This window comes from Cupressus sempervirens, chromosome 9, assembly GCF_028749045.1.
Source record: "Cupressus sempervirens isolate cs-2001-9-10 chromosome 9, ASM2874904v1, whole genome shotgun sequence".
NCBI lineage: Eukaryota > Viridiplantae > Streptophyta > Pinopsida > Cupressales > Cupressaceae > Cupressus > Cupressus sempervirens.
In genome coordinates, this window is record NC_143126.1 from 519707659 (window position 1) to 519779747 (window position 72089).

General features: G+C 34.4%; 1 protein-coding gene and 1 pseudogene across 1 annotated transcript; one reads left to right on the top strand and one right to left on the bottom strand.

The window, feature by feature from the left end:
* Positions 1-2481: 2481 nt before the first annotated feature.
* On the bottom strand, positions 2482-24140 carry LOC149539635 (uncharacterized). Its single transcript, XM_089800874.1, has 4 exons — positions 20979-24140; positions 20638-20827; positions 20269-20346; positions 2482-3377 (listed from the first exon to the last, which is right to left on the bottom strand). Exons 1-3 carry the CDS (start codon positions 23261-23263, stop codon positions 20275-20277), a joined length of 2547 nt encoding a protein of 848 aa, XP_089657000.1. The 5' UTR covers positions 23264-24140; the 3' UTR covers positions 2482-3377; positions 20269-20274.
* A 3967-nt stretch (positions 24141-28107) lies between these two features.
* LOC149539636 (26S proteasome non-ATPase regulatory subunit 1 homolog A-like) lies at positions 28108-47768 on the top strand (annotated as a pseudogene).
* Positions 47769-72089: the final 24321 nt, after the last annotated feature.

A 72089-nucleotide genomic window follows, 5' to 3' on the forward strand; every position in this document is an offset into this window, starting at 1 on the left:
ATCTGTGTACTTAGATTTTTGCATCGGATAAACTGTTTCAAGTGGTTTGTATTCTGTTTTTCATTCCTGTAGGAATTAGATTACAGTGCAGTATCTGTTTAGCATGATTTAGAAAATTGAACAATTAGATATTGGAATGTTCGAAATTTTGTTCCTCGAGCTCCTTAAGCTACAAACAATGCAGCTGAAACAAAAATGATTGTCAAGGAACTCATTTTGAAGATAATTTTGGCATGCCAAAACTCAAGGGTGAAGACTATATAGAGATTCTCATATTCACTATGAAAGACAATTCAGTGGCTGTCAGCTAAGGTTTGCAATTTTGAGGCAAAACTATTGTTAGGAAGCATGAAGGTGTCTCCTTTTCGTGCCGATCATGTATGGCTAATGGCTAATGGTGAATTTGACTTCCTGATTCTCGGTTTATTTTTCTACACCCTTGTACAATCTTTGAGATCGACTGACCTCACACCACTTCTATGCTGGTTCAGATACTGTTATTGGTAGAATGAATTATCATTAAGAGATCTGGCAGAGATCTGTTGTCACAGGCTCTTCACTCTCCATCTCCGGAAGCAGCCATGCCAACATCAATGGGTTAAAAATACTGGTTTACTCCCATGCTTCTCTGTGGCTAATGTAATGATAGGAAATAATGGACTCCGAGTTTCATAATGGCCTAAAAAAAAATTGAGTGCATTCATAAAATTGCTGCTGGAGATAATTGTGTTACTAGTTTCAATTGGCAGAGGAGATCAGAGAACTAGATAGAGTTATTTTGCAATTGGCATGTGCTGCCAAACTCCAGGTCAATAAAACATAAGGATACTACCCAGGCAGTAGAGGTTTCAACTGACTGATTAGATTTAGCTTCTAGCAGTAAGTGTTTTGCCCTGAATGACAGTATTGCAAAATCTAATTAGGATGTTCACCATCAAATGAATAAGCAGCGTGTTTTAGACATGTCTTAATGGAAAACAAGAAGCAAATGGCCATACACAAGGTTGATGACGAGGAATTAAGGTGAACTACTCTCCCCACATTCCAACCCTGGTGTTACCCTGTGAATCCAAAGATTACTAGAAAAAGACAACTGTTCCCTATCTGCTTACACTCTTGTTTTGCATCTTCTGGCATGTCATGTTTCTTTGGTTGGGCTTTATACTCTTGTGTCTATTTTATTTTAGCCACTGGTAAATAGAGACTGCTTCTCTTCTATAATCAAGATGCTCGTTTCTTGGTTCATAAAAGGGGTAATGGTTCCTTTCTACAATCTAGATGCTGGTTTCTGGGTTCATATTGGGGAGGCCATTGAGAAATATATTTTCCTTAAACAAAACCTGTTATTTGCAGTTGAATGTGGATGTATGGTATCCATTCAGTTAATTATATATATATATATAATTTTATTTTATTTTTTCTTACAGGCATGCTTATGTCGTTTCCCATTTGCTTATGCTGTTCTTGATATAATGGGGTTTATCTCCTGTCCAAATACATATGTGAGGTTTACTTCATCTTGCTGGATATGGGTCCTAATGAGACTGCTTCTGAAATAGTATCTCTGTATACACCCTTTATTAGATATTGCTTTAGTCAAAGCTTAATTAGTTTCCATCCTGTACCATACAGTTCTGGCTGGACCACTCATTAAAGACCACTCGTTAAACAAAACCCTTTGATAACAACAAATACTGAAAGTCCAGAAAAATCATTTTTAACCTTAACACTAGAAAGTCTGATCTAGTCTGTAAGTTATGCCTTTATTTGTATGTGCGGCCTTCCTGCATATATTCCTTTGTAGCAGATCTGAATTCTATCATATTTGATAATTTTCTTGTTTTACTGTTTACACAAACATGGGGTAGCTCTATTGCCACACCAACATTGGGTAGCTCTATTGCCACACCAACATTGGGTGCTGCACGCTCCAATCTAGTACATTTTGTCCTTTACCTGGAAAAATATTTTGGGTGAGTGAAATTTATGCAGTCTTTAAAAGGAGTTTGAGGCAGTTGATTTTTTGAAAATATGTCAGGACACTGGGATGATTTCAGCAGTTTGTTTAAATCAATATTGTATGTATTGATATTTCTAGGTTACCGTACACCAGCGGATCTGTGTGCTTGGAAATTGTGGAGAGTTCAGCAACTTGTTTTAATCAAATATTGTATGTCTTGAGATTTCCAAGTTACCTTACCACAGTGGATCTGTGTGCTTGGAAACCGTGGAGAGTTACCTTTTCTATTCATTCTACGGATACCGTAACAGCCAAAACTTGGTAGAAAACAATGTGCACACTTATAGCTGTCACAAACTTTTTTATGTCAGACATTTTCACTTCAAGCTGATTGCTGGTTAAATGTCAGTTTAGGTCTATAAATCCATTTCATAGATGACTTTAAGCAGAAGCAACTCCTGAAAAAATCCATTTAAAGAATGATTTTAGTAGTGGAAGCAGCTTCTCCAAAAAACAAGCTGTTGCAAGTTAAAAAAGGGTAATATTAAATATGCAGCTTCATTACAATGAGTACTAGCACTACTGCTGAATCATTTTATCTTATAGATTTATTTGCCCAATTTGGGAGGAAAGGAGAGGCTAGAAATATTGAGCTCCCCTATCTCCTTAATTATTTATTATAGTAACAAAGGGATTGGTTGGATATCTTGTGGCTTGGCTAGAGCGAGTTTGGGTTTTCAGTTTATTAACTAAATGTCAAGCTCTATTGCTTTTATATTGTAGCTCAATTTTTTTAATTGATCTGCAATTGGAATATTTCTAGATAATAATGTCTACATTTAGATGCATAATAACAGATCTTGAAAACATATAATCCGTGTATTCATTTGTAAGATAATCATCATCGAGATTGGATATTTGATATTCCTTAAATCATCCAACTGTCTTCCAAATCATGTGTAGACAGATGATTTACTCAATCTTGCAGCTCCTCAAGACACCATCATCGATATTATTCTGCTCCCACTGCATCGTATTTGAAAGGTAAGGGTTTATGATTATAATCAGACTGGATTGACCATGCATTTGAAAGGTGATCAGTCTGGAGCCCATCAATCTACTATGTATCATGGGTCCCTTTCTTCAGAAACTGAGTATTTCCTTCTCCGCCATGAGTTTCTAGATAAACCCATCTGGGTTTCTGTATTCTTGTGTTTTAATGATTATTGGAGGCTACTGATATAGCTGCAATATTTACAGTCCAGAGCCGTGTTCTGCAGACTGAGGATAAACTAAGGAGCGACAAAATAAGGCTTCACTTGAGAAAAGTAAGATTACTGCCAAGGTTATCTGTTCTCATCATGTAATAGGCAAATCAGATGCCACATTCAGCATGGAGTTGCATTTGAGATTGAATCTGCAGAGACACAAACATATGCAACATTCAACATGGGAATCCAAATGAGATACAATATCTGCTAGTACTGAGGCAAAAAAACAACAATCTTAAATTTTCTCTGTGAATCTAAAAGATAACTAGTTCCACAGATGGGTTTCCATGGTTGCACTTGTAAAAAATGTTAGTAATTCCAGAACGGTAATGCAAACAGGAATTCAAGTTGAGCGTTTCAGCTCCTGCTGCATTCAAAAAATGGACATATATTAAACTAAATTAAAAAGCTGTTTCAATCAAAACATGCAAAACATTTGTAAATAATATTTAATGAGGTGTCCATCCTATTTGCACTTATAATTTTGTTGCATATCACCCATTCAGCTACATAGGTATTTTGTCAAACAGTTGTTGTGAATTTGCTGGTGAGTAAATGTTTGTTTTCAAACTTGCAATTGTGTTCTAGGGTATAATTTAGTGGCTAATATTTGTAAATGGGCTAATTTTAGAATTTTTTGGCTAGAAATTTGGCTAATAATTTAAGATTTGATACAACCTAAATCGTCATAGTTTTATAAAATTCAGTTATCGAATATTTAAAATCACTCCATAATTTATTTTATTAAAAAATTTAAACGCAAATATTCGCCACAATATTCATTACATGAATAGATTTGAGTTACCTAAATATAATATGTTATTGGAGAAATTAAATTGAACTAACCAATAATTATCATAATTATTAGTTACTTTAGGGAAATATCACCAATATTTATTTTTCACTATTGATTTAAAGCATACGTAACGATTCTCATAATATTCCACGAGGTAAAAAGATGTTCAATTTTGATTTGTAATACTCCATGGTGATTAATGAACTTCCTATTATTATTGAGATTCATCAATATTTTATACAAAAAAATTTATGATTCAAAAATAATCGCCAATATTAATCATATTTAGAATAAAAAATTGAGAGATTCGCCAATAGAAATAATTTTGTTTTTACAAAATAATGAAAGATTCGCCAATATTTTATTTCTTTATTTGGAGGCAGCTTTCTTAAAGCTTACCCTGTTGTGTTCAGATGTGCAATATATTTTGGAATTCTGATTGTGCTTAATACATTTAAAGATTCAACAATATTTTAATCACAAATTTAAACATAATGCAGATTCAGAAAAGGACTTAAACAAATCATCTCTGACATTGTATTTCTCAATTACAGTCAATAAGATACAAGAACATCTGATCATGATTTGCAACAACACCAATCTTCTATTATTTCCAATAAGCTTCAAACAGGTTATGCAGGATGATCCACAGGGAATCCAGCCTGCAGTGAGGGACCTGAGTGAAATCCAAGCATAATCCAATGGAATCCACAGCCACCCAAGGCTGTAGGCACCCAAAAAGGGACTCCATATACCGTTCTAAATTATTTTAAAAATCTAAGAGCCTTCTAAAACACTAACTTTGACCACAAAAACCTTGTAATTTTATTTTTTGTGTAATGAGATTTTGAGACTTTTGCGAAGTATGAATATGATATATGAGGTTTTGTATTAATAATTTTATTGGCAATTATGGATTTATGAGTATCAAACTTCTTACTTATTATTATTATATGTTTGAAATTTTGAACCAATGATGAATGAACACTGAACATGTTATGTGTATGAATCAATAATATAGATATAAATTTTTAAATTTTTATATATCAGATATGTATATATACATACATACATATATTTGAAAATATCAATATATACCTGCAGTACTGGAACCCACCCAAAACAGTTTCGCTGAATCCACAAACCCAATCCCGAACCTGAATCTGTATCAAAACGAGGATCATACAACTTAGGAAGTCCTGGTGCTTCACCTCTGTGAGCATCACCTAGATGCAATGGGTGCTAAGTGTTCCAATCATTCTCATGGGAGACGGGTTCATGTGAACCACTACTCATGAAACACGGGCCAACGATTTGGACTCAAAAAAATGCACAATTGAATACTGCGAACAATATCACAATTCAACTTGCTGTGGGCAGTATCTACTACTTAACAGCAGTACCATTTGCAATCAGTCATCAGCCACAAGAGATATTTTAATATCCAAAAGGTCTTGCAAGCATCCTAGGGCAGTAGTAGGATCTAAAGCATGGTTACCAAGAGACCCGTCTCCTATTCCCTAAGAAGCTGACTGAGATGTGGATGCGCTTCTGGTACCTGAGATGTCCCCATAAATGTCCTGACACGCAGGATTCCTCTAGCCACCATCCCCCATCATCTCCAAAGTCTCCCAACCACAAATTGACTTCTCCCGTCAAAAAACATTAGGCATAAGGTGTTCTAAAAAACTTTTATTCTTATCCTTTATCATCACCCTTTCCTTATCATTATTACTTATTTGTTAATAATTATAGTGGTGTCCACTATACTCTTCTAATAAATAAGCCCGATGTTATAAAAATCATTGATTCTTATCCTCTATCATCATCCTTGCAAAATCATTATTACTTATTTAGTAATAATTATAATGATATCCACTATAGTCTTCTAATAAATGTGCTCAATTGCCTCTCTACAAAGACTTGTCAATGATGTACAATTATTCACCTTTCTTGTACTGTCACGATTTGCTAACTACAGTCACTTTAAAGAGGTCACCAGAATGGTAATAAGAGATCTTTGTGTAATGTCAATTCAAATACTGAAATAATAGACCACTGAGTATCTCCATCCTTCTCAAATAACTTATATATCCATGCAAATCTTCACCACTCTCAAAAGAAATGTACAGAATTAATCACAACCATGCTTTGCATATCCTTTGGCGTGTGTATTAGCATCAAACTATCAATATTATTGAATTTTATTATGTAATTACTAATGATGATCTATATGAAATATGCAGCATGAGTTTTGAACTCTTTGACGCTTCAACACAATGACATTTTACATTTGTGTATTTAAACTTTTGTTAAAATACACCATTGTTCTTGTTTTCAAAGATCTATGTCATGATATTTTCTGAAAATTACTATATCATATTTTATTATTTTATATAAAATGGGGTCTTAAAGTACCCCTCCTATTTAAAAAAATTAGTTGTACTGGTACTGGTACCAGTCTCTGGAGTCTCCAAGTACCTCCATCTCCTGGTAACCTTGATCTTAAGGCTTTCCCAAACTCACTAAGCTCTTTAAATATGTATAGAAATCCCACTTCAATAAATCTATTCCATTATCTGAGAACCTTACTCAGAAAAATCTGCCCCAATTAAAGAGGATATTAGAATGTAAATCACAATAATTAACCCTTAAAGAAACCACACCGAGGGTTTAGAAACCCACATTAAGGAAGTGGTTATTACCTCACGCCAAACAATAAAGTAGAACCCACCCCAAGAATTAAACCAATGAGCCTCTAAAACCTCCATAACTCACAGAAAAATCTCCCGTACAATCCTGATACTGAAAGAAACCACACAAGAATTCTCCCCTCTGAAATGTGGTGTGAAGTACCTGTAAGGTTTCTCCAACAAATATCAACTGGGGTTGATCTTTCACAACCACAGCCAATCTTCCCCCAATAGAATTTTGTCCTCAGGAAGGCTTGAAATGAACCACATTCAATCTCTTAAGCACAATGGGTGGTTTCTTCTTCTCAACCACAGATAAAATATCAGAAAATAATAACTTTAGCATAGGGAAATGCAAGTCAAATGAGAATATATAGGGTGAGAGAAATTAGGGCAAGCAAATTTCAAATTGCACTCATTTCCCTCCAAAACTGCCAACAAAAGCTCTCAAAAAATTAACATTTCACTTCACTTTATTATCCCCTCAAACTTTGTGCTCGTGCATAAATTTCATGGTTCAGGGTTTACTTCTTTATACTCATCCCTGCTGTTTACTTAATCTAGCTCTGTGTTTCCTTTCTTTTCACACCATATAATCCATAAAATAAAGTATATGTAATGAACTTTCACTCAGGAAAAAGTTTCAAAGTGAAACTTTTATATGTGATGAAAGTTTTCTTGGATACTCTCTCCACTCACAGGCTTTGTGCTAATACATAAATTTCATGGTTCAGATAGTTTATTTCTTTATATAAACCAATTTTGATTACTTTTTGAACCTAAGGTACCCGTTTGAAACTGGTTGTGGGTGTCCAGCAACTGGTATGTGGATACTTGAATTTTTTATTTTTTATTTTGTTTTTTGTGGGGGCAGTTGGATGCATTTGGGTACATACGTGTATGTACTATATATGTATGTGTGAGTGTATATAGAAACAAAAAAATGCAAAAGCTATACAGAATTAAAAGCATTTCATAGTGTGATACTTCATCACTGATCAATGCCAAATGCCAATTGGTAGCCTCATCTCGAGTTTTGTGGGAAAATAATAATAATAAAATCACATCACTTTTAAAGCACGTGTTAAGTGAAAAGTCATGTTTTAAAAGTTTTTATTGAAAATTATAAGCGTCGAGCATTCGGGTGCATCCAAATGTGCCTAGGTGCACTTGTATGCTCACATGGAGCGTTTTTTCTCAGAGTAACGTGAATCACCGCGATTCAGTCAATTTCGCGATCTAACTCAAGACATGCAATTCATGGTGAGTTGGTGAATCAGCTCACCGATTTTTGTGCCAAAAATCGCATGAATCAGCAAAATCGCAATTCATCCAGAAATTGCCATGAATCGATGCGTGGAAATTAGTCGCGGCTACCATAGAGGGAAACCTCAAAAACATTTTTAAAAAAACACTTTTTTAATCTTTTCTTTTGTCTTTTCTCTTTCTTATAACCCTAAAGGGCCTTCTAATTGTTTAGTACAAGAAGAGAGGAAAAGTGAGAGAGAAGAAGAGAAAAGAGAAACCATAAGGTTGCAAACAGCAAAAAAGAAGAGCATCAAGGAGATCAAAAATCAGTTTGGGGAGGCCAGAAGATTGCATTGGGAGCTTTAAGGAGCCAATAGCAACAGTCCTCAACTCATTCACAAGAGGTAAGTGTTGATTTTTTTGGTGTGTTAGTGTATTTTTCATTCTTTTGTCAATTTTTCTTAGTTTTCATTTATAAATCTTGAATGTGTTTTAGTTTCTACATGATTTTTGACTAAATTGCAAGATGCAATCTTGCAAACCTTTTTATAACAAATTGCAAACATCTACTTAATTTTACATTGTACAATTTGCACAAAAATAATGTAGGGTTTGCTGTTTTTTTAAAGTTTAAGTTCGTAATGGATTTTTCTTATTGTAGCAGCCTTAGCTTTCATTTTCCATAATGCCTAAAAAGAATGAGGCTTGGATCTATACTGAAGAATTTCCTGGAAGAATAAAATATCAAACAAAATGTTTCTTTTGTAAAGAAATAAATTCGGGTGGCATCTATAGATTCAAATATTATAAAGGCGTACCTGGACATGATATTACCTCGTGCACTAAACAAACCGTTGAGGCAAAAAGAAAACGTTATATGGCATAAGAGGCGACAGAACAAGAAAAGTTAAATAAGAAAAGACAACTTGAACAGTTAGTTGCTATTGGCTCCCATGCTCCCTCATCCGCATTCGCATCCGCATCCGTAGGTTGTGTTGGAGAGGGTTCTTCTTCTAGGCCTCCCTTTCGTCCTAGTGCTAGTGCTTGTCCTAGTGCTAGTCATTCTTATACTGAGCCTGGGCCTATTATTTTCAGCCTAGAGTGCAGAAGTCTAGATTGGATAGTTGCTTTGTGTCATACACTACTTCTGGCTCACAACCCTCACTTGAGAGCATGGGTAGTCTGAACAATGACATTCATGATGCTGCTAGAAAACAAATTTGCAAGTTTTGGTACTTTTGCAACATTCCATTTATTGCAGCGAGGTAATTAACTCTTTTTGTAGTGCATGCCCCTAATTTACATTCAGTTATTATTGTCTAACTTTTTTAGGCCAGTTTGTGTTTATGCTTGATGATTAGTAGCATTATTTTTCAAATTATTGGATATTGTTTTCATACTCAATTGATTATATGATGAGACTAATTTGGTACTGGATACTTCATGTATGCATGATTATACCTTGATGATGATTATTTACAGTGATTTCAGTTATTTAATGATGTTAGCTAGATGGATTGTTTATACATGTTTTCTTATAGATACTTACCCCATACTGCATGTGTATGGTGTGCGTGTATTTTTTTTTATGTATGACATTTTTGACGTGGTTAAGGGAGTCGTAGTCATCTGCTAGTCAAGATCTACACGATGTACCACTTCCTGCCATTGCCTGTTTAGTTTAGAATATGTGTTTGTACATGCGTGGATTTTATGCAGATTGTAGATACCGGGTATCGACTTCCTTGAATTGCCAGGATGAGCGTACCCTATCGCAATATCTCAATGGTAAGAGAGGGGAGATAAATTCTTGAGTCCAAATCCTAACCTTTAAACCAATTGTCCTAGAAAATTATGACAAGTATCTGAAATGATTACCCTTTCAAATTTGTTATATGACGTAAATTCATGATTATAACCATTGAGTTTGATCTTGTATGTAGTATTTTATGATGGGTTTTCATATTTCGTCTTGCAAGTCTTTTGTGATTTTTCTGTTAATGAAGTCAAATTAAAAGATTGATTGATGATTTAATTTAATGAGAAATTATTATGATATTTTCAACATTTAATTAATTAAATTTAAAGAGAAAATTATAGTCTAGTTTGAGAGCATAATAATATTTATGTAATTTAATAATAATATATTTAGGAGACCATTTTTAAATAAATACTAAATATTATTACTTAATAAATATTTCATCAAAAACACTTCGAAGATTAAATAGAGTGAATGAGAAATTAATTTATTAAAGATATTTTAAATTGCATAAAGTGTGCATGATTATCCAGAAAAGTTAATAAAGAGTTAAAAGATTGTGATCACTGAGTTCCCTCGAGTGATCGCACAATCAGTGCTCCAATTTTAGGGAAGAACTCCATATCAGTGATTGAGAGTTCTTTTCACAAGGATCGAGAATTTTGGAGAAGGGAATTTTCAGAGAGAAGGTTTTGAGAGAAAATTTCTCTCACGATCTTGGGGTGATTGCGAATTAGCATCAAAACCAAATAGAGCCTCGTGTTTTATTCACCCAATGATTTATGTTCTTTAAATTTCCTTTCTTCATTATGCTTGTTCAATCATTTGTTTCAAATTTCATCTATGATAAATCTTTCAATCTCTCATTGTGAATTACTATTACTCATGTGAATTCTTTTGTATATGAGGATTGAAAACTAGAAAACCCTCGTTCCATGAATTGAATAATTGTTAATAGATTAGAGTTAGTTTTGATGAGAAATCAATTTTAAATTGAAAATTTGACCGATTGATCTGGGTTTTTCTATCAGACAGAATTTGCTATGTTTATAAAATATATATATTAAAAATTATATTTTGGGGGGGGGGGGGGGGGTTGCGCGTTGTTTTTTAAAACAATTTTATATCAAAATGTATATAGAACAAATTTATTAAAAAAAAAAAAATTTAAAATTTAAAAAATGATTTTGGAGGAGGCGGGGCCACCAATCCCCCACCTCCCCGTTTTACCTTCTCTGCAACCTTGGCACTGCCTACGTATGCAAGCTGTGCTGCTGGCTGCAGCAGCAGTATTTAATACTATTGCGTGCGGCAACAGGCAGCCGCCTATAAAGGCTGGCCGATGGGCCTAAGCCGCACTTTGGCATACGCAATTTTTTTTAAGTTATTTTAAATGTTATTAAATTTAATTTTAATTAAATTTTTAATTATTATTTATTAATAAATTTTATTAATAGTTTTTATTAATAATTATTAAATTAATTAATGATTAATAAATATTAATTATTAAAGAATTTTAATTGATAATTATTAATTTAGTATTTCGGATTATTACTGATGAGTATCAATCAATAATGTTTAAATATATTTAATTTATTATTATTTTATAAATTGATTATTAATCATGAGTATTTTATTTAATGATCAATATTTATTATTTTAATAATTTAATAGATAATCATTTTTAATTCATCTTGTCATGTTTAATGGCGATATTGTAACTTCATAAATTAAAGATAAATTGTGCAAATTGTTCAAAAACAAGAATGGATTAAGTTGTAAGGATCATAGTTAGAAAACTCGCCAAGCCCCCCAAAAGTTTAATCGGGAAAAACTCGATCATTTAAAAAAAAACTCGGAAAAACTCAGGGACCTAAAAAAACTGCTAAAATTTAATTCAAAATACATTTTTTTGCAAATTTCAATGAGAAGATGCATCTAATGAGTTCATTATAGAGAACACAAAAGAAACAAGTAGGAGTTTAGATATATATAAATGCATAGTTGGATACAAAATCACATTCTCATGCGGAATATTGATGGTAGGAAGCATAATAGTAAATAGTTTGTGTCAAACTAGAAGTAAAAATATCATTAACTCTCTATTTTACATTATATATATAGGCTTTTTGCCTTTTGTTTTTAACAAAAAATTAAAATTTAAAATTTAAAAAAAAATTAAAAATTAAAGAGAGTTTTTTTGAAAACTCACCAATTTTTTGCAAAAACTCTACAGTTAATTGGCGATATTTCCACAAAAACTCGGCAATTTTTTTTTTTTTTGTAGCCGAGTCATGATCAAATCTACGAAAAACTCGCCAGTCCCAAAAACTTGGCGATTAGTAGAAAATCGCCGATTATTTAGCAATTATGCCAACTATGGTAAGGATACACTGTAAAATTCATATATTTGAAAACTTACTTTGAACCAAAACTTGACCTTACTGTTAAACTCAACTATGTGTTGTATATATGCTTCTGGATTTGATTGTGTTAAGATTTTTACCATCAACGTTTAAAATCACACTACGTGATCCATCATCGGGATGAAGAGCAAGAGAAGCAAAACAAAGTCAAACCATCATCAACTATGTGTTTTCAAAATCAAACCAAACTATGAAACTACATTGTTAATTGTATGTTGTCTTATGTTTTGGGTTTGGGTTGACTAGAGTGTTGACCAGTCTTAGGACGTTTACCAGAGGCTTAGGAGTTCTGTGTTTGTGATATTATGATGATTTGATCTTGATCTTTTAAACTCAACCATGGTAATGTGTTTGGTGTGCTCTATGATGAGTTTGGATCTATTGTTTGTATTTACTTTTTAGTGTTCCTGTGAGAAACTGAGATGAATGGTATGACATATTTGACTTGACCTTTGAGTTTTCGATCAGTTATTTTTGAGATGCTTTCCAGTTGTTTGTAAAAGATTGAGGAGTTATGGTGAATTATCTTTTGATGCTTTCCACTCATTTGTATAAGACCGAGGTGAAAATTGTGATTCTTTGATTTGTACTTTTATGAGCCTTGGGTAGGTAATCTGTATGTTAAGTTGAGAAGTGGCTTGCAATGGAGGTCGAGGCCCAAAGTGGCTACCAGGGTAATCCATTGTAAGTAGTTAATAAGTGAAAACACTACACTAAATGAGTGTAAAATGAACTTAATAAGAGTCTTGTCTTTCCTCGCCCATGCCTCGAGTGCTAGTACAGAATAAGATGGGAGTAGAGAGGACGCTTGGTTGCGACCATGCATCAATAGTATGCCTTGTTAGTACGAAAGGATATGAGTGCCGCATAGAGTCACTAGGGGGCCGAAGGATTAAAAGACTAGCCAGGTAACCCTAGAGTTGGTTCGTGCAATGACACTTGCCCACTAGCAGTATAGATTTTCTATGTATATGTGTTTGCCTCTGGGTCTAGATGTTGATTTATCTTGGAACCTTTGAGTTAGATTACTTTTAGGGATTTCCTTGACATAGATATTACTTTTGATTTTTGGGATTGATATCCTATTTGGGACTTGAGACTATCTCCTCAGCACGATGGGAGTGGACCTTTTTGGGTTACCATGAGGTCAGGTGGTAGTGTGTTAATGTTTTGTAGCTTCGTTCTGATAAACTCTAGTGAAGATATATATATATATATATATATATATATATATATATATATATATATATTTTATAACTATTTATATATTAGAGAAAGAGACAATGCATAGTTTGTATATAATCATAATAGTTAATATTATGAATAGACATATTCCTAAAGAGACATGTCTATTTATAACACTTTCTTCATATAAATATATTGATAGCTGCATTTGGAAAACACATACCGAATATCATGGCAATGCTTAATACATTTGCAGCAAATCAACTTGAAAAAACTAACATGGTATTAGAGCAGGACAAATCTTTTCGTAATCAAGAAAACTGAATAACGTTGATCTCTATGAAGTATTCAATAGCAATGGTTTGATAGAGGAGAAAACAATCATTTTCTTGAATCACCATATAAATGATTTCTCAACTCCACAAAATTAAAGAGATTATAACGTGCAAGGTGGAAGAGCATTTGAGCATGATGTCATCTAGTTGATTTTTTCATGAAGTTGCAAACAAGTCCACAGCACCTAATAAGACAGATAATATCAGGGACGCAACAACAAATATGTCAGAGAAAGACACAAATTGATTTCACCTAAACCATAAATAACATTGGCAGAAAACAAATTTGCGTGGAGTTCATAGATATTCCAACATGAAGGATATCAACTGTCTTGGGTACTAGCATGGAGTCGACTGGAAAACAAGAGATATAAGGGAAAATAGGTATGTCATAATCACTTTGGTCAAACCAGCCAATACATTTCCTTCGAGTATTAAGCATTGCCATTGAATAAAAAATGAATGGGGTGAACACCTCATTCAACATACTTGACATTTTCTATTTCTGCCACAGTGGAAAGACAGGAGTAAATCAAGAAGGAGCACGTGAAGCACAACCCTAAAAATTAATGCACAACCACCATTATACACGGGTCCCTTCTATAGTAAACGGAAATTAAGATCATTATGTGGATGCCATCAAAGGTAGACAATCAAAGTTTTGAACAATGGAACACATCGATTTGACTTGGCATATCACATCCGTAAGTATAGTTATTATTAGTTATGTGTTACATATCTTAATTTATAGATGAGAACTTAGTTATATCTAGTTTATAAATGAGACCTTATAAGGAGAATATCTTAATTTAAGAATGATATTTAATAACTTAATATTATGTTTTGTTACATATAAATATGTTAATCAATATAAGTTATTAGTATTATTGTGAGTTTTTAATATTGTTATTGAAACATAAATGAAATGAAATGAAATTTAACTATATTTATAAATATTGAACTTCTAGGAGAATATGTCACCTTAAGGGAAGTCATATATAGAAATTAAGTATTGTGTTATCTTAATTCTATTATTGAAAATAAGGAGAGATGTAATAATGTTATTGTTAGTAAGAGACATGAGTTAAATTACTAACATTCTTATTTATATTTCTATACGCACTATAAGAGCTATGTACCTTGATCTTTCCCTCTGAGAATGTTCTTATAGGAAAAAGAGGGAGATTGATTCAGTGGGAGACTGACATTTCAAGAAACCTTGGAAGAGAGGGAGAAGATAGGTGATAGAATTTAGTCAACCTTTGGTGATCTCAATCATATTGATTTAGAAGGAGTAACCATGTTGTGATGGATTCTCTTATGATCAATAAATTGCAGTAGTCAAGAGGACTGTGATTTATGAATATACCTCATGACTATGTGATTTTAATGGGCCTACCCCTATGTACATCATGAAGAAGTGATGACTTCCAAATGATGTCACTTGTATTTGCAGAAGATATTGTAAGGTGACGATCTTACAATAACTTGTATTATGAGATCAAACAAATTAAGTATATGGTGAATGTCTTGCATCTCAACATTCTAGGAGGCCATTACTCAAAGAGTAATTGGTGAATATCACTGATATTCTGGGAGGCCAATACTCTTGATATCAAACCTTATTTGAGTACTTGGTGAATATCTTTATATTCTGGGAGGCTAATACTTGTGATATCAAATGTGATATCACACCTTATTTGAGTACTTGGTGAATATCAGATGTCGATATTCTAGGAGGCCAATACTCTTGATATCAAATGTGATATCAAAACCTTTTGAGTAATTGGTGAATATCTTTGTTATTCTCGGAGGCTAATACTCGTAATATCGTCTGTGATATCAAATGATAGATATCATCTGATCAAAGATATATTTTTTGTCATATTTAAAATTACCAATGGTGTAATACATGTCTTGTGTTTATCTTCCCTAGCTAAGAGGGAGTGTTAATGTTTTGTAGCTTCGTTCTGATAAACTCTAGTGAATATATATATATATATATATATATTTGAGAAAGAGACAATATATAAGTTGTATATAGAATTATAATGGTTAATATTATGAATAGACATATTCCTAAAGAGACATGTCTATTCATAACTCTTTCTTCATATAAATATATTGATAGCTGCATTTGGAAAACACATACCGAATTAGTGCTTAATACATTTGCAACAAATCATCTTGAAAAAACTAACATAGTGCTTCTACTTTTACCATTGAGATCTGTCCATTGATGTCGTGGCTAGAGTTCCTTGTTCTGCATTTTATTTCATTCTATCTTGTGTGTTATGATGGATGGTTGTATCTATATGATGGATGATTTTACTTATTGTATTGCACTTTGTTTCATGGATCCGAAAGGGATGATGTAATCTATTTTTTTAAATGTATATTCTTTTAGTCTTTCATACCCTATGACATGTATAGTGGATGATTGGAAATTCCGAATTTTATTGCCAAGTGGCATTCAGAACAAATGTATATTGTTTAAATGGACTTGATCTTGTAATTATTCTTTCATGTGGATGTGTTATTTATTGGACTTAGTATTATTTAAATTTAAATGTGATTCAACGTCTTGAGATCCTTAAGGAATGTAATTTGTTATATTTGCTTTTGTATGATTGTATGTTATTGCTTCCGCTACTTTATGATTGTTGTACGTGTTATTCTTTTTTTTATAAAGTTTGGCAAACTTAGTAAAACTTTAGATTAGTTCTTTTGGATCCCAAGCGGGGCATTACACTTTTTTATTTGTTTTCTTTTTTAATTATTTAATATTTCCACTTGTGTAATCATAGATTCATATTTGATATTACATAATGATTTGTTATCTAAATTTCTAATCATAATCTATTTGCAATAGGACTCCTTACTAGCAAAGCATGATAGATGTTGTAACTATTTGTGCTCCGAGCTTTAAAGCCCCTACCTCTTAGGTAAAATGGCAGAGGACATGAAGTTTGAGCTAGCTAACCATCGAACGGAATGGACCATAAAGGATTGCACCGTCATGACTAATGGTTGGACAGATAAGAGGGGAAGAACACTCCTCAATTTTCTTATTTCCTATGGAGGTGATTGATCATTCTACTTTCCTACATGCTAATTTAAATATTGATTTGTTGATTGTTAATTTGTTAATGGTCCATGAATCACAATTATGATGATTAAATATTTTGCTCTATTTCAATGTTGTAGGATCCACCATGTTCATCAAATCTATTGATGCTCTTCTCAAGTAAAAAACGTCACATACTTGTGTGAGGTTATTGAGGAAGTCATAGCAAAGGTGGGGGAAGAATATGTGATGCAGGTGGTGATGGATAATGCAGCAAGTTATGTTGTTGTAGGTAAACTTTTGAGTTTTAAGTTTAACTTATCAAATTTTGAACTTTTCTAATTCTAAGTTTCTTAACATGTGTAAAATTCTAATTAATTTTAAAATTGCTACAAGCACACTATTTATGGAGAGGCACCTCACAATATTTTGGACTCCTTGTGTCACACATTGCCTTGACGTCATGTTGGAGGACATTGATAAGATTGACTGGATCAAATCATGTATAGAGAAAACCAAAAATATATGCAAGTTTATATTCAATCATACATTTGTCCTCGCCATAATGAGGAAATACACGGGAAATAAGGAATTAGCTCGTCTGGGCATTGCGAGGCTTGCCTCGAATTTCATCACACTAAAGTCCTTGATGACATCAAAGGAAGAATTGAGACGCATGATTGTTGGGGAGGAGTTTGTTTCTTCTTCCTATGCTATGACCACCACAGGGATAGATGTGGGGAATATCCTCTTTGATGAGATGGTTTTTGGGCACCTACTCAAGAAATAATAAAAATAATTTTTTTACAATTTATTTATTATTTAATGATTTAATGATTTAGCTTTATAATATAGTTTTGACTAACTTTTTTTTACATTATATGCATATCAATGAGCCCTTTGTATCTCTCATACAAATTGTTGGTGGGGCGAAGCCCTCTATAGGCTACATATATGAGGGCATGGATAGGGCCAAGGAGGCCATTAGAGCCCAGTATGGAGGAGTGTCGGAGAAGTATGGCCCCATTTGAGACATTATTGATAGGAGATGGCAGAATCAGCTCCATAGGCCCATCTATGCAACTGCCTATTACCTTAATCCAGCATAACATTTCCTTCCTAACTTTAGCACGGATGAGGAGGTTCTTATAGGCCTATACACAATCATGCAGAGGTTGAGTCCTGATGGTAGTGCCACAACTGCAACCATTGAGCTAGACAATTTCAATAATGAGGGTTCACTTTTCTCTAGCAAGATGGCCATAGAGGTTCACACATCATTACAGTCAGGTAAAAACAATATATTCTTAAAGTTAATTCATAATTGTTACAACTCATGCATTTTTATTTTTTATTTTGTAATTCAGCCTTACAGTTGTTCTTGTAAATGAGACTAATTGTTTTTCTTTTCCCTCATTTCAGATAAATGGTGGGAAATGTTTGGGCAATCAACCCCAAATCTTCAAAAGATTGTCATTCATATTTTGAGTTAGCCTAGCAACACTTCTGGATGTGAGCGTAGTTGGTCCATGTTCGAGCATATCCACTCAAAGAGGTGAAATAGGTTGTTTGTACAGAGGTTGAATTTGTTCATTACAACCTTTGCCTTAGGACCAGACAGATTTTGACTACTAACTCCTCTCTGATCATTCTAGAGGAGATTGATCCAAAGTCAGAGTGGCTCACTAAGGCTACAGATGCAGCAATATTCATTGAGGAAGACAATGAGTGGGTTGACCAGGTAAATAGAGAGGTTGGGGCTGTGGCCATGGCAGAGGAGGCTTGAGCACGTTTAGGCATTGGCAGACACACATGTGCACGCACAGAGCACGCCACAAACACATGCTCTAGTGATGTTCATGCACCCATCTCACATGCGGGGGCTATGGCTCATCAATCCTCTAGGACCTACCTTAGACGCCTTTGCAGAAGGCATTCAGAGGCTAAGTCTAAGGCTGCAGCTGAGCTTGAGGATGATGATGAAACTTGAGCTAGAGCCTTGTTTTTTCATTTTATTTACACTTTGACTTTACAAGTAGACATGTGTTTCCTTATCATGGATCTACATCTTACATACATTATGACTTATGTCACTTTGATTTGGTTTTATCATTATGAATCTTCGTCTTACACACATTTATGATTTGACAATTTTTATAATTCTATAATCTATATATCTGTGTCATGACTCATTATGATCCTATGATTTCTATGTACTTAAGCTACAATTTACATTTTACGTATGTGATGGATTTACCAATTAGGTTTCTTGTTTATGTATGTTAACTTCTATTTGATAATGTTATAGTGTTTTTTAGTAATATTGAGTAAAGGGTGCATGAAACAAGTTTTAAATCATTAAAAAATTTAAATTTCAAGGGTTTTTTCACTTTGCCAATTCATAGTCGACTTATAGGCGATTCACAATTCAAGTAAGCCTTGCCCATTACGATCTGATTTCGAATTTTGGTTCTTTGCTGAAGTTTTCCTCCCTGTGGAAGCATCCGGAAGGGTATCCAGGGAGAAAAAGCACTCCCTGTGAGCATCCAAACATATCAGCATCCACATCCCACACCAGCTTCCAGATATGTGAACAGGGTGCACACACGCAGTAACTAAGACTTTTTCCAATCCTCTGTTTGGTTACTTTTCTCACGGTATAGTGTTTCTATGGTAGAACTTCTCTCACATAACTGGTGTAGTTCTTAAGTTCGTGAAGCTAAATTTAGTAATCCGTGGGCATCTGCAAGAGTTCCTTTCTTTCCATGTCCTATATAAATCTTCATGGCTGATTAATTTTACTGAGAGCAAAACATATTGCACTGGCAAAAATAAATAAAGCCCAACAAAGAAATTTACTTCATCACAAATATAAGTTACAAAAGCTAGCTGTGAGTTTCAGATTTGATGAGCAACCACAGAATAATAATATATGTAGCCATCAGGAGTCAGAACCTTTAAAAAATTGGGAATTAACTGTTTTTCTTTAAACCGAAATAATCTGCAGAAAAGATGTAGCAAGTATATGAGTTAAAAAACAGAAACAATACATAGAAATAACAATAATGCTGCTTCTGAAAATGCAGGTAACTTCAAATTTGCAACTTGAGATTTCCAGTGACAGCATGGTCAGTACATTTGGCATATATCTTCTAATTTTCCACATGTTATTGTAATGATTTTGTTCTTAAGTGCTGTGTTTCATATGTATGTTAGGTCCTTCTATATCCATCTAGAGAGTTAGGATTTATGATGCAAGATCTATATGCACTGAAATTTAATAGAACTTAACTAAAATGTACATTCAAGGAATCAAGGAAAAGAATAATTCAATAAAATAAACTGAGCTTATTTGAGATACCTTCAAAAGGTGAGAAAAACAACAACACATTTATATGCAGACTAGATTATAAAAGCCCTTTTAACTGAACAGTCATCAAATTCACTTAATCTGCATCATAGGATCTTGAACAGAAGTCTGACAATCCTAAAATAAAAGGAAAAAGTATATTTGGAAAGCTATGATACCCTTTGCTAATCCTCTGCAACAGTGTTTTCCGAGCCTTCCAAAGATAGTGTTCTTGGTTCAGCAGTATCAACAATTCCCTGAGAACAAAAAATTGTAAGATTATGATGCATACTGAAAGGAGCCATATTATATAAGGCAAAAGGGGGATAAAAAAAACTTTAACTAAATGAAATGGTTGTTTCTCCAGTTGTTCAACTCTGTACCTAAATAAAGAGACCAGCAAGTAAAATTGGCTGGAGTGTCACAATATAGCCTCTAAAATTGATGTTGCTATGTAACTAAATGCTCATATCTAGATATTTTGAAGTAAGTTATCAAGAGAATAATCTAAACAGCTTGCTACAAGCAGATAGTTTATATAATCCTACCTCCTCGCTTTGAAGAGATTGTTTTGAACATTGTTCGGCATTTTCATCATCTTTTGAGGGGTCATTCGAATTATTTAAATCCAACAATTCACAAATTGCATGACCATAACCTGTGTGCATCAAAGGCATTTCGTTGTCATCCTTTGCGTGCCTTAAAAGGCCAGCCAAGTTTGGAAACTTTCTTTCACTTCTGCCAGAACTCAAGCAATGTCAGCTAAAAAGAATTAGTAAAATCCCAGTCGAGATTTATCCAAATCATGTAATATTTCTAATACCATGATTATACTTGATACCAAGAAAAAATAATGCACAGAAACCCATAGTCAGACAGGGAGACTTACACAGATGACGAGCTAAGGCATACAAGGCAGTCAAATTCCCTGGACCCATCACGAGATTGATAAAGATGCCTCAAGAGAGGGCAATCTTTAAGAAGGTCCCGGAAAATGGTGATTGCTTTTCTTTCTTCTTTATCCATTCCATTTGGCTGAGACTCTGCAGCTGGCACATTTCCTTCATCCTTTTGAGTGCACTCTGTTGTGTGTCCCTCTTCAACAACTGGCGATGCAGACTCATTTGAACTAGCTTTATGGATCTTGGCTAATAGACTGGAAATTTGAGCTGATGCTCTCTGCTTCTCAATCATAAAGGAATCAGGTTCCTCAATCTCCTCAGCTGAAGCATTATTTAGATCAAGCTTTTCATCAACAGTTTTGCTCCCAGTAGACAAAGACTCTTGTTCATCATTAGAACCAGAACCAGAACCAGAACCAGAAATGACGACTTTTATTGTTGCGTTAGCACTTGAACCCTTTTTCTTTGGCATCTTCCCATCCAACAAATCTTCTTGCTGAGCAGGTACTAAAACGGCTTCCCCACCTGCCGTGAATGCCTTCGTCTGGGCACTTCTCTGTTTTGCTTTGAGATTGTGCAATCTAAAGTATTCATCTGCCTGGGAAACCCGACCATTAGGCCAATCTCTCTTTCTTTTAGCTTCCCATCTGTTACTGCGGCACATACGATTTTCCATGTCTCTTTGTGAAAACATTGACCTCGATCGTCCATATGCAAAAATTCTTCCATCCAGAGACACCGAATTGTCACCATGCGGACCACCAAACTCTGAAGGCCATCTACTAGATTCTTGATGATGCAAGAAAGAAGACCTATCCGAAAAAGAAAAAGATTTAGGAAACTTATCCTTCTCGGAGGCTATAGAATGATCTAGCTCCCCACCCTCTTCTGCGGGCTTGTTTGCCCGAATCCTAGTAGACTCGGAACTAGAACCCCTCAGATTCCAACAGGACTTGCCAGATTCCTCGATAAGATCATCATCCCTACAATCATCTGAACCTCTACCTAATAAGAACTCCCCACCATTCCTCGCCCAGTGAATTGGAAACAAGGACCTATCCAAAGAGTGCTCAGCATTCATCACTTTATGTCTTGTGATAGAGCGTGCCTTGGTTGGAACTTGCCCTTGACCGCATAGCTGGACAAGATCAACTCTGTTAGGAGACACCCCACTAATGCTGCGATCACTCACTTTGCTTCTTAATTCTTGTTCATTTGATAAATGACCTCGACTCGTATCTGCAGGTGATGAACCTCGTGAATCTTTACAAATAACATCCGTCTTTGCAAAGTGTTGGTGCAACGGATTCTGTATTTCCCTCTCATTACAAGAATCCCTTAACTCTCCAGACTCTGTAGGTTTATCCTCCTTGTCAATATTTGCACAATTTTGCTGCTCAGACTTCTCTAATTTCCTTCCAAAAGGATCCTCTGTACCAAAAGACTCCTTAGCCTTGCTGACAGATGAACAAAGAAACTTTGAATCTGTTGTATCCGGAAACTCAAAATTTTCCAGGTCAGAGTCTGAATCACCTTCAACCCCCCTTTTACAAGATATAGAATTCATAGTTCTTGGCACTCCCCCAAAGTCTATAGCCATTTTCTCTCCATGATTATGAGTTAAATCGTCAACAGCAGTCTTACTAGCACCAAATTCAGTACTTTTTTCAAAAGACGGACCATACCTACTGTCTCCTAGATTCCAGTCGTGCATAAAGGCCTTGAGATTTCCTAATTTTCTCTCCTTCAACTGTTTCCTACCATCCATGGAATCGTCTAGAATTTTTCTTTCACCATCCGCTAACATTTCAGAGGTTCCAAAGTCAAGCTTAGCTTTTTCATCTCTTACAGTCAATGACGATGAGTAGGACATTGTCTCCATTGCCATTCCAACATACTGAGCAGAACGAGGGCTACCATTCTCATTTGCCAATAATTCTTTTTCACGATCCCTAATCTCAGAACATTCCTTGGGCAATCTTGCGATGTTGCCATTCTGCCCCCTGTGAATCAAGCTACTGGGTGGCAGAATACCCTGAGAAATCAAATATTCTGCCGCAAGCCGCCCAGCTTCCATCATTATTTCAGATTTCCGTGCCATTGAAGGTGGTTTGAACAAACCTCTCCCAACCCCACGCTCTGGGCCCTTGAAATCAGTTGAGAGTGACATTTGCCGCCAACCCGAGTCCGGGTCACTGCGGACAGAAGGCTGCCCAACTCCAAAGGAGTTAGCCCGCAACCCCTCGCCAGAGATTCGGTGTCTGGCGTGCATTATCAACACCAAATTCTTTCTTCTCCTGCTCTTCTATAATTCCTCCTCCGACCAAACCCTAGAAAACACTCTTTCTCTTCTCAGCTCATACTTGGCAATTTTGATCTGTAATGACTCGAGAATTTATCTCTTTCATGTTTACGTCTCCGATAAAACTGTTGACATAAACTATTAAAAAAAAAAACAATATCCCTCGACTCAGCTCCCAGTAATCAAATTCTACCAGTGAGATCCCAAAAGCTTACCCTCTGCCTTCTGAGCTTCAAAAATTTCAATTACTACACAGCATACCACTCAAGCATCCGTTTCATCCAACTAAAGGCCGTGCGAATTCCAATCAAAGCCCGTCCCAAACCGTTCACTTAGCAGTAAGAGAGTCTCACGGATATGAAAACTTTGCTATACGTCCAGCAAAATCCCCACACTAGCTCAAGTTTCTTTTTGCAGAGATCACGATCTTGCCGCAAAACCCTCTGACCAGGCATTCAGATTTCAAACACCATTTTGCTGAATCGTCGTTTAACTATATTTTCAACGATGACCACAAGCTCCCTCCTTTCCTCTAACTACATCTTGTCACGACAATTACCCTCGCAACGGAAGAATTTTACTACTACAAAATCATCTTCTCCATGCATCCTTGCTCAATGCAGAAATGTTTTTTCCCACCGTTTTGAGAAGCTAAACCCTAGATTTATGTAGTCAATCACAGCTCTAAATCAAATTTTATTGCAATTCTACAAATCCGATGCCTCTAGCACAAACAGTATACTTCCCTTTTGGATGTCCTTGAGTGTTTCTCTGATGTTTCCATCTCGCACCCCTCGGGAATAGTTTTCGACTCAAAAAAGGAATAATGCAGGAAAAAAACAAGAGCTCTTTGAGAGCTTGAGTCCCCTGTCTTTTGGGGTTATAGGAAAATATCTTCGAATATATATGTGAAAGCCTAGTAGTGGAAAATGTAATGGTTGAAATTATTTTTTACAAATATTATGTAATTGTTTGAATTATAGGTATAGTTGCATTCAATGTTTTACATGCAAATTCACATCAAAAGTTAAAATCACATTGTAATTATTATTTTTCCAAACTACTTCTTAACCACATTAGAAAATCACAAAATCATTTATAATGGACATGTAAGTCAATTAAATTATTGAAAAATTAAGTTAATATATTACAATATTCTGTACATTGTGCAAGTTGGATATTTTCATGTTTACTTCAGATTGTCTCATTTAGATACTTGAGGTCAGGGTGCACTTTTGACCATTCACATTTCTCTTTTAAATTTGGAATAAAAATTATAAATCACGGTTGACTGATATCAAATTATTTGCTAATAAAGTTTCATATATGATCTAAAGATATCAAATCTGTTAAGTTCTTACAATTTAAAGACAAAAATTTACTATAATGCCCTGCATTAGTTATTCCTACACATAGAAATTAAACAGATTGATCTAAACACACCAAGTTTGAAAGTTCTTGCTATTTAGATTATAACACACCAAATCTATAAACTCTTGTAATTTAAACAATTATGACTCTGAAATTGCATTAGCTATTCTCACAAGAAATTAGACAAATTGTTGATCCAAATACACCAAATCTAGAAGCTCTTACAATTTAAACAATTATAATATAGAAATTTACTATATTGTCCTAAATTAGCTACTCCCACTAATGGATATTAAATAGATCGCTGATCTAACCATACCAAATGTGTACGATCTTATAATTTAAACAATTATCATATAAAAATTTTGACAAACAAGAATTAAACAGATATTTGCTCTTAACACAACAAATATATAAGTGTCATGACTCATTATTTCGACATGCTTTTTATTCGAACTTATTATGCTGATTAACTTTTTGAGTAAGACTATGTATGACTCGACTTGAGTCGAATACCTTTATATTTATATTTATATTTATATTTTTGTTTAGACTTTACTACTTGATCATTTTAGATTAATAAAATTTTACTTGTTGTCTATATGTGATGTTGTATTATGTTGGACCTTATGAGATTTCGACATGATGGTTAAATTATGATTTCATTTACATATTTATATTTGATGATGTATTTTGAATGTTTAAAAATACATATGTACTTAGACGTTATTTGTTTATCATGATGATGACATTACTGACTCAATGGATGATGACGAGTTTGTGAGTGTGAAGGTATTGAAGGCAGAAGAGTGGTTGAGGTAGAGGAGTTTAGCTCCTCAGTAGGGTTGGTCTGGAAATTGTATGGTGTAGTTGCAACACACACATAATTGTTTATATTTGATCTTTTGCTTTGAATTTTAATTTATCTAGATGGATTAAACGTTTATAGAAGGAAGAAAGCCGCAGACGACTGTTTTAGAAGTGAGGGGGCACATTTTTTTGCTGGAAGAAAGCCACAGCCTGCTGTTTTAGAAGTGAGGGGGCAGGTTTTGTTAAGAGAAGAAACCATAGAGAAGGGAGTTCCTTATAATAACCACAAAAAAGAGAAATTCATAAGGGAAGGAGATTGGTGCTTATTGGAGTTGGAGACAAAGCTGCTTGGTGGAGGGAGTTATTCTACATTTATTTTGCTAGCTGGATTGAAGCGATCAAAAAGAAAAGAGAACCAGGTTCCTCTTATTGTTGTTTTCACTATATTTTATATGACTCTTCCATGCTCTGCTTCTTAATATTATGAGAAGTTTTTCTTTTTCTTTTTGATGTATGTATTGATATGTTATTAAGAGCGTGATAATATTATTTGTTTTGAAATATGTTGTGGGCTGAACAAACCGTTATAATAACAACATAAGTCAAATTAATTAAAAATGTAAATCTATTTCTTCCACTATTATTTGATGTTTCTCAATAGAGATGATTAGTTATTATTATTGTTTAAAGTGATATAATAAAGAGTCAAGACTGCTATACTAAAATTCAGGTTATACAAAATGAGATTAAAGCAATGGTTAAGGACTTATCTTACCTGTTGATCATCCCTATTAACCCTTGTGATAGCCATGTGGGTATCTTCTATTGTTTCTTCCTTTCCTTTCTTAGAGTAAAAAGCCACAATGATCCCCTTCAAGGCTGCTGTTTTTTTTTTTGTTTTTTTAATAAATTTATTGTCCTTCTTCGTTGCTGATAACAAATCATTGCATATGTTGAAAGGATGACAAATGAGTTTGAAGTGTCTAGTGTGATCGCTATTTATTTAAGATGTTTCTTAAATTTATCATTTTCAGTGTGATTATGAGACTCCATTATATTCTGATACATTTCTTATCCTCCACATCCCAATTTTCTTGGTCGATGTTGCTCCCAGGATGAAATATTATTTTTAAGTAACTGGAGTATTTTATTATTTTTATTATTTAGTTTTGCAAAAGATGTTTGATGACTAATATGGTTGGACTTCAAATTAAGAGTAAGGGTGTATCTTATATTATTACGAGTTACATAAAAGGTTTGATAAAGATTATAATTTTGTTGATAATGAATTGTTAATGATTGATAGTGTGCTTAGTTTACAAATCCGTTTCATGCATTTGAAACCTATTTGAAACAACACCATGTAGTCCTTGTGTTATGTTTCAGTGCCATGAGATCTTCTAATTTGATATACAATTTACACAATAGAAAAGTTTGTGAAACACTGAAATTTATATGGATTATACAAAATCTCCAAAACTTGAACCATTGATTGTAAAATTTCATTGATTAGTGAAAGTACAAAATTGTAGTTTATAACAGAGATTGCCAGATTTATGTACTTGCAGTAGATTTACAATTTTGTCCAGTTTGAGATAGATGTTAATTGGGTTACTTGAAGTTGCAAATGGGAATAAAATTTGACTTTAGGGAGGGGTGTTGAATGTGGGACCAAAGAGGAGGGTAATTATTTGAAACTTGTTTTAATGTTTCTTATATATTGCCTGCCAGTCTTTTACATTTTATTGGTTCATGATGCTATTGAGATGCATTGGTTATTTTATATCTTTCCCTCTCCCACATCCTTGTGTATGTTCTACTAGACATGTGTAAGTAGATTAGGCACATAGGCTGCACCAAATCTTTCCAATCCAATTGTGCCAAGTTGCTAGCCTTCTCGTGTGAGGGTCGGGTAGTTTTCCTTAACCAGAAAACCTCGGGGAGCTAACCACTCCATGGTTGGGTGGTAAAAGCGCCTGGACCACTCTTCCATCTCATGATAGCTGATGGACATTGTTCTGATGGCTCGGAGATGAGATTACATGCAGATGGACAGTAAGGTTCGATGACATGTTATTTTATATGTTTTATGTTATATATGCTTTATATCATATGATGTACTGATGATACATTCATGTTCAATGTGTAGGTCAACATAGTTTTGACCAAAGATGTCATGCTCATATGATTCATTTCTAGCATTTTTACTTTGCTTTCTATATGATATCGATATGTGGTTGGCTTTTTGTATTATTAAGTGTTTTTAGAAAGAATGATGATATGTAATAATGAATGTGATTCCAGTTATTCTTGACTATTTGTTGATATGCATAGATTTTTCCATCTGGAAATGGACATTGAATTATATAGTTATGTGAATAAAATTGACTTTTGACTCTTCAAATTTTAAATATTTCTGCATATTGTTCTGCATCTTGAGGCTATTTGCTTAGGTGGCAATTGTTGTAGATTTCAGTCTTTACAGTAAGCTCTTAGCAATTTAAACAATTATAACATAGAAATTTTTTGTAGTTAGCTATTATCAAAAACAAAAATTAGATAAATTATAGATCTTAACATTTCAAACCTGTAAGCTCTTGCAATGCAAACAAACCCTACCAAAGAAATCCACCATGATGCCCTGGATTAATGCCCTGATTGTTTTCGTCCCCTGCAGTGTTCAAGTACACGAGCCTTCATACCCTAGACGAGGTGAACAAAGCAGGGTACGATTTGTGCTCCACTGCCAACTCCATTTCGTCAACAATAGATGGAAACACCATGGTAAACTTGATGACACCAGGAAAGTGTACCCGATTGGACTGGTGGTGGTGGCTGTGTGCCACGTGTTCGCTTTGTTTATGGCGATTTCCATAGTGGCTAATATTTTTGATGGCCACGTCAACCCTAGGTAACTTTTGGCCTGGCCAAATTCCTCACAGGCATGGTAGTGATGGTCCACAAAAATCAAAACTTTAATGGCATGCTACTGACAAACATTAAATGCAATTTTATACATTTTTTTTTTAAAGTTTTTTTCTATTCAGAAAAAGAGATATATACCCAGGAAATTGGTTCTTGACCAATCAAAAATTAGGAATTTGATTGTGATAATTGAATTAAAAAATATGTCTCAAAACTTTTGGTTTTAACATTTTGTTTTTAGAATTAAATTAATCTAGGAGGTCTAATGAAAACATTAGTACCCTGCCTTATGTATAAGGCAGGGACTAATAATAAAAGATACAATTTAGCCATCTACGGACATGTTATATAGATACGCTAATACGAGAAAGTCCCCTGTAGCTGTTCATTCTTAAAATAAGAGGACGTAGTTGCATAATATTTTTATATTTGACATTGAAATTGATAGAAATTGTAATAATAATATTATCATTATTAGAATTCTGATGTTGTGAAATTTAAAGTATAAGTTTAAGTTCTTTGAAGGTTTGCAAATGATGTTTAATCATGGAGGAAATTCCATAGTTAAGCATGTTCAAGTTGGAGTAGTACTGGGATGGGTGACCTTTTGGGAAGTCCTGGTGCTTCACCTCTATGATTATTGTGGAAAATATCTCCTATTTACCAATAATATAGTAGTTATTTTGACAAATAGTAATGAGTTCGATTCTTGCTTGCCCATAGTTGAAAATAGTAAGAATTGTGGTAAAAAATGGTTAAAGGTCAAATGACATATATAGGTGCATGATATTGTCATCAGCATAGATGTTGTTTATGATGTTTCACTAGCAATTACTATTGGGCATTGATTACAAAAGGTTGACACGCATGTTGGTGTTGCTCTCTTGAGTTTGGGTGGGTAAAAATTAACTTTGATGGTGCCTCTAAGGGAAATCCTAGCCCTTCAAAAGTGGGTATTATTGTTTGAATTAAAGTTGGTAACATTTTGGCCATAGGGGCCAAGCGAATAGCAAATGGAAACAACTCAACAAAATGTTTGGAAGTGGTGGAGGCAATTTAATGGGTATCAAGTTGGGAGTTTGGAAGGTGATTCACAAATAATTGTTAAGGACATCATCAAAGGTGAATTATATGTGCAGTATATGAATAAATACATGGACAAATTTGAGCTTTATTATAAGAAGTTGATAATTTTTGGGACACATGTGCTTGGGGAGGCAATTTTTTAGTAGACAAGGTGTCTAATATGGGGATGTCGTGGTCACTTGAAGAGAGATTTGTGTTGTTTGAGGACTTTAGGTCTATAGATTTGGTGTCATCATTTGGGGGTGGTATGTACTATTTGGTTGTACCTAGCATGTGTGCATTTAGTGAGAAATGTGAAGCAATGATGGAGAGTGTTTTCTCCTCATTTGCGGTTCCCTTTCTGGATTCTTTGTTGGCTTCTTTAAATGAGGTTATTTATTGTTTTTGTGATGTGTCTTTTTTGTTGTGCTAAAGCCTAGTGTGGTGAAGTGTGTTTGTGAAGTGATGGAAGCTAATTTTGCTTTGAGAACAACTAGTAAATTTTCAACTTTCATAGGGTCAATCTTTATCAAGAGGTTGGGAAATGTTTTAAAGCATGATTGTGAGGATTTACGAAAGGAAGATATTATGATCTTTGAGGAGGAGTGTCTCTAGAATGATTGGTGCCCATAGACTAATTTGGACATCTCCTCTCTTTTCTTGGCTCTAGCAGTAATGGTGGGCTCAGAGAGGAAAGAAGTTTTGATGGGCTAGGGCTTGTTTAGAACCAAAGTGGTCCTCTGGTGTGGATGGCATTGTGGGTAGGAATAATGTTGGAGTTGGCTTACTCATGTGGTCGTGTCTTAGGAGGCTAGTTGGAGCAGGTGAATGGTGAATTTCAACCATTGATAGTTTGGTCTTTTGCAATCCCATAAGCAATGCATTTGGTGAAAGTGTGGGAGGGGTGGTGTCTGTTGTTAGATTTCCTCCATTCTTAAAAATGAGAGTGGTTGGAGGGGGTGGTGACTCAAGGGAAGAAGAAGAAAACTACATCGATTAAGTCCTCTTCTCTAATTGGAGAGGATGGTTGGCCTTTGGTTTGTTGTGAGCTATCAGTGGTTGTTTGTAGTGACAACGGTGTTTCTGGTGGTTGGTCTATTTCTAGGGCAGGGGGTGGTGTGGGGCTTGCAGTGGATGTGTCTTTGTTGGAGGAGTGTACTGCTGGAGCAATGGTGAGGTAGTTGTGGAGGTCTCTCATGGCGAGTTTAGTTTTCCTATATTTTCTCGAAAGGAGGTGACGAGGTGGTTTCAATGAAGATGGGTGGAGGTTTTTTTGTCTATGGCTAAGGCTAATTTTTGGTTACTTTTAGTTTTGCATCTTTGTGAAATTAATCATCTAGTTTGTAGGGTTGATGGTCTCATTGTTTGCCATGTGGTGATTCTTTTTCTATATAATGCTTTCTATTTTAATTAACATAATCAATATACGCCTAAGTAGAGATATTGACATTATATAATATGCGTGCATAGATTCTCAAAGAAGTGTTGGGAGATACCATGTCATCATGGAGCAAGTGTTTTGAGAGACATAAGGGAAATAATTGAAGAGATAAGGTTGTAGATGATGAACATGGGAGATATAAGGACATTCATTAGTCTAAGCGATAGAGAGATAAGGGTCATAGAGATAAGGAAGTACTTAGCTAACTAAAGCAATAAGGAGGAGAATGTAGTATTATCATGAAACAAATCTAGGTGATAATGTGTTAGCACTTACCCATACCATCATGGGGATGGGATCTCCCAATGTGAACTCATTGGTTCATAAATTGATAGAAAAACTTATTATCATATTCATTATTAGTAATGTAGATTATTATTTAAACTATTTATTCTTCTATTTATTATTAATTAGGATATGGTAATATTATTTATTATTGAATTGAATATTTGTTTTTTTTATTGGTAGAATTGAATATTTGTTAACTAGCAAAATATATAATAATTATTTTACTAGTTTTGTGTATAGTTATACATATAATTATTGTACTATATTATAATAATTATAAATACCATTAATTACCCATAACACCTATTATTATTGATAATGATTCTACAATTTTTTATATAGATAAACTACCTAAGCCGTCAATGGGCCCTGGTCTACTGGTGAAGTTGAATGGCTCACAAAGGGCCCACGAGGGATCAATTCTTGTTGAGTGCAAGGCTCCAACATCATAAGGGATAAGGCTAGAATTGTGCCCTAGGTGATTTTGACAACATGGATGCCCTTCAATCCTTGGCTCTAAGCTAAAGAGGTTTCAGGCATGAGTGGGCCCGTATCGGGTTTTTTAAGAAGTCTATGTGGTGGCCTTCGCTAGTTGGTAGCTCGCAGGCTTCGTGCCTCGTTGGGTTGCCTCGCAGGTCTAAACCCTCCATAAAAAAAAAGACCTACCTAAGCCTTGATACATCATAAAGGACATATATACATATGGATAATCATCTTTTAATCCCATGTCACATTTTTTCACCTTCCTTCTAGGTTGTTCCTTGTCCTTCCCTTCTTCTTCTGCCTCCAATTTGAATTTATATATAATTTAAGTATAACATCTTGCACTTACATTAAGGATAAAGCTCTAAAAGGTCACAAAACATGAATGCAAAAAGGGCATAGAAACAAAATGTAAAGTGATAAAAGAATTTTCTCAAACAAAAATAAAATATACATCTAAATCATCATAAAATAAAGCTAATAGAGAAAAGAAGTGATGCAAGGCTGGTAGGGAAGGAATCAAATTTCTTGTCTCCTAATAGCCCTTGAAGAGTACACAGAGAAGAAATCTTGAGACTTTCTTCTACCTTAGAGCTTTTTATCTCCTAAAATCTTACTTTCCTACATCTAATCCAAGTCCTAATATAACCAACACAACCACAAGTCAGCCTATCAGGCAATTAATTACAAAATAGGTCCTACTTTGAAGGAGAAAATAAAAGAACTATATAATGATCAAAATATAATTGGCATAAGGCGTAATTAAATCCATTTTTGGTATCCGTAATCATTTATTTATCGAGCACAACAAATAAAATCTTATTAGGAGTAGTGAATAAATTAGTGGCAGAAATTGAAGACCATACAAAGGTGAAAATAATGAATAAGGGGAATAGATTAATTTATATCGAGTAAAAATAAGTGTGAACAATTGCAAAGGGCAGAAGCAAGCAAAACATTCAAACAATAATAAGATAATTAACTTAAAACAACAAACAATGAACAATAATCAAACAACTAAAATGTTGAAGTATTTTTGTGAAGGGCCAATCAAGAAGGAAAAAGGTTTTTCAATGCATAAAGTGATTTTAGAATTTATTGTAACAAACCACAACAATATCAAAATTGAATCAAATTATAACAACAGGATACAATTCTAATTTTCTAGAGAATTTCATCTGATTTTTAGCACCGAAATACACCTGTAAGAGGCAGCAAATTGTGTGATATCAAAATTAAAATTATATATGAAAACCAATGAACGAAGACATTACCTATTTGGAAGGAAGAGTGCCCCCTATTGATCTACGATTATCACATAGAGTCAAATTGTATTGAATAGTATTATCCTTCACACCTACAACCAGTCGCATCATTCTTGCATTCAAGAAATTTTGTTCTAAGGAAGTGGATGAGCTTTAGAGCATATTCAAATCTGAATAATCCCACAAATAATTCAAATTTGATTAACTCCATCATCAATAGCCTTTCATTAGAAAATTTTCTCATTTCTCTAGATTGAAATTGGGGTTTGGGTGAATCATCAACATAACATCAACGAGCTACTAAAATTGTCTACATTACCAGTGAATTTTCAAGTCTGAGACACCAAATTATCTTGCGAAATTAACAATTTCCTTAAGTTAAGACATCTGGAGGTAGCAATTCTAAAATTTAAGGAGGATATATCTTCAAAAAAATTAGAGATAGAGAGGAAGTGATATTTCTCCTTCCATGACAACAGTTTTTTCTAGAACAAAAGGAGATATAAACATTTTTTAGTCACTCTAGGTGTGAATTTAGATTTCCTTAAGGGCCTGTTTGGTTGCTAGAATAGGAATAGAAAAGTTGGAATACGTTTTCCATTTTCTATTTGGTTTGTCACTTGGAATAGGGAATAGGAATACATATTCCCATTTTGCCTCTAAAATGAGCTTATACCCATTCCAAAAAATACTTTTTATTGGAATAGCCATTCCTATTCCCAATATTACATGCCTATTCTCCATTCCTATGTCCACAACCAAACAGGCCCTAATAGCAGAGATTTAACAACGAATACAAGCTACTCCAATACTTCCATACCCTAGTACTTAGGGCCCACCAAAAGCATATAGAACTCGTGCAACATACCATTGGTCAACTTATTTTGGTACTGATATTCTCTCCAATTTGAGATAGGGTGCTAGAAAACACACCAAAGTTTAACATCAGAAGCAATTTGTTCAAAGCTAGAAGTAGATACTCAAAGAGGGAGATATCTACTTAGGTGGAGGTAAGCCTATCTAGAATTACATAATCAAGTAATATTCATCTTGAGATTGATACCATCATCAAGGTCAAAATATATATTCAAAAGTATCTTCTTTGTAAGTTGCATTATTTACTATAACAACTCTTTGCGATGTTATTGTATACATATTTTTGTTTTAGTTTCAATAAGTGTTTAGAACATTGAATATTAGAGTAAAAATCAATAAGGGAAGTTAGAATTGTATATATTTATTAGGGATATTACAAACTTATTACTCAAATTAACTACTTTACTATCTAAATATAATTTTTTTTTAGATTTAACAATAGTTAAGAGCTATTGGGGAAGGTTAAATTTTTTGGACCTTTATTGACATAAATTTATGCTTTTATTAAAACTAAAAATTAATTAGATTTTAAAAATGACAAATTCTTTCTCTAATTTTCCATAGTACTAAAGACAATGCACTTATTTTTGGCGAATGAAGTACATTATGGCCTTTTATTAATCATTGAAACTACTTTCGGAGAACAAGGAATCTAAGGATGGATAGAGGTGCGGTCTCGTAGACCCAAGAATGATGATTAGATCACTGCAAAGGGAAAAAAACTTAGATGTGTGACTAAAAATAATGGAAGAAAGTATCCAAATCAATCAAATGCCTTTAGCCCCCTTTAGAAGATTGATTTGACAGACGGTCTTTTAGATTAGAAAAAATAAATGATTCCCTAAATTAGGAACTTTGATAGCTTTGAATCGCCTCAAGGAAGCAAATAAAATGGATAGTGAAGAGATTTGCCTATCAAAACATGAGATTAATTATGTTCAAAGAAGATGTCAAGATCAAGGACTTTTTGCCCGATGGATAGGCCCCGTATGGAGGTGTGTTCTATTGCTAACTGGCTTAAAAATATTCTAGGAAAATAGACTAACCTAACAATAATACAAAATGAATTTATATATTTGTCTTGTGATAGTTTAGATCTAAGAAATAAGCTCCTATAAGTGGAAACCCTAGTTCTGAATGATTTCCCTGTAAAATTTCTAGAACGGAACCCATTCTTTAATCAAAAAAAGAAGAAGCAAAATTTGAAGTAGAAAAAGCAATCCTTCTTCCTAATCTCCTGATTGAACTTTTAATATGTTGTAAATTATGAGCATATGTAGGGTTGGTATAATTTGATATTGCTTGCTCTAGTCCAATTATTATAGCTAGAGTCAATGTTAATGTAATTGAATTCAAAACCTTAGATATTAACATAAGTTATCTCTATCAATCCAAGACTTTCCAAGGGTCTTTTTGAAGTAGAACCAATTTCTATTGTTTATCTGCCTCAAGATGTTTGTCATCATGATCTTGTGGGAAATTCTTCAAACATTCAAATGTCCCTTAATGAGAAAGGTGGAGGGTTTTTCAATCCATTCGGGGGAGAAGATGGAGGACGGATAGATCAGGGACTTCCCTCCTTGTCTCAAATCGATAATCATTAGTCCAGGTAATGTTGAGGAAGAGTTCACGACACAAAAAACTATTCTTCAAGTCACTCCTTCCAAGGAAGTAGTTTGATCTTGTCAGGAAGTAAAGGAAGATGAGTTTATTTCTAGTAATCCAACCCAAACATAGGAAGATCCAAGTGAAACCCCGTAATGAAAGGAAGCATAAGTCAAGATGTTAATAGAGGCTCTAAATAATATGGTAGTAGATGATCTTGCAACAATCACCATTTCCACATAACCCATAATAGATATGAAATAAATATGCAATTGAAATCCACATGGAAGAAAATAGACAACATACCTATAAAAAATGTGACACAAGATATACCCTGGAAAACCCTCATTAAGGGAAAAACCTAGCCTCCAAAAGCATCCTTCACCATGTGTTATTCAACAAAAATACCATTTCAATACAACCATGGAAGCCTTCAAAGCGATAGTCACAACCAATAAATACATGTGAACAAGCATGAATCCACACATCTTATGCCATGCTTCCAACCTTTTTAAATGCTCCCTTGGCTAACCTATCAAGCCTTGTCTTTCTTGACTTTCATCTTTGCCTTTTTTCCCCTTCTCTACAACAACTACCCTTTTGACTACTTATTTAGTAGCAAGTCCCACAAAACCACCAAGTGGTATTACATAAACCATGTGATAAAACCATATTCTACCCAACCCATTGACTCCACATTTAATTATTTTACCCATACTAAATAATTACATCAAACATTATCACAGTGTTACAATACAACACATCAAGTATATCTCATGGGAATCTCTCTATGTTGCATGCTCATCTAGGTGCTCCTAGGTGCAACATTACATAATAAAATAAAATAATACAATATTATGAAATGTGTACAACACCCATTATCTCAATAGTTTCCCACATGTTGTATACATTGCATAGGATCAATCCGTAGCCACATAAATGAACAAGGAAACAATCCCTCCTAGCACATCCACCATCATGGCTCAAAGTATACCATGTGCTCCATCCTAGTACTTGCAACAAAATCAAAGTATCCAACCTATCAAACATGAATGATGCCATCTCCTATTATGCTACTACCATCAAACACACATAGAAGCCATCTAAAGAGAATGCCACCCAATTTGTCACATAAGAATCATAAAATACTATACCAACTGAAATTTCAAGCACAAACACCTAATCCAAAGGTAATCCCATGTATCCATAATTTTCAAATATCCATAGTTGAAATAGCACCCACGGCAAGTGCCAACCCCATCCAACTATCCATACCTCAAAGGTATACCAAGTGTATCTCACATCATCAACATATCCAATCTGTAACTTGCAATCACAAGCCTCAAGAGCAATACTTGCCACATATATACCAAGAATTTTCCACTACAAAAGACAATGCCAAATCTATAACCAATCCACTCACAACATCTCATAGAAGTGAATCCATGTAATATCAAGGACATCTACAATACATAAAAAGTCAATAACGTGCAAGACCAATTCACATAGAAAATCTCCAACACTCTCTCAACTTCTCCACAACCAACAAAGGAAAGAGATAAAGAAATAACCATGTCATCTCTCACATGATATACATGAACACAAGCCAATGATCACAATCTCCAACCAATCTTAAATCCAATTTAAGTGAAACTTGTTAGAATATATAGTCCACTAATATAACTGAGAGGAAGGGGGGGTGCTGTGAATTAGTTATCCAAATATTATCACAATTATTAACTTTAAACAAACTTAACCACGTGAGTAATATAAACTAAAACCACAACAAGATACTCATACACAATTAACACTAGATATGTTAACTAGGGAAACCCTTGATTAGAGGGAAATCCCCAGTGTGGATGACCCACAAGATGATGTACTAATATAAATATTCCTTGTTAGAGGATAGACCCTATTAGGAGTTTGCTACAACATTTAGTACATATGAATCTCTGTTAGGAGACTTTGAATCCTTGTTAGGAGATTACAACCCTATTAGGAGTTGTGCCAACCCTGTTGGGAGTTGTTGAAGACAGCTAGACCCACTGCCCAACCAACTTCAAGGTTAAGATTAATGAACCCATTATCCAAATGATCTGTATATTATTCCTTGTAGAATAATAGAACTAAAATGTACTTCTTCCTCTATCTCTATCTTATCAACTGGACTTCTAATCCTTTAGATCTTGTAACCAGATCTCATACTACACATCAAATGATCCCTTGGATCGCTTACACGCATCCAGCAAGCATTCTGCTCCTTCTTGCTATGCGCACTAATACTTCATATCCCACTTGCTCCTCTAAATCAAGTTCTTCACATTAAAAACAAGGAAACAACTTTATTTATTTCATATCTATTAGTTCTAGGGACTTGATAGGCTCTAAAGTTTGATCTTGCAACAATCACTGTAGAACAAATGAGCATTCTATAGGAATTTCTTGAAAGGAAGAAACAACAAGAGTTTCTTAGACAAGAGCATAAGCAAAAGCAATTACTTCATGACATTAAAGAGATATTTGTTGATTTTTTTAGTCTACCAGTGCTGAGTGAAGAAAAATCAATCATTGAGAAACTAGTCAATATAGTTGATTAGATCTGGGATGAAGACCTTGATTACAATGTTAAACTTCTCAAATGTTCTAAAAAGAAGTTTCACTCTAAAGTTCTTGAGAAGATTTCTGGTGTTATTACACAACGACAGGTTAATTTAGCAACCAAAATGAAGGATGTGAAAAAGGTGTTCAAGAATATCTTTTCTCTATACACAAAGCTTTGTGATGTGAATTTATTCACACAAGGAGTACAAAGGGTTGTTGACCGACAGAAAGGAGATCTATAGTCCATAGGTACAACATTGAAACTTTCTCTTGGTCAAAGCCAGACTCATTTTTAGAGACTACTCTCTGCTCAAGGTCAGCTAGCAACATTACATTCACAAGATGCAAACCTAAGGGTTACCTTGATTAGTATCCAGTCCATGTTGACCCCACACATGGAATTATTGCATAATGAACTAGCCTTTGCTAAAACATTGATGAAGAAAGGTAATCAACCTTCTACACATGATGGCTTAGTTGACCTTGTTGCCCAACTAGATGTTCAGTATTGATCTCTAGAGGTAGCATGCAATAACTAGGATGCAACATTGAAAATAATTATGGAGGTCAACAAAACAATTTTGAACAAACACACTGTAAGTGTACCACCCAACTGACATAAGTGTCAAAAAAGGGGGATTATAAAGTTTTTGCAAGCAAGGGGAGCAATACAAAATATTTACTCAGTAGCAACAACAAGGAACACTCAACTGAGGGGGAGTTATAAAATTTTGGAGAGGTATGATGGTTTAAGTCATTAGTTGTGAAAATTTTTGAAATTTTGAAAATGAGAGCCAAGTGATGTATATAGATTATCTAAGTTATGCACATAAGTTAGGTTGCATATGCATGACAAAATTTTTTTGCCACTCATGTCAAAGGGGGAGATTGTTGATCTCATTTTGGTTTTAACAAGGCAGTAAAACACGTAAGGCATTACTTAATAGAACTCAATATGTGTCTAGTAAGTAGTGTATGCCAAGCAATATACATAGTTAGTGCTAAGCAGATGGTATGTGTCGAGTCACTCAAGTGTCGAGCAAGACATATATGTCAAGTGATTCAAATTTTGAGTTAAACAATGGATGCCGAGTCATTTAGAAGCTGAGTTACAAAATTAAGGATATAGTGAATGCTGAGCTTCAGAGCTTTCAAGTGCCGAGTAAACAGTTTGTGGCATAGTTGTTTGTAATGGCACAGAATGCTATATAAACCATTTTTGGGCCTATTTAAGGATTTTTTTATGATTCTAGAGGATATATGTGAAGGTATATTGAGAATCCCTATGTAGTACATGCAACCAATCAAATAAAGGGATGTTTTAAGTGGCAAAATGGATGAATCACAATGATTGATTCATACCTAAGCTTAGCTCACTTAAGTCTTCTTAAGGAGGGAAATCCCTAAAGAGGTTGCATGTGCGAATGAGAAGAGAAGGGGGAATGCTAAGTGTAGAGAGAGCATTCATGGTGACTAAGGAGGTTGTGAGAGAGGAATGAATTGCAAAATCAGTTAGAGAGAACAAAGTAGAGCAGTTAAAGGATAGAAGAGATACATCTGATCAAAGGATCAAGTACACACCAGGAAAGAGAATATATGATATCTAGCAGAGAGGTGCTAACCAAAGGATAAAGGATGAAACATTATAATAGGTGATTCAATGAAAATCTCTTAACCAAGTAGTCTTAATAGGCTTTTGTACATCCTTTAATAGGGTGCTTGTTTTATTTCAAGTTTAAGTCCTCTAACAAGGCACACTTTTTGCAGGGTGTTGAAATCCTTTAACAGGGTAAGATTTAATAGTTTTTGTAAGCATTTAATAGGGCAAACCTTTCACAAGGTAAATCATAGTTTATGATCAAATGATTGTAACCTTCATTGGATACATTTTACAACTACATTAGCGAAGATTTGTGGGTGTCATCCCCACTCTAGTTTTACCTTTTCATCGGAGGGTTTTTGCGTAGCAAACTTATTATGTTATGTGTTATTTATTTCGTGTTATGGATGAACATGTATAGCTAGCTATTTCAATTTACATGATAAATTATGAGATGAATGTGTGGTGAATGTTTTGTGGTTAAATTTTTAAAGTATTGATTAACCACCTCCCCCTCCCCCCCAAAGTTTACTTTCCCATTGTTAATTCCAACATTTTCATTATATTAGACCTATGCTTGATTTTTTAATCCTTAAACATCCCTTTTCACATTTTTTAGTGTGTGTTTACTTGTTCTTAGCCTTTTTGTTTCATTAAACCTCTTTCTTTTAGTTTTCGCTTCAATTTGGTATATCTTAGTTCTTAATCAGACTTGGTAGTCAAAAGATATGACCATTTAAGTGCCCAAAAGATAAAATCTCTAGATTCAATTGCATATTTAAAATATCATGTTATATTTTAATGTTGACATTCATCTTTTGAAAAATACACTAGTACATTTGCACTTGTTTTTCTACCAAAAATTTCGACAAATGCTATGAATTCCTTTTTTTTTTGGTTTTCATTCTCGCATTGGTCAAAAATAAAAATTATATGCCCGATGTGGTCGAAATTTTGAACAACTTAAGTTTTCCCCAAGTTAGTCAAAATTTTGACCAACTTGAAAATCACATTATGTTATTAAAAAAGAAAAGGGTTTATAATGTGTAAAGCTTTGTATAAGCACGGGAAGTTTTGTTGGGGTTCATTTGCGCGAGAAATTTTGCTGGGGTTTCATTGGTGCATCTAGTAATCCATGGAGAAATTTGCCTCTCTGGTAATCACTAAGTGCATTGGTTTATTGGGGCAGAAGAAGTTCAAAATCGCGGACGATATCATTGGAATTGTCATTCTATAAATTGCATGGAATAGCAAATCATTCGAATTGTAATACAATCTCTTGCATCCAAAAGTTAAAAAATATAGGTAAGCTGCCATTTCATTGAAAAACTTGAATAAATTTTTATTAAAGCAAAAACTTCAATTTTCAGGAGAAAACTCGAAAGTTTAATGTGCTAAATCTGGGAAGAAATGAAGTGGTAAAATGAATCATCAATTATATAACATGGTAGATAATACCTGAGATAAGTTTGACATAGATGGAATCCTTCACCAAAGCAGCATGGGAGTTTGCCAGAGCAGATAGATTTTTCTTCTGGCATGTCAAGTATCAATATGAGACCTGGTTTCTAGAAATAAACGAAGGGCTCCAAAACCCGTAAGAGTGTGAAATAGTGATAGCTTTTCGTTATAACTATGGTATAAGAGGGATTAAAATAAATGACATAGGATTCAAGTATAATTATACAATGCTAGCCATTTCTAATCTCAATTTTAATGTGGGAGTATTGTGTAGAGAGGGACGACTGGAGGAGGCGGTTGATGTTTTGCTTAACATGCATAACCCTATTGTTGATGTTGATGTCATGTATGTAATTGTAAGTGCCCTGGTAGTCATGTATGCAAAATGTGGACACATACAAAAGGCACGTTAACTATTTGACAAAATGCCTCAATGGGATGCAATCTCATGGAATGCAATGTTAACGAGATATGTAATGCATTGATTTTGTAAGGATGCTCTTAAACTTTTTGACGTGATGAAACACTCTGGAACATATCCTAATCATGTAAGCTTAGTTTGGGTTTTATTTGCATGCAGCCATGGAGGGTTATTGGACAAGGGCTGCAAATACTCCAGTAGCATGAATGAACTTTATGACATGACACCTATTATGGATCATAATGTATGCATGGTTGACCTTCTTGGCCGTGCTAGCTATCTCAAGTAAGCTCTGAACTTTATCATCAAAATGCCAACTAAACCTTCTATGGTTGTGTGGATATGTTTGATTGGTGCTTGTAGATTGCATAAAAATATAGGGCTTGGGGCATTTGCATAAACTCTCCTTCTTGACCTTGATCCTGAAAATACTGTGCCTTACGTTCTTTTGTCAAACATTTATTTTGAAGTGGGCAGGTGGGGTGATGCTTAGACAGTAAGGACATTGATGAAAGACAGAGTAACTAAAAAGATACATGGATGTAGTTGGATTGAAGTCCATAAAATGATGCATTTTTTTTGTGTAGGAGATAAATCTCATCCAAAAACACAGAAGATCTATGGAACACTACAAAATTTGTCTTGGGAGATGAAGGCAACAGGGTATTTTCCAGATTCAAGACAAGTATTGAATGATGTGGAGGGGGAGGAAAAAGAAGCATTCCTTTGCTACCATAATGAGAAGATAGCAATTGCATTCGGGTTGCTAAATACTTCCCCTGAAACAACCATTAGAATTGTCAAGAACCTTCAAGTATGTGCTGATTGCCACACTGCAACCAAGTTTATCTCCAAAGTTATGGCAAGAGAAATTGTTGTGAGAGATGCAAACCGGTTCCATCATTTTGATCAAGGACAATGTTCTTGTGGAGATTATTGGTGATGCTACGTGAAATAAGTTGTACATATATGCTTTCACCATGACAAATTGCATTAACTTAGATGTGCAAGGATATGGAGGAATCATATTTTGTCTTCTTATATGGAAGGATAAGAAGGAATCATATTTTGTCTTCTTATATGGAAGGATAAGAAGGAATCAGATTTTATCTTCAATTTCTAATAACGATTTTTTTGAATTTCTTGGAAACTGAAATATGCTGTTGATTTGATAAATTCAGATGCATATAGATACTGATGGGTTGCTTTTAGTAAAGTTCCATTTTACTCCATGGACTCATCACGAGACTCAACTTTTTTTCAGGAAGGCTATTCATCCCTGGAAGGAAAAGAAAGTGAAGGGAGATACTTAAAGGAAATGGGAAGGTGTTTGGCCAGCAAGAAATGTGAGAGCTGACTTACAATCGGTTCCTTGCTTGGGGACAATGAGGAGAGCATCTTTTGGTAAGTTATTTCCTCTCCCTTTCTGTCACTCTTTAGTTGAATTGAGTGTATCTTTTGTTAATTATGGGTTTTCCATTGGGGAAATAAAATCCATTTTCCTCATTTTCTATGCAAATTGATATATGCAGATTAGCTTTATTCTTCATTCGAGGTTCGAGATGTCTCATGTTGCTTTATAAAAATTTGAAATTGGGAGAGCTAACATGTTTATGAAATCACACTATTTTTTTGATTTAATTTTATTTCTCTGTTTTCTTTTTGTCTCGAAAATAAATTATTAGAATTTATATCAGCATAATTAAAAATATAATTTTTGTTATGCTTTAAATGATGCATGTGTACAATATTCACAACGCTTGCAGTTTGAGGTTTATAATTTCTTAGATGAAATTGCACTTATGTACAAATTTGAAGCAAAACCACAGTGGCACTGGAATTCCACATTTATGGGATTATAAAATCAAGTATGATGATGTCTATAAAAAATAATAGAACTAAAACTGGTATGTAGAGCTAGGAGGAAATGGTTCTCACTTAACCTAGTAAAGCTATGTACAACAAAGGTAATTGCATGATTTTACATTAGAATCATTTGAGTAAAAATGGAAAGTATTTGTGGTCACTGTAGGTATGAAACAAAAGAAACTTAGGAAGGTAAGAACCAAAAGAACTTATGAGGAACAATGCAATTGAAGATCTTGCTAGCATAGATCAAGACTGTTCAACTGTTTGATGAAATGTCAAAAATGGATACAAATATCTGTTTTGTGGAAGATGCCATTGGGGTGCATGAATATTATTGGAAAGAATGGCCAAACAAAGGTGGTCTCATGGATGGATTTTGATGTTGATTAAGCTCAATGAAATTGATTGTGACTGGAGTTAATGAAGGCAAGGTTCAAGAATTCACACAAAAACAGTAGCTAAGATGGGTGCAGTGATTGTGTTGTGTGCGCACAAACTTATGAAGCTATTTTTTGCCCTTTTAAAAGCTTACACAGATTTTAGATAAAGCTAGCAAAAACCATTGAGATCAGAAAAAAAAGAATATTGTGCAAGAAGTCAAACATATATTAAAACACATTTTGGAATAATCTTATTCACTCTTTCTATCCTAAATAGTGATTTACTTTTTAAGGACAAAATGAATGATAGAGTCCTACCAAAAGATCAACGACCTACTCCCACCTGTCCAATCTTAACTCATCTACAGCTAAACACATGTTTGGCATGTGCTTCCTTTTTGAAATATAAATCTTAAATATTTGGTTATTTGACTATAATTTAACACAATTTTTCTACATTAACACTCTAACTTAGCCAAATATTCTTCAACTAAACTGAGCAAGCAAACCATTATCCAAAATCAGCAACTGCCAACTATAGAGGCACTTAAATATTACATTGCTCATGCCTAGGAAGGACTTGGGAGCTCACTTGAGGCACAACAATTTCTTAGGATCCTGTTGATGGGTGTTTTGTGACACTCTTAGTAAATGGAGAATAAAACACCAAGCATTCAATCTTCTCTAGAACAAGGAAACCTTAGAGATGCTAAACAATTTATCATGTATGATCAACTAAGACAACCCCAAGGTTTACATAGAAAACTAATGATTTTATATTGGATGTAACTCCATGAATAATGTCATCTTGTTGGTAACCCACAAAGGGACTTATACTATTTCAATTTGATCTATCAATTTTCTTTCAAATAATGAATGATTTTGCAATGTAGGATCTTCAACTAATCCTAACAAGGGTTTAGATATAAAATACAAAAGAAATGGGTCTAATGTAGAAAATGTTCTTTAGAGCAGGTGAGTTGAATCTTTGAGGGGAAGGAGTTATAAGCCCTACAAATCTAGAAGGAGGCCTATTTGGGGCTCTTCTAGTAGCCCTATTTGTGAAGAAACCATGCAATCAGGTATGAACCCATCCTTACCATTAGTTTAAAAATGTTGAAAGTGTTCCAAATAACATCTTAGATCTCATGGAAACCTTGGTTGGACTAGGGAATGTTGTTGAATGAAGTAAAAAAAAAGCCAGACATTAGTCAGATAACATGTTCTTTATGATGGGCATTTTTTTCATTTAAAAGATTAGAGATATCAGATGAATTAGAATTACAGTTACTGTATGGTCATAGACAGTCAAGTCATTTTAATGGTTACACTTGAGGACATCCAAGGGAGATACATTTGGAAAATAATTTATTGTTCTCAATGGCAACAATAGAGGGTGGTGACTCAATCCTTATGAGATGTGGTGACCCTTTCACCAATAAAGGAGAAATCTTTCCAAACATCCAAGGATTGCTTATCAATCATCACTCTTGATTATGTGAATCTGCAAAAGTAAATTACTGAATAAAGAAAACATTCAACCAAAAAATTGTTCTTTAAACCAGCATTCATTCAATCATCATTAGCAAACCAACATTTGTTACAACATCAGTCATCTATTCAATAATCACTTAATTATCACTTACCAAATAGCTCAAATTATACAATCAAAGGAATGAATGGATGTTGCAAGCTAGATCTCCTCATTTTGAAGACAATAAAGCAATCTATTGAAATGTGAAACAACGTATGCCATAGTGCCACCATATATGCCAATGCACTCATGCATGTTGGAACCACTGTAGACACATTTTTGAGAGAAAATCTAGTGATGTGTCTTTCTTTTCCTTGTTAATTTGGCTAACTCATAGGATTTTTTCGAATGCATGCAACTAAATTTTTAACTTTTTTTGCCAGGAATGGCTCAATAGGGCAACAAATTGGGCAAAGTTCAGTGCTACTGCTGGTTTGAGGGTCATTCACCGGGGTCACCTTCAACAAGGTCGATCTTTGATGGCTCCATATCTTCCTCACAATGGTTCAACTAGTGGTGGAAGCCCATATTCTAAGGGTGGGGCTCTATATGCTTTAGGGATTATTCATGCCAACCACAGTGAAGGAATCAAATAGTTTCTTCACGAGAGCCTATGTAGTACTAGTGTTGAAGTGAGTCTTCTCAAGTTTTAACTAGTTTCAAAACACATCCAACTTTCTAAGTGATTTAAACAACTACTCAACTTAAGACATAATACTTTCAAGCTACTTATACCAGATATGTGGTATTTTTTAAAGGTAATTCAGCATGGTGCATGTTTGGGGCTGGGATTGGCTGCTTTGGGAACTACCGATGAAGAGATTTACGATGATATCAAAAATGTTCTTTATTCAGATAGTGCAGTTGCTGGAGAGGTTACAGGTATCAGTATGGGATTGCTTATGGTTGGTACTTCAAGTGAAAAGGCAAGTGAAATGCTTTCATATGCACATGATATTCAACATGAGAAGATTATAAGGTACCACTGGTTTTTAATTTTTATTAAATTAGCATTAATTGCAAACACAACATTAGAGGAGTTATTCAAAATTTTACATTTTAGATTCTGGGAATATATTTTTAATTTGTGAACATGAACAGAGGCCTGGCCCTTGGAAAGGCACTAACTGTCTATGGAAGGGAAGAAGAAGCTGATTACCTTATAGAGCAAATTACCAGGGATCAGGATCCAATTCTGCATTATGGTGGAATCTATGCTTTGGCTCTCGCATATAGAGGCACAACAAATAACAAAGCCATTTGTCATTTGTTGCACTTTGCTATCTCGTATGCTAGTGATGATGTGAGAAGAACTGCGGTGATGGCACTTGGATTTGTTCTATACTTTGAGCTTGAGCAGGTTTGTATCTTTGGTATCATTGTACACCTATATGTTTTTAATATAACTTAAATTTGGCCAAAGGTGGTTTGCCAGAAATGAATATTTTAAAACTTTTCTGAGATTATCATGATTCTTTACAACAAGATAAAATTTAAAAGCAATTTTTACAAACTCCAAGAATAGTATCTCTGTTGTCCAAATCATACAATCCACATGTTAGATATGGAGTGGCTCTGGCTGTAGGTATCTCTTGTGCAAACACAGCTTTAAGTGAGGCTATTTCTTTGCCGGAGCTGTTAACATCAGATGTTGTAGACTTTGTTTGTCAAGGTGCTCTTATAACCATGGCTATGGTTCTTATGCAAACAAATGAGGGATGTGAAACTCGTGTTGGTGATGCTGTAAATTTAATTTTTTGAAGTTATATGATGTTTTTGAATTGGAAAAATGTGAACACCAAATGAAGATTCTCTATCTCAAGAACATTTCTAAAAATGTAGGATTTCAACTTGTTTTCTATTGGGATCTTTTGTTGCAATAAGGGTCTCTTCCAGGCATACATTCTTTTTGGCATTGTGATTCCAAGATTCCTTTTAATTAACTTGGTTATTTTTCATTTATAAAATATTAGGTGCCAACTTGAGAAGATAATTCTTGACAAGCATGAAGATACCATGAGCAAGATGGGTGCAATTTTGGCATCAGGTATTTTAGATGCAGGTGGTCGGAATGCGACCATCAAGTTGCTTTCTAGGAAAAAGCATGATAGAATTATTGCTGTTGTTGGTATGGTAGTATTTAGCCAATTTTGGTATTGGTATCCCCTCATATATTTCTTAAGTCTCTCTTTTGCTCCTACTGCTTTCATTGGGCTCAACTATGACTTGAAGGTCCCAAAGTTTGAATTTTTTTCAAAAGCTACGCCCTCACTATTTGAATATCCTCATCCCACAACACCTCCAACAACAAATTCAACTATAAAATTGCCTACTACTGTTCTGTCTATATGTCTATATCAGCAAAGGTTAAAGCTAGAGCAAAGAAAGATGCTGATCAGAAAACTATTATGGATGAGGGTAATGCACATGGGAATGTGAAGGGTCCGAAGTCCTGCAAAAAATCTTTGCAATATTGAGGCTGAGATAAAAGAGGTCTTAGCTGCTACTGGTGTGCATGTCCCAAGTCTAACAGGTATGTCATGAATAAAATTTTATTGGAGGTAATCTGTTTCTCTCTAGTTGCAATTTCTTTCTTATGGCATTAGTGGATGTTGTCCAATACATCATGATTAATTCAAGGGTTTTGAGGCTTTTAAATGTCTGATATAGAGGAAATTTAAAATGTTCCTGATTATATTCTGAAGACTAATAGTAACTGATCAGGTTGCATTAGTAATGTAAATGCCCTTTTTCTTGTATCCCATGTAATTGTAATTCACATTGTTTTTCCTTAAAATTATATTAATGTGAATACATATGTGGCCCCAGCCCAACAACATTTGAAAAAAATATAGTATTATAGCAGCAACTATGCCAGTAGCAAAGTCACTCAGAGCAATTAACACTATAGCCATACCACCAAAGCCTTACAAACTAAAGAAATACCATAGAACCCATAGCTCCCACTCTATGCAATACTACAGACAGTCATACCAAAATATGAACAGATGTACAATCTCCATGAAAAATAATGTAATTTTGTCAAAAAAATCTAGCAAACTCAAAGAAACCATAGAGAAAACAAGAAGCCTACCTTAAAAGATAGTACCCACAGCTCATGAAGCAACATGTTGCACAGGAGCACAACCCAAAAACTTGAACCATTTAGAGACCTGTACCAAGAGGTGTTATGATCCATCAAAACTCCATAAAAAATTTCATTCTCTGAGACATTAGTAACTTCCGTCAAAGCAGCAATAGTACCATTAGTAGAAAATGCACCATGAAATTTAATGCCTTCGATAGTTTCTAACTATTTCAGGGTCCTCTTCAACATCCAATCCTCTAGCAATGACATTGGATAAGCTACATTTAACTCCAAAGTGCTATCATGAAATGAGATAAGCGATTAACGATCATCCATGTTGAAGTGTTGTCCTAAGATCTTATTAGAATGCTTCTAGGGCTTGACTGTAAATGTGCATTTCATGGATATCATCTTAAATCTTTTTTATTACTGTATCTTGAATGATTAATGTACCCATGCTGTCTTACCCAATGATTAATGTACCAATTTCTTGTATGTTGCTGGCCTTAAAAATATTGTTATAGGGCTTGAACATGTATCATCACCATGATTATGGCTATTGCCATGTCAATTGAAAAGGATTTTGGTGCACATTTATAGGTGATGAAATGCAAATAATATCATGAACATGGCCATCATCACATTCTACTCACAACGAACTAAATGTAACTGTGCAAATTTGTTCTATACATATAAAAGCAAGTCTATTCAATTTCATACAGTGCATAGTTATGTCTAGCTAGTTAATTGAATTTTCTCTCTCACAACTACGGCCAATTTAAGGTAGCACCAATGCTTTATGACAAGAATCTTTGTTGAATTAGCTTTAAAAAGTTGCCAAAAGTGGCTTCAAAATTTTACTAATTGGAAGCATTTCCTGATTGATTTTTTTTTCAAGTCGGCTTCATGGTTCTCATTACAAAGAGTGAACCTACTATATTATTGATAGAGCACCCAAGAACATGAGTATTATCCAATTGTGTGTTAGAAAATGATCACTACAGGAGAATTATCTGAGTTTGTGTTAGAAAATGACTCTTCTTAGTTTTTGGGTCTGTGTTATATGACACTTTGATTTTATTAGAAACTTATGTTTTCATCATTCTCATGTGACAAAAATGCAAAGGGAACAATTCCCCTATTTTAACATCTAGTAAATAGGTGGTAGTGTTCTTTGTTCAGTGAATTCCAACATTAACAGTTAATGGTACTCAGTTATAGGTTTTGGAAGTAGCAGCTTATGGTTGAATTAGGTTAAGGTAGGTTTTTAATTAGAACTTGTTTAGAGTTTATTATAATGAAAAGTTAATAATAATTTTCTTGATTTTTTCCTTTGTAGGGTTGCTATGTATGTATTGTGCTAGGTTACTGTGAAGGCAGGGATATGTAAGCTTTTCCTTGCTGTGAAAGAGTTTTGCCTTGTTATGTATTTAGCATTATCTCCTATTTAAATGCCTGATTAAATGAAGTTTTTAATGCAGGGTTGAGATAATGAAAAAGGCAAATGGAGTATATTTTCCTAAAGAAGTCTGTATTAATCCCATGAAAGCCAAGTTGCTTCTAGATTAGCTTATCCAAATGTAATTTGTCTTTCTAATCTCTGAGCACATTTATAAATATGCTTCATGTTTCCTGGCAGAAACTCTGTAAATGGCTTGTACAGCTTCTTCTTGCAGTGGACCATTTGCACTCTAATCATATCCTTCATAGAGATTTGAAGGTTAGTTATTGATTATTTATTAATATTTGTTAATAAGGGATTGTACTACTACTCATTTTAGCATTTCTCTTAGGAAATGGTAACATGATATAATGTGTTGTTTTCTTTGCAGTGCTCAAATATTTTTTTGACAAAGGAGCATGATGTTCGTCTTGGTATGTTCTGATTTCTTTGGAATCGCCTGTACAAGATGTAACTCTTTTGACACTTAAGTACAGATGAAGGTGCTTGGTCTGCTGTGTGAGTCGAGAATATTCACAATTGTTATTGGTATAATGAATTTATAGGATACTTTGGACTAGCTAAGAGGTTGAACCCAAATGACCTTACTTCTTCTATAAGTTTCAAAACTTTAATTTCAAAGCTGTCCGATTTACATATTTTTCCCAAGGGTTGAAGATAGGAGAACCTGTATTTTAACAAGGTGCCAATGTAAATAGATATATTCTAAAAGTACCCACATTAAACCAAGCCATTTAAATTAGCTTACAGTTTTCGATAAGACTGTGCCACAAGCTAACTATGATGAATTCGAAAGATGATTGATACATCTGCTTGATTTGTTTTAAAAACAGGGAACAAAATACAATCTTTATTAACATGAACTTTAAAAGATGGATGAGGCATGAGTAATAAGCTTTAGTGGAGCTATTTCCTAATAATTTCTTTTGATGCTGAATTGAAGGGATATAACAGTGTGCTTTGTAACTATGCATATTTTAAAAAATGGAAAGATACACATAATCACCATCAAGAAATTGTGCTAAAGTTATTTTTAACTTCTTTTTTTGATGATGGAGTGCAATATCCCTCCTTGCAAGTTATTTCTCAATGAGATTAACCTAAAAATATATGCTAGTAAGAATTAAAAATATAAATATACTAATTGATCTATCCATTTCTTTGTGAACTTTGCATGATTCTAACATTACTTAGTGATGTGTTTGGCCAGTCTTGCAACTGCAGGATATGGTACTGCTCTTGGTGTGATTTGTGCACTTCATTTTGAGGGACTATTAGAGACTACTTTTTGCACAAAGACGAGACCATTCAACTAGGTGTTGTGGATGATTCTTTGTTAATTTTTGTGATAGAACTCTATATTTTAGTCTATAAGAATTCACTTCATGTCAAAAATCTTCAACAAAATTGTTCAATGTTGTTTGTATCTAGATTCTAATAATTAATGTAGCTTGAAAAATTATCATAAACAATTTTGACTCGAAAAGTTATCATAGATTATTTCAATTTAAAAAGTCATCTACTTTAGCATATGTAGTGATTTCCACCTGCCAATTGATTGTTCGTTTGATGTCAAGAGACTGTACTATTAATAGCAAAGGAATGGGCCAGGACGAAGAAGAGGAGAAGAGAAGAGTTCAAGTATGCTTCAAATTCAAGCAGTTAATTTTATGTTTGTTTTCTGTTGTTGTACTTGAGATTGACAATAGTTGCCTTTTCAGGTAATTTCAAAGCTTCATTTGATTCTTCAGCCATTTCTCCTTAGAAGATTGAAGGAAGAGGTGGAACAAAACCTCCCAAAGACAAAAGAAATAATCCTGTATGCAAATATGACGGAACATCAAAAATAGATCCAAGAGCATTTAGTCAATAAAACACTTGAGGCCCACCTGCAGAGTAAGGCAGGGAGAGGTAGGGTAATGTGTTCTCTAATTTGGAAGAGTTATTTTATAGAGCTCCTGCATAAGTTGTGTTCCTTTATTAAATTGTACTATCAGCCATTTAGCCAGTCTTATTTGCTTGAATAATAAATTTTTGGTATGAATTCCTTCATCTGTTTCAGGCACAAGCATCAGAACAAAGCTAAACAATTTGATGATTCAACTGAGAAAGAAATGCAACCATCCTAATATGTTGGAATCACAGTTTGATCAATCAAGCAAGGATTTAATTAGTAATTGAGCTTGGTTATTTTGAAACTGATTACTAGTGGGACAAATTGATTTAGTGTTACAACTTATGTCTAACATTGAGCTTTCTCTTCAGTTGATTACCCACCAGTGGCTCAGTTGGTTCAGCAGTGTGGCAAATTTGGCTTGTTATACAGACTTATATTGCATTTGAAAGCTTGAAAACATAAGGTACTAATAGAAATTTGCATTAGTTAACCTTCATTTTTACTGTGCCCTTAAGTTTCTTGTACTGATTTCAAGTAACACAACAATCAAGAGAAGAGTTTGCTTATTGTTTTCAAGTTTTGTGTGCTTCTGTGTTTTAGGGCATGCACTTTGCAGTTTCTAAGCATGATTTTTTGATGGTGCAAAAATTGTACATTGATTACAGATTTTAATATTTTCTCAATGGATGAAAGTTCTAGACTTGCTGGAATACTATCTTTAAGCATGTGCAATTTTCTTACAAATTCTTCTTTGATGTCTTTTTCAATACAGATCAATGATTTTAATGATCCAAAAAGAAAATTTCGTATCTTTTTGTTAAGCACACGAGCTGGTGGGCTTGGGATCAATCTCACTGCTATAGATACCTGTATCATTTATGATAGTGATGGGGTAAGATATAAGTTTACATCTTATCATATTAGTTTCATTGCGGTATGCATTTTTAATGCATGTTTATAGAGTAGAACAAATTATTTATTATGCATGAACTTTTTTTATGAACTTGCATTGAAGTTTGTTTGTATGTACCTATTGTAATTATATCAATATAATAAGTTTGATTATGCAGAATCATCAAATGGATTTGCAAGCAATGGACCGGTGTCATAGGATTGGACAAGAAAAGCCTGTACATGTCTACAGGCTTATCACGGCTCATTTTGTGGAGGTAAGGATTGTTTGTTCAATAGTTGGAGACTATTGGGAAACTCTGGTTGGTGGAATTCTTATGAAGAGGCGTGGAAAATCTATAGGCCTATGGTATTCCCAAAGGTCTCTTTTATTATGCCTATAAATCTGGATTGTGACGTAGGCATATATCATTGATAAGTTTCTCTTGTAACATCTATGATGTTTGTAATTGAAAAATAATTGAAACTTCTCAAAGAATGGTTGAAAATTCCCAAAGGTCTCTTTTATTATGCAGGTTACTAAGAGAGCTGGTAGTGTAGGTTAACTCAGTTTACAGAAGCAACTCAGTTGGAGAATGCCCAGGTATTGCATGATGAGGTTAAGGATGGTGTGATTAATAACAATTTTCTTTCTAAATCCCAACAATGTTCTAGTTTTGTGACTCGTGAATTTGAACATCTGGGGGACAGATTGATCAAATTAATGGATTGTGATATAGAGTTTGTAGCTGTGAATTTTTTTTTCCTTACTAGCCTAAATAAAATTGGACTTGCAACCAATGTTACTGGTATTTATTGAAATTCACATACAAGTAGGCTAGGACAGGCTCGGCTATAGATTTTCAATAAACAGGTTGAGATAGCAAGAAATTCTCATGGTAAAGAAAATGTTAAATATGCATGGCATGGGGCATCCGATACAAGTATATCATCAATTATACTACATGGTTTTAGCAATAACAAATTAATGAATGGTGGTCCGGCATATGGTGTTGGTGTTTATCTTGCTCTTGAAGATTGCTTCTACTTGAGGTATGAAAGATTATGTTCAAAGATGATGTCTTTGGTGGGGATTTCTTTTAAATGTTTGAATTCCATAATATTCTTTCCTTTAATATGCATATTCTTTATTTAAGAAGGAATGTTTGACTGACTAGTACTGCTTATTCTTTACAGTGTTCCATTTTCATACTTGGACATTAATGGGTAATAGTATGCTGTGTTGTGCCGAGTTATTTTGGGGAATGTTGAGGAAGTTCCTCTTGGCTCTCTTTAAAAGATAAATTTTCAGAACAATTTTAATTTGATCATATAGTAATTTTGTTTTAAAAGTTAACATTTTTGAAAACCATTTTTACTCATTCTTGTTATTTTGTAGGATAAGGATTCCCTATCCATTCCAATGGGGAGCACACATATTTGATGCAGGACAAGAATTTGCAATGATGGCTTCTACTTTTGTCTCACTCGTTGAGGTTAGCTCGTGTAAGGCTCCTTGATAAAATGCCCTAGACAGAGAAATCAACACTAGTAGAGTCTACACTTGTGGAAATGGGTCTTTAGGAATGTGCCAACACTCCCATAGGAATTAGGAACCTAAGGTGGGGAATTAGTGGTGGAGAAAAGAGGAGAGTGAGCATTTCCTTAGAAATTCTAATGAGGCCAAGGTTGTTATTTCTGGATGAACCAACAAGCAGCTTAGACAAGTAAGAATCTTTCTAAATTGGTGGCAGATACTGAATCCATCATCAAGGTTTTTGTTTGTTAGAAGTTTTGTGGATGTTCCTCAAATGATACCATTAGTTCAAATTCATCTAACAAGGAACCTTTCAACCCAACGACAGTTGGTTGAATTGGCTATATTGTGAAGTCTTATATATGTAAGAGGGAGCCACTATTACAGATATAGAAGAGGGAGTCAGGTGTATGGACTGGTGTAATACCACAAGCAATAAAACTTCAATTTTTGCAAGATTTCCTTGATCATTTGGAGTCTCAAATCAAATTGGTTTTCTTTATTAATGCATTGATAGGAGTTATTAACCATCCACATTTCTAATTGATGTTTTCCACATTGTGTTAAACTTGCTGCCGCACCAATTGTAGAACTAGTGACTTCTTTTAACTATTTACTTGTTGCGATAGAATATAAGAATAATAGAAATCATTCCATGAGTATGGGGGATCAATATTCATGGAATGACCAGAATTGACATGTATTATAAGTAACTTCAACAATGGCCCTTCCTGTGAACTTGCTGTCTAAAACCTTTCTAATGAGATAATGTGTTATGAGCTCTTAATCAGTGGGATGGAATGTGAATCCAAGAGGCAGTTGTGCATCACCCATATCATGACTGTAACTAAAGTTAAGAGCCTCTACTATTGAATTCTCTTCCCTATCACCCATATTCATTTCCTTTGCTATTCATGCTTTACATGGGAGTCTTTTTATACGATGATTTATTGTCAATCATGTCCATTCGCTACCAAACAATTCATATTCTACAAATTTGAGACGCTGGAACTTTTGTGGATGTGCAAGCCATCAGAACATACTACAAGGAGGAGGATGAACTTATTCTCAACTGTCAGACTCAGGGAAGTGATACAAAATGTAGAATCTTAACATATGGTTGTTCAAATTCTGTATCTCCTAAATGATTTCCTTTTAGCATATAACTTGATGTGCATAGTTGCCAAGTTTGGTTATTGTATCGAACATATTAATGAAGAAGCATATTAGTTACTGTCAGTGTTTACGACAGTTTGATTAGTTACCGTCGATGTTTATTAGGCATTCTATAAAATAGTTCACATGCCTTGCATATGATTTGAAATTTTGCATGCATCCTGCACTCTCATCTAGCTGATGATGGATTACGGAGAGTGATCTGAAATGATGATGGTAAAAAACACACAAAATCAAATCCAAAATGAACTTGCATCACATATGGATTGTGAAAATTCGATATTGTTAATTTCGCATGCATGTCTACTAGGACAATCACAACTTATATATTTAAGTTGTGATTGTCTTGGTAGACATGCATGCAAAATCAACAATATCGGATTTCCACAATCCATTTGTGATGCAAGTTCGTTTTGGATTTGATTTTGTGTGTTTTTTACCATCATCGTTTCAGATCACTCTCCGTAATCCATCATCAGTTGGATGAGAGAGTGCAGATGCATGCAAAATGTCATATTATACGCAAGGCATGTGAATTGTTTTATAGAATGCTTGAAAAAAAATTACACTTAGGCATTGGTAGAAATTTCTACCTTCATTGGTCAAAATTTCTACCAACGCCTGGGTGTTTTCTACCTTCATTGGTCGAAATTTCCACCAATGCTTGGGTTTTTTCTACCTTCATTGGTCAAAATTTCTACCTTCATTGGTCGAAATTTCCACCTTCATTGGTCAAATTTTTTTATCTTTATTGGTCGAAATTTCTACCTTTATTGGTCGAAATTTTCTACCTTCATTGGTCAGAATTTTGACCAATTCCTAACAGAACTTGCACCATGGCTCTAGAAGGTTTTCGACCAATGTAATGATCAAAATTTTGACCAATGGGTCGGACGAATTTGGTAGAAATTTGGTCGAAATTTGGGTCGAAATTTCGACCAATAATGGTCAAAAAATGGCCTCAAATGTACTAGTGATTTAACATAAATTTACTTTATGTTATGTTTTTAGTTACTTTATCACTTAAGTAACTATAGAGCACTTCATGTTATATTTTTAGGTTGAGTTTCTTTTTAATTTTTTAATTAAGTGACTTATTAAATTATGTAGTTTGACTCATCCAAAGATATATCATGTATTTTGCAAATTTTCTTTAAATAAGATGAAAACTTCCATTTTTAAGTGCTTGAAATTTCTCTAAATTCTATATTCGAAACTGCATAGGAAAGAAACTTTGTATTTGTCATAATTGAGTAAAAAAACAAAGGTATATTTTTTTTTCTTGGTGCATAGTTTTGCTTATTTGTTTTCTTGCTTGTTTTGGCTTCCTTTTTGGAAGAATGTTGAAAAATCCTCCCTAAGAATGCAAGTGCATATTGCATACATTCACATTGCATCTTTTCATGCAAGTGCATATTGTATCCTTTCATTTTTCACCAACACATGTCAATGCATTTTACATCCATTATTGAATACATGCAATTACATTCCAAGAGAATTTACATGTAATTACATCTTCCAAAACCAAATTACATGTTTTACATATAAATCACTTTAGATGTAATTGCATCTAGAGAACCCAATTTTGGTAAAAGATCACATTTTTAAACACCAAAGTAATCATTTGCACACATCCATATGCATCCCAACTTGCATTCATGGCTATACACACAAAAGCCCATCTTTCCCAACATGCAATCTGCCCCTGAGAGTCTGATCTTGGCCCTTTTTGCCCAAATACATATACTTTCTACTTCATTTCTAGCCATCATATGTGTCTCATAAGTATCTAGTCCATACTTCTAATAATCATCCCTTATGGAATCGTCATTGTAACTCAAATCCCAAAGTTTCCATGTATCCAATCTCATTAGAAGATGTTTTTGTATTCATGTTGTAGTGCACTCTTTAAGATATGTTAGAACTTCTTTAAAGAGCAAAGACATCCCATCGAGAAGATATGCTTTGATCCTTAACAAGTAGTAATTCATTTGATTGTCATTTTCCCAATGGCTACCCCAAAACCTGAGTTCGTGTGGGAATGTACCAAGAACTTTGCTTCAAAAAATAAATAAAAAGAAAGTTAAAGGTTTTGATGGAATGTTGTTTTGAGTTTACATTTGGACACCATTGAGAAGGATTTTAAAGTATCAGAGATTCCAATGTTAGAGACTCCAGAATGTGCCAATCTACAAAGGACAATTCAAGACAAATCAAATGAGAAAAAAATTGATCATGTTAAGTTTTAAAATGATAACTAGAATCTCATCAAAGAGAATTATAGTGGTATAGAATACAAACATTCCCTATCCCGTGATCATAATGAAGCATAAGGATTTTTCTAATTGTCTATAGGATTGATTCATTTAGAATCAATAGTTTCAACATTGTCTTCAAGTGTTTTCAGCTTTGTAGACGCAGAAGATGGATTGAATGTAATCTAGTCACATGTAGCTCAAACACATGTAATTCGATTACATGTCCTTTATACATTTAATCCAATAATTTCTCTTGCTTAGTTAGACTGGTTCAAAGTTGGTTGAGTTGCTCCCACTTTTTCCTCCTTTTCTTTTCCTATATAAATGAGTATCCTCTCATTAAAAATTATCTTTTTTGTATGCAAGAAAGCTCTGCCAAACTTGTGCAAGCATAACTTTTATAGTGTAGTATAGATTTTGGAGATAAGTGAATAAAGGAAACACTTGGATTCAAAGATTTGTTGAAAGTTTCAGCAAACCTAGTGAAGCCATTAAATACTTTGAGAAATTGATGAGCTCTCCAAGATCCAATAATGATATTGTTGGATTGGGATACACCAGTACTGAGAAAGGAGAATCATATAAAATTGGTGAACAAAGAAACAAAAAAGGTAATAACTACAAACCCACTTGTCATAATTGTGGAGAGTTAGGTCATACAACAAATGTTTTGAAGAGCAACAATGCAAATTAAAACCCTAAGTAGAAATTCAAGGGGTACTATCATTAGTGCAACAAGCAAGGACATCAGGCACATGAATGCAGGACCAACACCTTAAGCACACAAAGATTTGAAGGATACTTCCACAATTGTCAGAAGTATGGACATAAATCATATGATTGTAGATCTAATGCCAAGTGGACATCAAACAAGCAGACAAAGGTACAAAAAAATGAAAAATCCAGCAACTGGGATTACAACAAAAGGTATAGTTGTCACTATTGTCAAGAGTATGGAGGATGTTCCTAAGAATTTCATTAGAACATATTTTAGAGGCAACTACAATAGATGGTTGAGTGAGACTACACGCTTTAGCTATTTGAAGACTAGTCATATTAGCATAAATTGTCCAACTAGATCACCAACACTAAGCTATGGAAATAATAAAGGCAAAGAAAATATCAAAATTGAGAAGGTCAAAGTGCAAATGAATAAGACATGGAAGAAGGAGGAAAATTGCAACACATCAAGTTCAGATGAGGTCACTTCATCCAATGGACCAAGTGATCATATCACCCTAACTAGGCAATCAAAAGGTATGCGTGGGACTAATATTTCAAAGTTATATTATACATCAGTTCCAAGAATCTAATTTCTAAAAAGATAATATATGCACAAATTAAGATGCAATGTATTGGTTGGAACCTAGAGGAAATCTATAGTTTTTAGTTTTCATGTTGTTACAGAGCATGGAAGGTTTCATAGTTACTGTTGAACGTGAATAGAATTTTAGTTATTATCGAGTAATGATGTATGGTAGTACTGACTAAGCTTGCGATGTGAGCCGAGTGTAGTGGAAATCATGTGTAAGCCGAGTGAGTTGGAAACCCTATGATGACAAAGCTTACAACTGTGCAACCATTAAGCATTTATTACCAAATTCTAAGGGTTATATAGTTTTTTCTTGACTCATTTGCATTCACCAGTAATCAAAGAGAGCATAAAGGCAAATTGAAATAGGATATTCTTGCATTTACAAATTGAATTCAACTGCAACTCGATATTTTCATCAAATTGGAAAGGTATTTTACTGGTGCCAAGTTTTGTTGTTTGAATTTTCATAAACCTTAAGTAGAAAATATGGTAGCTAGCTCTTATGTTAGTGTTAGGAAGGAAGGAAAGGAAGTGTTTAATGTGCAACTAATTAGTAATGATATAAGGCAACCACCTTTCCAAGCAATACCTAAAATTGCATACAAAGGAGACCCGTCTAGTGCGTTATCTATGATACCACTGAATATTAGAAATATTATGAAAGGCTAAGTTATTGAGAGGGGAGGGGTGAATCAGTAACATACTAATTTTAATCCTTAATTAGCAATTAATCCTTCATGTGAATTCTAATCTAATTGCATGCATGAGAAACTAAAAACATTAAAGTATACATATAACACTTTTGACACACAATTTGGTGACCGAGAAACCTTCCAAATAGAAAGTAAAACTAGGGTGGGGATGATACCCACAAGCTTTAGTATTATAGTATAAAGTTGGCCTGTTAAGGATTACAATGATGACTTCTGATGATCTGCCCTCTTAGCAGCAATAAGGACTACTAGGTCCACCTTGCAAAAGGATTTATAAACATACAATGAAGTATGCACTTGGTAAAGAGATTTACCCAAGACTGTTAAGTCTACCTTGTTAAAGGATTTAACTGATCCACCTATTAGGATGAAGCAGTGGCTGATCTCTGATCTACAACTTGGTTTGCTAAATGAGATTCCTCTTAGTGTACAAATCACCTTGCTGTGATAGATAAAACTTTGCTGCTCCTTATACTGTTGTAGCCTTTGTAATTCACTCTACTACTCTTCTTTGATTGTTACTTCCATATTATTGTCATTCTTTGGATGTGACACAATACATTACATATATAACAATTCAATTTACAAATTAAAAAGTTGGCCACGATACAAGTTTATACAAGAATCACAAAGTCGACCAAAGTGTAGAAACTCAAGTTTTGAAGATTGACTCAGTGAGGTTCTAATACTTGGCATCCGCTGTCAATGCTCGACATTGTCATGCACTTGGTAGATGTAGAAGCTCTATCCATACTAATCACTTCCAAGTAGTCTTGAATTCAGTCTACACTGGTGAGTCAAAAATATTGTGAAACTCAACATATAAACTAAATCATTTGATTCACACTACATAGCTTGGTCAATGCTATCACTACGAGCTTGATATAAACTAAGTCACTTGGTTAACACTGAGTAGCTCGGTTAACACTAGACTAGCATCACATCAATTGTGAACTCAGTAAGAAATGCACAACTTAGTTTGAACTAGTAAACTCAGCATATACTGAGATGCTCGGTTTACACTATTGATCATCACCATAGTAGTAACTAAGTGCAAACTAAAATCTATCCAAAGAACTTAGTAGCAACTGAAATGTTTGGTTAACACTGTTGACTGTACAAGATGCTCGGTAGATACTTACAATTTGAATAAGTGTATGTCACTAATAAAAAACATGACTAAAATCTCAACAATCTCCCCCTTTGGCATTAGTGACAAAACACTTATTAGTCAAAACTAAATTCAAGAATGTTTAAGAACATCTTTACCATCACCTTATGTCTCCATCTCGGTAGAGTATACTATTTTTGAGATTTTTTAAAATTAGTTTTGTAAGAGATATATTTCTATATATGGTAATGCTCCCCCATACATAATATACAATATACTATACATCTTTTCACAATACATCTAAATATATCTTCTCCCCTTTATACAATATACATTTTTTTTAGAATCTTTCAATCTTCTCCAATCTTCTTCCCCTTTTTGACATTAATGCCAAAGATTTATGCTATATTTATTTATGCAGTAATGCCAAAATGTGACAAAAAATCTTAGTGCACCTTCAGGATAAGTGCCAAAGTCTTGTCCCAATTCTCTTGCAACACCTTGCATGTGTGCAATGCAATCTGCACTTTTGTTGACAATTCTATCACATGGTCTGCAATGGAGAAGTTGTTGTCATGGATGAGCATTTTTGAATGTACAATGTGCTTCTATAGTGCATCCATGTTTGGGAGGATCATGTTCTGAATATCTATTAATGTAGATCTTATTATTGCCTCTTCTCTTAGTTATTTTGCTTGCTTATTTGTCAAAAATCTAATCTTGTTGAAGTAGGTAGGACTTGAAATTGGGTCAAGTTGCAACTATTGTGCACTTCCTTTTAGATCCTCATCAATCTTTGACAATTTATCCCTTATTACCTTAGTGAAGATTGTTGTATCCCAAAGTTTACCAAAAAGTAAAGATACATTGATGTAGGAGGTCTCTAGATAGCTTAGAATAGTAGATAATTCTACTTGATGAATGGCAATTTGTTGAGCAATACTTGTTCTAAAACTTTATTTTCAAATTTTTTCTTAGCTTTTTGCAACAATTTTTCCTACCCATCAAAATCTTCATTATATCTTTGGTTTGCTTCTACTAACTGATATAAAATTGGTTGAGAATTATCAACCTCTATGCCTAGAGCCTTTGCTAGAATATTCTTAGCATCCTCTATTATCTTAAATTCCTTATTTCTTTCCTCTCTAAGCCTTTGTTGCTTGGCTTTCTTTTGAAGAAGTTCTCCAAACATATGCATCTAATTAGGATTGAGATTAGAAATGTCCCAATTAGGGATGACAATCTCCTCATCAAGATCTATATCTTCTTCCTTCTCTTTACCTTTTCCCAAAAATTTTGTGCTCGATTGAGGCTTGGTCTCAACTATCCTTGCACTTATTACTTGCATGGTAGGAATGAAAATTATTGTTGAAATAGTAGAACTTGCTAAAAAAGTGGATATTGCACTCATTGAAATATCGATAGTAGAAATACCTGATGTGGCCAAAACTGATGTAGAGGGAAGAGCTTGTTGTTCGGTAGATGAAGTGTTTGCCACTTCTATCAATGAATTACTTGAGCTGGACAGGTACAAAGATTGATTGAGTGCTTGTGCTTTTAGTGCTGGTCACAATCAATCCTACTGAAGCTGTCTCCAGGCTTGGTGTTTTCAATGTTTTTCTTGGAGAATGAGGAAGTGAGGCTATGACCACTATAACAATCTTTACTAGGTTGGTCTCCTCGATATCTTGTGCATCTTGCTTGGAAGCTTCTTGCCCTTGTTCTTCTTCATCATTGACATTATCAAAATGAGTGACTTCTTCATTATCAATCTCTCCATCTTTCTCCTGATCATCATCATCATCTTTGTCACTTACACTAACTACAAAATCACTCAGCTTGTGAAGAAGATAAACATTCTTCCATGTGTTTGTAGCATTCTTCACAACATGCTCAATGTCTTTCAATAACACAAGACAAGTGTTGAATCTCAAAGTTAACTTTTCTTCATTTTTCTTTAAAAATTCTTTCACTTCCTTGTCATCCAAGTTTGGCATGAGTTGCCTCAGGGTTTGCTCATATATATCTTTTGTAATTTTCATGGCATGCTCCCATCTTGGCTTAATCTTTTCCATCAAAACATTAGGAATCTGTTGAGATAGCTGGTCAAGTGAGTACTTCCACTTACCCATCTTGGATATTAATATATCTTCTATTTGCTTCTACTCATCTATAGTCCTGGTCTCATATTTCGGTGCCTTGAAGTTTGTAATGCTAGATCCTAATTCTAATTCTTTTATTCTTTCCTCAAAGGTGTGTGGAGACCTCTTGAAGATTATGTCTCCTCCTTCTTTATCTGCTTTCTTCCTAGATGATCTTCTAGTGAGCACAATAGTAGATGTCTTGATAGGCTTGGTAATGATTAGCTTGCCTTTCTTCTTTAGTGGCTCTTCTTCCTCTAAAATTTCTTCATCTTTTGCTTCTTCATCCTCTCCTTTGTCTTCAGTCAATAGAAGAGTGGAACTGGTTTTTAGTTTGGCAATTCTCTTCTTGCCCTTGTTGACTGCTCGAGGAAGTTTGATTTCCAGTTCTATTTTGGCCTTTGCCTTAGTATAGGTGCCAAAGTGAGAAAATTTAGGATCAACAAGCTCATTTATCAATACCTTAATTATGTCTTTGGTTTCATCAATATTCCCCTCATATCCTAGAGGTTTTACCCATGCTATTCTTGGTCTAACTGCTTGAATGTATACTTTGTCACTATCAACCATGAAACAAACATCATCTTTGTAATCTTCAACTAACTTCTTTGGAATCCTGAATCTATTATTCATCTTTTTTTTAAATGCATCAAAGTAGTAGTCCATAATGCTTGCATAATTTTCTCCCATTTCAGTAATATAGTCATTAATCTGATAAAGAACTAGTACATCTTTTCTCCAAACTATTGTACCTTTTGATAGGAAGAACTTCTAAAAATAGAAAAATAAACAAGTCAAGAGTGAACCAAAATTACATGGATTATTCTTGGAAGTTTTGATGCTCTCCATATTCTTGTTGAACTAATTCAACAATAACTCGGCAAGGTCAAGTGACAAATTATTTTAAACCATATTGTATTGTAAATAAACTACTTCATAAGATACACTATTCAATATAATCAAAGTGTAAATTTTTTGGGTGATGACATGTATGTCAAACTTCAATTCCATGTTAGTGACACAACTTATCTTCATTCCCCTTCCATCCCACTCGGCAAGGGTTTTCTTCTCCAGTTCAACTTGACCTAGGGTTTTAGTCAATTTCACCTTTGTCAATGTGGTAAGACTAGTGATCATGTGGATCATCTTCTTGGTTATCAAAACTAGTTGATCCAACCATAGTTGACCATTGTGCACATGACTAAGGATAAATCTTATCCATTTTACTTGGAAATCCCATGCCATATGAGGAATGTGAGTTAAACCTTTTGTCTCGAGATGTTGATGCTCAGGTTTCAACACACCATCAATACATAACTCCTTCAAACATTCATCCATCTCTAACGTTCTGATATCTTGAATAACACATTTGAAATGTGAACGAATATCATTAATTAATAGTATGTTTGGAGGAATTTGAGATTGCGCTTCACTCAGATCTAGGGTTTTTGTAATTGCATGTGTCAACTTGAAACCCAGTGCCTTCCATTCCACACCTCGAACCAACATTTCTGAACCTCTTTTGGTTTTGTTGCTGGCGGATGCCATCTTCAGTTGGTAGGGTTTGAGAGAATACAAAAACTTTCAATAAAAATTCACTCAAGTCACTTGATTGCTGAGAAGATCGCTCTCAAAAATTCATGGTGAGAAATGACTTTGATTTTACCCTTTTTATCAAATTTCTCCTTTCAATCACTATAAATGCTTGGTACGATTGTTCACTCAAATGATAGACTGTCATCCACTTCACTTGTATTGAATGCTCAGTAGAGTCTTCCATGACATAGTAACCACACAAAATTTTAGTTACTCCTGACCTTGCTCGATAGAGTCTGTAACCCAACCTCACTCAGTAAGAATAGTGACTCGGTAGTGACTGCCATCTCTTACTTAGTGATCCCTTTGCATCTTGAATGCTAATATGGATCTTTCATCCTATCACCTGGAACTAATATTAGATGTCTTCTTCAGCATCCTAGTTCCAGTTCTGTTTAGAGAAATCAAGTGGAAATGGTGGAGTCACCTAATTCTTGAGTGACTTGATTATCATTGCTTGGACTTGCATTTTCAAAAGATTTTGGAACCCATTGCTGTCTCATATGCTTTCTGATGTTATTAGCTTTTGTCTTCTTTTCATCTTCATTTTTTCTAGTATTCATATAGTTCTTAGCAAGATGACCAAGTTTTGTACAAATGAAATATCTTCTAGTAGTATCTCTTTTCCTCATGTGATGTTTTTCACAATTCATTCCAATGCATCCAAATTCTCCATAGCAATGACATCTGCACCAAGTGTTGTAGTCCCAACCAAATATAGCTTTTACAATTTGTTCTGCTGGATTCAATATCTTAGTTTTGTATTCTGATGACTTGTGTCCATGCTTTTTACATTTGTGGCATTTGTCTTCAAATTTTGGTTTTTCTTTACATTCATTTTCTCTATGACCATGCTAATTACAATTGTAGCATTTTCCATTGCATTTTGCTTTCCCATTGCTCCAACATTTTTTTGATGTATGACCTAGCTTACCATAGTGACTATAAGTAGGTTTTTGATTCTTTTGAGCTCCTTGCTTGGATGATTCACCTTCTTTAATATATCCAATTCCCACTTTCCCTTTTTGTCTATAATGACTTTGCTCATTCAACTAATTTATGTCTGCTTGAGCTTTCATCATCCTTTCATTGGTTTTCCTTTTAGTGTTTATATCATTTTGCAATCTTTCATTCTCTGATCTTAGATTCATGATTCTTCATTTGCATTGGTGAAATAATCAATGAAGTCTACTTGCTGAAGGGATAGGTACTGAATTTCATTGTTCTTTCCTTCTATCTCTTCTTTTATCTTTTTCTTCTCTTCTATGACTTCACATAATCTATTGACTTAATTTCTTGCTCTCTTCTTAGTTTTCTTACTTCTTCTTGAAGAGTACTATTCTTTTCAAATAGTTCTTTGATTGCTTCAACAGATTCATCTAAATTTCTCGAATGGATGTCTTCAATTCTTTCTTCAATGTAGAGTTGATCATTCATTTGGATTGCAAGATCTTTTCTTCTTTTAATGGATTGAGAGAGTTGCTCTTTTGCTTTCTTCAGTTGTCCAATAGCCAATTCCAAATCTAGCTTCTTATTGTCAATAGCCTTGTCAAGTCTAAATACCTCCATTGCCTTTGATCTTTGTTCAAGCTGTTAAACTTTTCTTTGAGAACCACAAAGCTCTAATACCAATTGTTAGAAATATTATGAAAGGTTAAGTTACTGAGAGGGGAGGGGTGAATCAGTAACATATAAAATTTAATCCTTCATGTGAATTGTGATCTAATTGCATGCATGAGAAACTGAAAACATTAAAGCATACATAACACTTTTGACACACAATTTGGTAACACAGAAACCTTCCAAATAGAAAGTAAAATTAAGGTGGGGATGATGACCATAAGCTTTAGTACTGTAGCATAAAGTTGGCCTGTTAAGGCTTACAATGATCACTTTTGATGATCTGCCCTGTTAGGAGCAATAAGGATTGTTAGGTCCATCTTGCAAAAGGATTTACAAACATACAATGAAGTATGTACTCGGTAAAGAGATTTACACAAGATTGTTAAGTCTACCTTGTTAAAGGATTTAACTGATCCACCTGTTAGGATGAAGCAGTGACTGATCTCTGATCTACAACTTGGTTTGTTGAATGATATTCCTCTAAGTGTATAAATCACCCTGTTGTGATAGATAAAATTTTGTTGCTCCTTATACCACTATAGCCTTTGTAATTCACTCTACTGATCTTCTTTGATTGTTATTTCCATATTATTGTCATTCTTTGGATGTGACACAATACATTACATATATACCAATTCAATTTACAAATTACAAAGTCGGCCATAATACAAGTTTACACAAGAATCACAAAGTTGGCCAAAGTGTAGAAACTCGAGTTACGAAGATTGACTCGGTGAGGTTATGATACTTGGCATCCACTATCAATGCTTGACATCGTCATGCACTTGGTAGATGTAGAAGTTTGATCCATCCCGATCACTTCCAAGTAGTCTTGAACTTGGTTTGCACTGGTGACTTGGTGAATATTGTAAAACTTGACATATAAACTGAATCATTTGATTCACACTGCATAGCTCAGTTAATGCTATCACTATGAGCTCAATATAAACTGAGTCACTTGGTTAACACTGAGTATCTCGGTTAACATTAGACTCACATCATATCAACTAAAAACTTGGTATGCACTACACAACTCAGTTTGCACTAGTAAACTTGGCATACACTGAGATGCTCAGTTTACACTACTGATCATCACCATAGTAGTAACTGCTCGACACAAACTAAAAATCTATCCAAAGGACTTGGTAGCAACTGAAATGTTTGGTTAACATTATTAACTATAAAATATGCTCATTAGATACTTACAATCTAAATAAGTGTATGTCACTAATAACAAACATGACTAAAATGTCAAAACTTAAAATTCTCATGATTTAGGATGTCAGGTGTTGTTATACTTGTAAAGTTGGTAGTATAGGAGACATGGAGATAAGGGATTTGTACAACCAACTTTGTGTGGATGGAGTCTTAAGGGAAGAGAACAAAATCATAGGAAAAGCAAGGGTTGACCCATGCCTTAGATTTCCCTAATGTATTCAAGACTGAATGAATAAAGATTGTGCTAAGTAGAATACATGATGACTTCATATGGTTAAAAAATGGACCAATTAAGACAACTAAAAGGATTATCAACTAAGTGATAGGGTATCCTACCCTTGACAAACCTAAGAGCATGTGAAGTGATTCAAAGGAGATAATTGAGAAGAACAGAGGTGTAATGTGGAACAAACGAGGGATGTCTATAGATTCTACCTCAGACCCCCTAATTTCCTTTTTAGTGAGAGTAATTGCACATAAGTTCTTTCACTCTAGCAGACTGAACATTGTATCTTGTATGGTTGTGGATTTGGGATACAAGATAGTGAAGAGAGACCGCAACTATGACCTTGCTGAGTTGAAACTGCAAAAACTATCTAAAAACTTGGAGGTCATAAGGAAAACAAAGAGTGCATCTTAAAAATTTAGCTCTTTACTAGTCTGTATATATTTTTATGTGCATAACACATTTCCAACTTTTGGAAAATTTGCTTGGAAGACCAATAAGTCTATTATAGTTCAAGTTGTAGAGTTCATAGAGAAACTTGGAGATAATTTTGAGTTAGTAATGACTAGTTATTTGAAGGATTTTAAGAAATCCATGAAACTTAGACTAAGGATTCCCTTGTCACTAGTGGAGAAACATTATAATGATGTTAGCTTCTTAGTTGATGCAGATTATACATATGTGTAGGCAACTATTCCTAGGGTTAGATGGCTTAAGCCCTTGCCATATGAGATTAATATAGATGACCCATCTACATCTATCACAACTCTACTAGTACATGAAATTGATAAAAGTGCCACCTCATTTGGGAACTACGAGGAAGCCAAGTCTAGGATTAAAATTGACTTGGAAACAACTACTGTTTATAGGAAAAAGAACAACATTATGAAAAAGTTGAAAGAGAGATTTGAGGAAGGGGGAGAAGAAGAGGAAGATGGAGATGATGAAGAGGATGAACAAGTCCAAGCCCCATTGACACTCACTCAAGGACAAGGAGAAGATGAGGAAGTTAATGTAGAAGGTGTCAAGGAAGAAGACACCGAGTAAGCACCTAAACCAGCTGAGAAGAAGAAGAGAAAGAAAAAGGAGCCTGAAGTGGGGAAACCAAAGAAGCTTGTGAAACTTTCACAATAGAAGCCAATAGTACCTACTACCAGGTCTAGCATAAGGGCAACCACTAAGCAAGTTAAGGTTGCTGAGAAACCAAACAGAAAAAGGACCATTGCCTCAAAAAAGCTAAGCCAACTTGCAAAGAAGACATATGTGAGGACAAATACACCCTAGTAGTTGAGTCAGATGAGGAGAAAATAGAGTCTGATGACATGAATCAATTCAAGGTGGTAAGCCAGAATCCCTCCTCTTACTTATATAATTTGTGTGACAATGTGAAATTAAATGCAAAATTATCTGGTTTTGTACCCATTGATTTTGATAAGTTAGGAAAATTTGAACAAAATACTATTGAGGAAGCCATATATGTGATGATGGCTACATTCAAATCAACTCCTATTGAGATTGCCAACTCCCTACCTAAGAGTCTATATGACTAAGTTGAGCAGAAATGGCAATACAACTTGAAAATGGAGAGACAAATTAGGGAATCCACTCTAGCCCAAGTTATGCTAGAACTAGATAAAAGGAAGATTTCTAAGGCTATGGAAAAGTAGAAGTATAAATTTTCCCCTAAATATAGAGCTTTCCATATCTTGAATAAGAAAATTGAGGATGTGGTAACCAAAAGAATAACTATTTGGAAATCTATTTATGGGTTACCCACTCCTACTATGAAAGAGAAAGGTGGGCAAGAAATGAAAGACCCTAATAAAGTTGAACAAGAGATGACAAAAATTGCACTAAAGGTATCAATAAAGGATGGTAGTGTGGGAGACATTGAGGAAGCAATAGTACAAGAGGCTACAACTAAAGAAGAGCAACAAGATGAACATAATGTACAAGATGTACAAGTGCTAAACAATAGTCCCCCACATGAAGACCAAGTAAGTCAATGGGACTCATTACAAATCAAGGATGTTCCTAATAATTCTACTTAGAACATCAATCCTTTGACTGATGATGATCTGAAGAAGATATTGAAGGATTCCACCATGGTAGCAAAATTATACACAAATCTTGTATTGGTGAGAACAGATAAAATTGAAAAGGTAGAAGTGGCATCAACAAGGGAGAAACAAATTGACATATCCAATGTGCCCCCTCCAACTATAGAGGTAAAGAAGCCATAAAACCAAAGTGCAAGCACTAAACAACTAAGTGTTATTACTGCAACACAAGTAACATTATTTCTAGTGCCACTCATTTCAACTAAGCAAGCCTTAGTTATAGTTGAGAAAGATGGAACTAAAGTAAACTAGGTCAGGATTCCAATCCTACACCTACTCCACAAACTCAAGGTGAAGCACAACCAGAAGTGATACAAGATGATAAGTCTAAAGAATTGAAGGTGACTACTGCTTGAGAGGAACAAATTTCCATACAAACTCTGGTTACCTTACCATTTTCTATTACTCAAACTAGTAGTCAATTTCTTCAAAGGCTAAGCACTCATGCCACACCCTTGCAGATATTAAGGCCAAGTGCAAAAACATCAAGGAGCTCAGATGAAATATCTACATCCTAGATGAGGTGATTAAACTATGAAAGTTTGGTCTTAACACAATTACCATTGAGTAGATGAACATTCTATAGGAAGCTCTAGAAAGAAAGAAACAACAAGAGTTGCTAAGGGAGCATAAGCAAAAGCAAGTGCTTCATGAAATCAAAGATATATTTCTTGATGCTTTTAGCCTTCCAACTACTAATGAAGACAAATCAATTATTGATAAACTAGTAAATATTGTTGATAAGATTAGTGATGAAGACCTAGATTCCAATAATAAACTCTTAGAATGGTCTGAAAGAAAATTTTGCACTAAGGTACTTGAAAAGATATCTAGTGTCATTGCACTTTGATAGGCTGATTTAGCAACCAAGATGGAGAGTGTGAAGAAGGCGTTGGAGAACATTTTCTCTCTTTACACCAACTTATGTGATGTGAATCTTTTCACACATGAGATTTAGAGGGATGTTGACCAACTAGAGGGAGATCTAAAGACTAAAGGTAAGACCTTAGAACTATCTCCTAGTCAAAGTCAGTCACATTTTTAGAGACTACTATCCACTCAAGGTAGGCTTGTTGAGTTGAAAGCACAAGATGCCAACATTCGAGCTACCTTGATTAGCATCCAATCCATTTTGACCCCACACATGGAAGTATTGCACAAGGAACTAGCCTATGCTAAGACCTTGATGAAGAAAGATGCTCATCTCTCCACTCATGATGGCTTAGTTAACTTTGCTGTCGAGCTAGATATTCAGTATCAATCTATAGAGGTAGTGTACAATAATTGGGATGTGACATTGAAAGCCATAATGGAGATGCATTTATCACTTTTGGATAAACACACTAATAGTGTACCACCCATGAAATAAGTGTAAAAAAAGTGGGATAGTGAAATGGAGAGGATTACAATGTTTTTTTGTTGACAAAGGGAGTACTTATGTAGAAATAGGGTACAATAAATATACTCAGTAGGAGTATTAGATTCAAATACTGTAAGGAAACATTTACTCAGGGGGAGTAATGAGTGATGGAGAAATAAGGTATGATTTTTAGTCATCCATTTTGCAAAATTTTGAAGTTTTGAAATTTTGTATACCAGCCAAGTCACTTATATATATTTCTGAGTTATGCTTATAACAAATATTTTATATGCATGATAAAGTGTTTTTGCCATTCATGTCAAAAGGGGAGATTATTTATCTCAGGTTGGTTTTGAAAAGGTAGTGACAAAACACTTAGTCATTATTCAAATGAATTATAGTACAAGATGAGTGATAAGAGAAAGCCAGGAAATCAGTGTGAGCTGAGTGATCAAAGCATGTTGAGCATAAGTTGCTAGACAATACGTCTGGAGTAATATACCTAGTTAGTGCTAAGAATTAGTATGTGTCGAGTAGATAGTTAGTTCTGAGTCACTCATGAGCTAAGTAAACAACGTATGCTGAGTCATTGAGGAATAGAGTTACAACATTAAAGATATAGTGGATGCTGAGCATCAGAGACTTCAAGTGCCAAGTGAACAGTTTTGGACATCGTTGTTTGTAATGGCACAAACTTCTATGTAAAGCATTTTTGGGCCTACTTAACAATTTTTTTTATGATTATAGAAGATGTATATTATGAATCCCTATGTAGTAAATACAACCAATCAAATTGAGGGATGTTCTAAGAGGAAAAATGGATCAATCTCAGTCATTGATTCTAACCTAACCCTAGCCCACTTGTGTTTACTTAAGGAGACAAACCCTAAATAGTTTGTATGCATGAAAAAAGAGAAGGAGACACAAAAGAGATGAATGCTAAGTGCAGACAAAGAATTCATGATGGCTATGAAGGTTGTGATAATTTTATGAGTTGCATAATTAGTTAGAGAGAACAAAGGAAAGCAAAGAGAGGACAGAGAAGACATATCTAATTAGAAGGATC

Bases quoted from the DNA above. Each gene is read 5' to 3' on its own strand.
- LOC149539635 (XM_089800874.1), bottom strand. From the start codon at position 23,263: ATGCACGCCAGACACCGAATCTCTGGCGAGGGGTTGCGGGCTAACTCC. The intron at 20,828-20,978 runs GTAAGTCTCCCT...GAGTTCTGGCAG, and splicing joins TGCCTTAGCTCGTCATCTGT to AAGTGAAAGAAAGTTTCCAA. The intron at 20,347-20,637 runs GTAGGATTATAT...TTTTGTTCTCAG, and splicing joins AATCTCTTCAAAGCGAGGAG to GGAATTGTTGATACTGCTGA.